At 40.6% G+C, this 71,661-nt stretch overlaps 4 protein-coding genes and 1 pseudogene across 4 annotated transcripts; 4 read left to right on the top strand and 1 right to left on the bottom strand.

Annotated features, from left to right (window-relative positions):
* Window positions 1-16,872: 16,872 nt before the first annotated feature.
* Window positions 16,873-17,945, bottom strand: LOC147180344 (uncharacterized; annotated as a pseudogene).
* A 1,474-nt stretch (window positions 17,946-19,419) lies between these two features.
* Window positions 19,420-20,912, top strand: LOC147180343 (uncharacterized). The gene has a single exon (XM_086071096.1). It carries the CDS (start codon window positions 19,443-19,445, stop codon window positions 20,823-20,825), a length of 1,383 nt encoding a protein of 460 aa, XP_085927222.1. The 5' UTR covers window positions 19,420-19,442; the 3' UTR covers window positions 20,826-20,912.
* Window positions 20,913-32,419: 11,507 nt separating this feature from the next.
* On the top strand, window positions 32,420-37,571 carry LOC147180342 (uncharacterized). Its single transcript, XM_086082889.1, has 3 exons — window positions 32,420-32,537; window positions 32,790-32,909; window positions 35,655-37,571. The coding sequence occupies exons 1-3, from the start codon at window positions 32,420-32,422 to the stop codon at window positions 36,791-36,793; spliced, it is 1,377 nt and encodes a 458-aa protein (XP_085939015.1). The 3' UTR covers window positions 36,794-37,571.
* Window positions 37,572-40,320: 2,749 nt separating this feature from the next.
* On the top strand, window positions 40,321-47,562 carry LOC147180341 (uncharacterized). Its single transcript, XM_086082815.1, has 3 exons — window positions 40,321-40,450; window positions 46,340-47,191; window positions 47,360-47,562. The coding sequence occupies exons 1-3, from the start codon at window positions 40,321-40,323 to the stop codon at window positions 47,560-47,562; spliced, it is 1,185 nt and encodes a 394-aa protein (XP_085938941.1).
* Window positions 47,563-69,206: 21,644 nt separating this feature from the next.
* On the top strand, window positions 69,207-71,401 carry LOC147180340 (uncharacterized). Its single transcript, XM_086082669.1, has one exon. It carries the CDS (start codon window positions 69,207-69,209, stop codon window positions 70,338-70,340), a length of 1,134 nt encoding a protein of 377 aa, XP_085938795.1. The 3' UTR covers window positions 70,341-71,401.
* Window positions 71,402-71,661: the final 260 nt, after the last annotated feature.

The following is a 71,661-nucleotide window of genomic DNA, read 5'->3' as shown; positions in this document are numbered from 1 at the left end:
TGCAGCAACAAAACTTAAAGGGGAAGTCAAGCCAAAATGTTCTTAACAATATGTTGTATGTGCCTCCACTAGTCTAAAGACGGCATTCAGGTTAATATTGCGTTTATCTTGAACATTGCTCCAGTTCCAAGTGTCAGCGGCTACGACAATGACCTCAAATCATGTCGGATATCTTTTGCAGTGAAAAAGTATTTGCCCTCCTCTCAAATTCTCACTTTTATTGCAGTTTTCCCACTTGAATGATTAAAATCATCAAACAAATGTCAATATCAAAGATAATAATAAGTGGAGATTTTATTTTTTAAGGACAAAACACTATTCAAAGCTGCCTGGCCCTGTCAAAAGTATTCACGTTCATTACGTTCATAGATATGAGGGTTTCAGAAGACTTAAGAAGAATCAACTCCAGCTTTACTTAAAAGTGTAAACGTAATGCTTTCAAAGCTACTCAAACTATAAACTATGAATATGAAATGTTTTTAAAGTTTTCTTTTAATGTGTTTAAACGCCAATGTATGCTTTAGTAATATTGTAAGCTACTTTTGTTTTCTCTGCTTTGCTTCCGAATGTCGTTAACGGTTGTGTTTGTTGACGTTTGTAGGTGTTGTGTATTTGCTTATGTGAAGCACATTGAGTTGCCTTGTGTATGAAATAGAAATAAAATATAGAAGAAAAAGCCACCTTGCCATTTTCCCAAATTAGCGTGGAAAATACCTTCAGGGACACACAAAGCCAGATGTGCAGTATGGCCACGTTCGGAGTGTTTTAAGTCTCGGCTTAAGACCCACTTTTATTCCTTGGCTTTTAGTTCAGCATGAATTGTGTGGTCCGCGTGGTATTTTATTTAATTTGATTATTATTTCATTTTTATTATTATTTTTGGGGGGGTTTAAATATATTTTTATTGTATTTATTCCTTTATTTTACTTATTGTATTTTAGTAACTTATTGACTTTTTTAAAATTATTGTTGGTTTTTACTAGATTTTATGTGTATTTGGATCTCAATGTGCAGCACTTTGGAAACACTTGTTTATAAAATGTGCTGTAGACATAAAGTGGATTGGATTAGTTTAAAAATGACCACATTAAGTAAACAAACAGTACAATGCAAATGCAATACATTTGTACTTCTGAGCATTAGGGGAGCGTAAGATATGATAAGTGTGCTCGACTCGAAGTGCAATGGCGTGTCATCACTAACCTTTATTAGAAGGTAAGTGTTGCATTCAAACCTTGCAGCAGGAATTTGTGAACGCCACAGATGACAAAACTGGCCAAAAGTACAAATATTGCATATATCAGTAATATATCAGATACTGCATCAAATGTTTGCTACTAGCTAATGCCAGTACTAGAGCAATAAATTAAACTCATAACATGTGATGGTTAAATCGCATCCCTGATAATAAACGTTCAGTTTACGGTACCTCAAAATGCTTGTTCATCTTGATGGCAAATTTTTAATCTGCACATTCACCACAATAAATCCAATTTAAACTTTACATATCGGGAACAACAGACTGAAAAAGGGAGAAATGAGACCTCGCAGTTTTATGTCTTTCTAACTGCAGCAAAAATGGCGACATCTGTCGATGACTTGATGACAGTGCTTGCTCCCAAGCCGACAATCTCCAGCAGCCAATCATATCGCAGCGGGGGCGTGTCCTGCCTGACTTCCGACGCAGATCTACTTTCGTTTCTTCACGTAACCAGACGCCCTCCGCTAAATCATTCTTTTCGATTCCGTGCTGAACCGACTGCAACCTCCACACAGGACGCACATCACTATAATGGACTGCAACATAATTTATTAAATCTCAGCGTGTGAATAAACTCGTTTCGGTGCGCGTTGATGCTTCTCGCCCTACTTAGCTTAGCTTAGCTTAGCTCGCTAGCCGCTAGCAAAGAGAAGCACATAACACGTCGTCTAGAAGAGATCAAGTGTGAAAAAAAATAGATTATTGTTAACATTGTTAACATTTTTACTGTTTTACTTTATATTTTAACTGTTTTGAATTTAGTTATAACTGTGTAGATGTAGGTATAATTATGTTAACTCAGTATTGCTCAATGAATAGTACTGTCTATTGTATTCTTATCTGTCTCTTGCCTGGGAAAAAGGAAGGTAACAGGTTTCTTTTCTATATTATCTAAAGGGAGTATAGTTGGTACGAGTCTCCGTTCGGTCGAAGAGAGTCCAAGGACAGGCTGATATACTGCTCTTCAAGTCTAATCTGATTTGTACCTATGGGAACTTACTGAAGGGAGGGAAGAGGGATTTTCTTGTATTCACTGATTTTCAATAAATGTGCTGTGTGCTGGAGGAGGAGACACACTTTTGAACAGATCACTGCTTGGGTGCCTTCATTTGTGTGATCAGAAGCTTCTGACTAATTACCTTTGCAAAGGGACTTCTTCACAGAGACTCAACTTCAATTTATTGGAACACGCAAAGAGTACAATAATATTGAATACTCTATCATTATCCAGAATATTTTATAAATGATAAAAATATTGTTTGAAAAAATTTCAGACATAGCTAATAATTTAAATGAGAATTTTGTTCAAAAATATATAAGTTACTTTCATATACTGATAAAACGTCTTTACACATCTCGAAATGGGAAACAGACTTGTCTATAGCTCTGGAATCTGACTTTTGGATTCAAGTTTGTGAAAACGATTTTAAAATGACAAAACACACAAATTTACAACTTATCCAATATAAAATTATTCATAGAACAAAACACTACAGACACTTATTTTCATGCTTTATGGTTATGTACTCCGGTTATGTATTTGTGGACTAAAGTCTTAGAAAAACTTTCCGCTGTCTTGGACTATAGGATACCGTTCTCTCCAAACTTGTGTTTGCTCGGTGACTTAACAACAACTGACTTACCACATAAACAATTTCAATCTTCACTTGTAGCCCTTACTTTCGCAAAAAAAAACAATTCTTGTTAACTGGAAAAATAAACAAACTCTGAATATCGACCAATGGTCTAACCTCCTCATAAATCACATTTTAATGGAAAAAATATCTGCCTCAAATAAAAACCAAATATCAAAATTTATAGAAACATGGTCTACGTATATAGAATATTTTAACCTAAACCTGGTTACTTAATTCTGCCTGTTAGCGAGAGCCACCGCATCGCGATAACTTACATTGATGTTTCTGTATTTGGCAATTTGTAATTAATGGTTGTGTTTTTATAGCCAGGAACCCAGTTGCTGCCAACAGGATCGAGCAGATTCACCTCCAATGGGCACTAAGGGTTAATATTCGGATTCACTGCATGCCAGTGGGTTAATTCTGTGGGTGCTGTCCCCCCCTGGCTGGGCGTGGGCGGGTCTGCCCCTCTGTTGGCTGCTGGGTGGCGGCTGCGTCTTGGCCGTTCCCTGGGTGTCTTGGGGGGTGCTGCGTTGCGGGGCTCTCCCTGGTGTCCGGGGCGGCGCCGCTCCGGCGCGGTCCGTCGCTCTGGGCCCGGCGACGCGGTTCGGGAACTGTGGGCCGCCAGGGTGCCCCGTGGTTCCCTCTCCCCTCCCCCTTGCTGCCTCTCCCTCCTCGCCTCTCCCCGCCCGTCTTCCGCCTCCCTGTCCCTTATCCTTCGTCACCCTTCCTCCTCCTCTCCCCCTCTGTCTGCGGCCCTGCCGCTGCCCCTTGCCCTTCTTGTCGTCTCCTTCCCCCCTCCCTTCCCCCTCCCCTATACGCCTTCCTTCCTCTCCCCTGGGCCAGGGGTTCCATCCGTGGCCCGGGTCTCGGCGCTCCGGGGGCCGGGGGGGTGGGTGGGTTTGGTATTGTGCCCGCCCCGCTCCGGTGGACCTCCTGGCACCTCATGCGGGCCCCAGTATCCGGGGAGCGAGCCCTATCGCCCCGCCGGGCTGGTCCCATATGCCCGCCAGGGTCCCGGTGGGGTGGGTGGGGGTTTGGTGGGCGGGTGCGCCTCCTGCCCCCGTCCGGTTGGGGGGGCCCCGCTTGTCGCTCCTCTTAACTCACTGCACAATACACTTTTATAGACATATAAGGCAAATAACACACTTTGGGAGGGGTGGGGTAGGGTGGAATCACCGTCTTCGCCCTACAACTTCCCTCCAATTTTAATGCACCACACAACTGTGTGTGTGTGTGTGGGGGGGGGGGTGCTATCGGTTGGGGCAGACCGCAGTATAGAGCAGTGCTGCGGTCCCCTGTCCGTGTCCCCGCCGCGCCGCCCCCCCCCTCATTAATTTTTTTTATGCACCACACACACACACACACTTGTATATACACTGGGTGGGGTTCACATTCAAGGTTTAGGGGTTGAGTTCGCCAGTCGGCGAGCTGGAGGACCCAGTAAAAGGGGTTAGCTTTCACTAAGAACGCTGGAGTGACGACCGGGGCCTTTCCCCGCTGGGCCTGGGGTTCGGGGGTGCCCCCATCTCCCCTTCTGCCCTCGGTGTTCCGTCCCTCCACGTGGCGGGGGGTGGGGTGGGGTGGGCGCAGGTGCCCTCTCCGCTCCGCTGTCCGGCCCCTCTTCGGCGCCGATGCCTGTGTGCGGGGGGTCCCCGGGGACTGGGGGTCGGGGGCTGGGGGGCTGCCGGTTGGTCGGGGTGGAGTCGGGGGGTGCTGGGGGTGGGTGGGTGTCTGGGGGCCTGGGGGCGGCTGGGGCTGGGTTGGGGTGGATGGCGGGGGTGGATGGGGGTCGTGGGGGGAGCGTGGGCTGTGTATCGGTGGGGTGCCTGGCGGGGCTGCAGTGCCCCGTCCTGCTGCGTTGGGTTGGGGGCGCGGGCCGTGTTGGGGTGGGGGGCGCTCCTGCTCCTGGATTTGCTCTCCGGCCGGTGGCCCTGGCGGGGCCCGGGAGTCGTCCTTTGGCGCTGCCGTGGCCTGTGGGGCCCTGAGGTGTTGCGCTTGCTCTGTCCTGGCGGGGGTCGACGGCTCCCCTCTTTGGTGGAGATTTTCATCCATGCCAGATCCACCACACCAGCATCTATCGAAACTCAGACACAATCGGCTTCTTCCTCTGGTCGTTGAATTGGTGGAGGCTGGTGTCTGATCGCACTCTGCTTTGTCTGTCCTTCCTTCCTTTCCTCAGTCTCTCCTTTGGTCTCTTGAGGTCTCCCTGATTTGTTGGAATTTAGATGTTTCTGGGTTTGGTGAAGAACTCTGGTTGACGGCCCGGTGGGTGGTGTCTGGTCGGTGCTGGATTTCACTTTCCTTTCTTTTCTTTGGTCCTTCCTCGGGTCTCCTGACGCCGGTGTTCGGTTTAGGTGAACGGTATGGGATTTTTTTAATAGGTTTTTGGTGAACTAACGAATACACACACACTCACACATACACATACACATACTGACCCACATACAAAATAATAAAACAAAAAATAAAAAGAGCAATGATGATGACATTACCGAATGAACAATACTGAGCTCTTTAAAAAAAAATAAAAAAACTGTTAATGTTGGCAGTAATTTGGCAGAAGAAATCCCTGAGCCACAAAACAAATGTCAAATAGATAAGCACATTAAAAATAATTCATCCACTATGTGGCTTAATGCTGTTAATGATACAGAAGTATTAAATTAGTAAAAAGTATTATAAAATATGTTGTGCAACCTTTTTCATATATATGTAATTTGTCGTTTAAAGCGGTATATTTCAATCAAAAATGAAAATAGCAAAAGTTATTCCTATTCATAAAAATAGAGAAAGACACATATTCACTAATTGTAGAGCAATATCACTGCTGCCACAGTTCTCAAAAATTCTCGAAAAATTATTTTCATATCGACTGGGCCATTTTATTGAGAAACATAAGCTTTTAAGTGAAAATCAAAATGGGTTTAGAGAAAAACGGACCACCTCAATGGCAGTCATGGAACTCGTAGAAGCAATATCTAGTAACATACATAATAAAACATTTACTGTTGGAATTTTTATAGATTAAAAAAAAAGCATTTGATACAATTGATCATTCTATACTAATGAATGAATTAGAAAGATATGGCATAAGAGGTTTGGCATATAAATGGATGAAAAGTTATTTGGATAATAGATATCAGTACTTACAGTTTAACAACATACAATCAAAACACTTGCAGATTACTCATGGAGTCCCCCAAGGGTCTGTGCTAGGCCCCAAATTATTTATATTGTATATAAATGATATCTGTTGTGTCTCAAAAATATTCAAAAGTGTCTTATTCGCCGATGACATAACTCTCTACTGTTCAGGAGAAAACCTGAAGCAGCTTCTGACTGCCGTGGAGAATAAATTGAACACATTAAAAAACTGGGTTGACTTAAATAAATTATTAAACTTAAACAAAACCAAGTTTATAGCTTTTGTTACTAGACAAACCACACAACAGGTCAAAATTATGGTAAATTCAATTGAAATCGAAAGAGTGTATGAAAATAAATTTTTGGGAGTAGTTATTGATGAAAAATGATGTTGGAAGTCACACATAGAAAATGTCAAAAGGAAAATGTCCAAAATGATAGGGATACTCTCTAAAACTAATCAGAAATCATTCTACACATGATATTGTTCATTATTATTACCATATCTGACCTATTGTGCGGAAATCTGGGGAAACGCATATAAAACAAATACCCATCCTGTTTTCAAATTGCAAAAAAGAGCCATAAGAATTATAAATCGATCAAAATATACAGAACCAACTCTCTTTTCTCTCAGTTCTCTATTTATTAAATCAAATACAATGAAATTTTACGACTTAGTTGAATTTAAAATAGTACAAATAATGTATAAAGTACACAACCATCTACTCTGCCACAGTACTCAGAAGCTGTTTGAAATGAGAGAGAGTCCTTAAAACATAAGTGTCTACAAAAAAAATCAAAACAAGAACAAATATTAAGCAAAGGTGTTCATTTGTGGAATGATTTTGGAACTGACCTGAAAAGATGTCTGTCCCTTGCTGAATTAAAAAAAAAAAGAGTTTAAAAGCAAAGTTCCAAAAAATTACTTACATCAGTCGTGAGCTGTTAAAAATGTATATATGCTGTAATTTTATATGAGTTTATAGAGTTTATATAAGGTGTCATTAGGCGTTGTGGAGGGTGAGTAATTCATTGAGGTTGGCCACCATGTACAAAGTGCAATATTGGCTAGGCATTCATTATCCTTTTGGTAGCTTGGAGCATGCTGATCTTTTTTATTTTATTTATTTATTTATTTTTGCCTATATTTGGTCCACAACAGCTGTCAAACATTGTTCAAGTTTGCCGTTTATTCAAAGTGGCAGATACGTTTTCTATCATGCCAAAATGGCTGCACTCAGACCATTTTGGGACGCGTGACGTCAACGTCAGGATCTCCATGTGCAGTGCTGCAATACTCCTGGTTGGGAAACACTGCATTAGACAACCTAATCCAAAATAGTGTTGAAGGCCAGATTTTACTGACGCGAGACAGACTAAGAGTTGGCCCCTCTGCATTGAGCAAACTAATATTCACAAAAGCAAATACTTTTTTCAATATCTTTTAAAGTAATATAATTTTATGTGCATGGCTGTACAGAGTACCGTAAAATCGTGTTTCTAAATAAAAATGCGCGGTTCAATTTGCAGATGGCGACATCTGTCGGTGACTTGATGACAGCGCTCCATACACGATCGAACCTTCCAGCAGCCAATCATATCGCAGTGTGGGCGTGTCCTCGACTTCTCGCACGTCTCCTTTCGCTTCTTCACCACACCAGACGCCCTCCGCTAAATTATTCTTTCCGATTTGGTGCTGAAGTGACTGCAGCCTCCACACAGGACGCCCATCGCTACTTTGAAGGACTACAACATCATTTATTAAGTCTTTGTGGCCGGATCAACTCGTCTCGGTGCACGTTGAAGATTCGCGGCTTAGTTAGCTTAGCTTATTTTAGCTTGCTAGCCGCTAACAAGGAGACGCGTTTGGTAATCGCGACACATCGACAACGAGACATCAAGTGTGACTTTTTGGGCGTTATTGTGCCAACATGTGTGCAAGAACGACACCGAAGTACGAGGAGGAACTTTTTGGAGTAAAAGAAGAGAAGGAGCAACATCTTCGACTTCAACTGCTGGGCAATGTTTGCACGCAGCCTCGTGTTGTGCTACGCAGAGCAGGTTTGTACACTTCTTAGCTCGCCTACTTCGTGAAGAACTTGTTTCTATCGTTAAAATAATATCCATGTGTTTGTAGTTCAATAGAATCCTACAGAGCCCCAAAGGCTAGTGATGAATACATGGGTATGAACTGAACTACGTAAACAGGCAGAACAAAAAAGGAGGAGTGGCTCTGTATGTTGATGAAGGATTAGAATACAAAAAAAGTGGAGAAGATGAATGCCATTATTCTGGAAATTTGTATGGAAAAAGGGGAAGAATATATTGGTTGGTTGTGTATACAGAGCTCCGGGGTCTGATATTGAATTATTTAATAATTGTAGGGAAAGAATGTTTTCCAGCGATTAAAAAAACAAGGACGTGTTAGTTTGCAGGGATTTCAATTTTGATCTTTTAAATCCTAATAAGCATGAACTAACTGATGAATTTATCGATGTAATGTTTAGTAAGAGTTTATTTCCTTTAATCACAAAACCAAGCAGGGTAACATCTTATTCCGCCACACTAATTGATAATATATTTACTCACTGTATGGATAATACCTCGATTTGTGGATTACTTCTGAATGACATCAGTGATCATCTGCGACTGTTTGTGAGGTATGATTGGAATTTTGTTATTGTCTGTGAATCTTAATGTGTTTAACTATAAAATAATAAGAACAGAAGAATCTATTGACAGCTTAAGAAATGAATTACTGATAACAGAGAGAATAGTATACGAGGAGACTGACATTAACAAATCATATGAAACATTCCTGCGAATATTTAAAGCATTATTTGATAAGCATTGTCCAAGAAAATGTTACGACCAGAAGAAAAGATACACAGAAAAAACATGGATCACGAAAGGGCTACAAAATACATGCAAAAAAAAGAACATATTATACAGGAAATTCTTAAAATTAAGAACTGTAGAAGCAGAAAAGAAATATAAGATAAGTTCATTAATATTATGAGAAAATCTAAGAAAGATTACTATAATTGGACAAGAATAAAACCAACAAAAGGGATATGGAACGTGTTATTATCTGGAATGGTTCAACAAAAAGTTATCCTGAATATTTTATTGAGGATAGCAAAACATAAATAATATGAATGATGTGGGTTTAATCGATTTTTTTGTAAGTGTGGGGCCCAAACTGGCAGAACAAATTGCAAACCTACAGCCGGAAGACGGGTTGGGGAGGGTCGGGAGCTTTATTGATAGCAACCACAGCTCAATGTTTTTAAATCCTGCAACTGAAAAAGAGATTCTTGATATTGTTGGCAAATGCAAGGGCAACATTTCCACAGACTGGAACGACATTGATATGTTTTTGATTAAGAAAGTAATTGATGTAATTGTAAAGCCATTAACCTATATGTGTAATTTGTCCTTGTCATCGGGTGTATTCCCAGATCAAATGAAAACTCTCTACTTTCTCAATTCTCGAACATTTTAGACATTTTTTTTGCAAATAGCCTAGATAATTTCATTGAAGAGTATGAATTGATAAATTACAGGTCAATATGGATTGAGACCAAAGAGGTCCACGTGGAAGAAATAACCAGTTCTCTGGACCCCCAAAAAATGTAGCAGGAGTATTTGTAGATTTAAAAAAGGCATTTGACACAATAGATCATCATGTACTAGTTAGGAAACTTGAAAAATATGGAATTAAAGGAGTTACACTCAACTGGCTGACAAATTAGCTATCTAATACATAATATTCACATGACGTCACCGACCCCCACCTTTCGACCCAGCGGGCCTTTCGTGGGGCAAACGACTAGCAAGACAACGCAACCAAATGCTGAGCGCTCGCAAGTTACTTGCTACAAGTTACTTTGATTCATTCATTTGTTCATTCGTTCCGGATTTTCACGCACCGCTTCATAATGGTGCATAATTGGGCGAACAAAGATGTGAAATGAAACTTTTAAATAGTATTCACATGCCGTCATTTGCCCAACATTGTGTGCCGGTCCATGGAATGTCGAATGGGAACCGACAAAGTCTACCAAAGTGTGTTCTAACCATTTTGATTAAGGTAAGTGTCATTGTAAGATGGTAAAAATGCTTTTACCATAATGCGATTGTGATCTATGTGAGCCGCTAGCCGTGGCTAGCTCTGGCTAAAAATAGATTTGTGGTCAAGACGTTCGATTTTGAGATCTCTCCAAATACCCTCCTTAACTCTTTGACTGACAGACGTTTTCAGAAAAGGGATGCCGTCAGTGCCAGCCGATTTAAGCATTTTGACTGATCTTTTAAGGTCCACAGAAAATGTTCTGTTTGGACTATGGAAACACACATACTACCAAATGAAAGATTGAACTTTCGTCTTTTATCAGAAAAAAAAGTTTGTTTCTACCTTATTCCGTTCTTTAGTAATCAACAATAGAAAATGGTTAGTTTCACCCAAATGCGCTTGTTTTGGACCAAAATACGGAGAAATCAAGTTTTTAGTGAAACGATATTATTTCATGCACGCTAGTGAATTTTACACTTCTTTTTGTCCATGAATGATGCCACAAACACCTAAATAGTGCTTTACTTCTATAAAACACTACCACCAAGAATGAAAAAGTGTTTTTTGATAGCAAAATACGTTTATTTACATTCAACAGTGTAACAATTTGACAACAATTTGGCAAACTATTTACAAATGTGTGCAACTGTGGTGCTATTTACAAATATGTGGATGTTTCAACGACAGTTTTTCTTTTTGTAACACTCTCCTGCGTGCAAAGAGACGCAACAGCATTTGCACAACAGATTGCCTCTTCGCGTGCAAAAGCTCCACTTTCTTGCAGGCCGTTTTTTCCGGGGAATAGCAAGTATATACTGCAGTGTGTGTTGCCATAAAGTCTAATATCAGGATCATGCTACGGTTACGTTACGGTGATGTTACGTTGTGGCTTCCTCATGTCCTTCGGTTGCTATACCGAGTGGTAGATGTTCTGATCCATTTTATCCACTCCATTCATGGTGGCATCGTAGTCCAGAAACAGTGTCTTCTCCGTGATCAGACTGTACCCGCTCCTCCGATGAATATGCATTGGACTCGGGGTACTCTTCATTGTCCGATCGAATGTCCGCTTGTGCAGCTCCGGCGTTAGCAGCGGTAGCCGCGCTTAGCCGGTGAGGCTTACTACGTAATCATAGCAGTTGCGTTAAAGCTTCCAACTTTGGCGTCAAGCTCGGAGTCATCATCATCATCATCATCAATCTGCATTGGTCGATGCCAACTCTCCATCGCCCGATCGAATGTCCGATTGTGTAGAAGTACCCGGCCGGCTATTGTGCGCGTTTTCCGGCCTTAGCAGCGCTAGCCGCGCTTAGCCGGTGAGGCTTACTACGTGTTCATAAACACGTCAAGGCTTCCAACTTTGGCGTCAAGCTCGGAGTCATCATCATCGTCGACATCAATGCGCTTTTTAGTATTGATTGATGCTTTCCGTCTTTGAAAAAAATGCTCAAGCGTGAGTTGCTTGCAACCGGTTGCTTGGTCAAGCCACAATGGCTTGAACCAGCCATTGTCTCCTCAACACTCTAGCTCCGCCTCACGTCTTCTACTGACGCCCACGGTGGGCGGCCCATCCAACCTTGTGCAAAGAGAGTCATCGCTGCCATCTAGAGGCCAAAACGAGTCATTAAACTTACCTGATCTGCCTGATATTTTCAGCACAGCTGCCCAAGGCTTTCCTGCACCCGTTTTCATAATTAAAAAAAAAAAACATAGGGGACGTCTTTTAACGTCCTCGGCGCCCTTCCCTAGGTTTATGCTAAACGTTTTATAACGTTTATGGCAGTCAAAGAGTTAAGGTCTCTTATTATTCTTTACCAGCAGCCCAAAAGTTGAAATTGTTGCTAAAGTGTACAAAAATAAGTGATGAATCAACAATAATGTTGTTGTTGTTTTCGTTGTAACATGCTAGCTAGCGCTAGTAGTTAGCGCGTTCAGGGAAACTAGCCACTTGTTTAAAAAAAATAACCTGAGATTTTTCATCTCGAATTCACAATTGATAAATGCGACCAAAATGTTTTCCTATGTACATAAACTACATTTGTATGGTTTCGAAAATCTTAAAGTTTGTGCTATTTGCAGATGACAAACATTTTCTGTTCTGGAGACAACCTGCAGCAGATAGGTAGCTACTGTTAACATTTTTACTGTTTTTAATTTAGTTATAACTGTGTAGATGTGTGTGTAATTATGTTAACTTAATATAGCTCGATGAATAATGTTTTTGATTGTTTTCTTATCTTTCTCTCTTGCCTGGGAAAGAGAAAAATAATAAGTTTCTTTTCTATTATCTAAGGGAGTAGAGTTTGTAGGACTTTCTGTTCGGTCAAAGAAAGTCCAAGGACAAGCTGGTATACTGCTGTCGAAGTCTAATCTGATTTTGCACCTACGGGAACTTGATGAGGGGGGGGGAGAGGCGATTTCCTGTGAACACTGTTTTTCAATAAATGTGCCGTGTGCTCGAGTTTGGGATGGATCACTGCTTGGGTGACTTCAATTGTGTTATCAGAAATTTCTGAATGAACCTCTTCACCAGAATCTCAACTTGGATTTATTGGAACACGTAAAAGAGTACAAAAATATAGTGTGCTCTAACACTAACAAAGAATTAAATCAACTTAAACATGGTTTGACCTAAACAAACTTTCATTAAATTTGAGTAAAAGCAAACTGATGTTGTTCAACCGTAAAATAAATACACAAATAATACTGAGGATTAATAACGTTCAAATTGAATGGGTTTATGAAAATACATTTCTGGGTGTGATTCTTGATGACAAAATCTGCTGGAAATCCCATATAAAACATGTTAGGGCAAAGGTAGCACGCACTGTTGGAATTTTGGGAAAGACCAGACCACATTAAATGAGAAAACAATGTATATTTTGTATTGTTCATTAATATTACCATATTTGAATTACTGTGTAGAAGTTTGGGGTAATTTCTACAAAACTACAATACAATCATTATGCACACTGCAAAAAAGCCATGAGAATAATAAATCATGTAGGGTACCTTGAATACACCAATAAACGTTTTTTTTTATTGTGCACACTAGTTAAGGGATCTGTTACATTATTTGTCCAGTTTTAAAATCTATGGGGCAAATAATAATATGCTGCCCGGCAACATACAAAAATGATGTACTGGCACAAAACTCAAAAGTATGTGCATTTCGATCTGTGGTGTGGTTTTGTGGAATGGTCTTGAGGAAAACATTGAAAGAAGTACAAGCATTTGTCAATTTAAGAAATTGTATAACAAAATCATTTTTGCTAAATATACTAGGGAGGAATAATAAAAACAGTGGTTGAGTACAATTTTTGTGAAGGCATTTAAGAATAATGAGTTAAAGTAATAAGTGAGGTATAATTGGGATAGGACGAGATGAGCAGTTGCTTCATCCTATTCCATTTCGAACAGAAAGTATTTTCCTTTGTTAAATGAGTTTCTTTGGAAGTCATTACTATTATTTATGGGGAGCGAAAACAGTTATATTTCATCCTTGTTTTGTGGAATAACTTAAATGTTTGTTTTTGACACAATTGTGACATTATGCTTTTTTGTTTTATTGTCATTTTTAAATGTTCAAAATAAAGTTGAGTGAAAATGGAGAAACCCAAAGCGTTCTGAACCACTGAATCAATCTGAAGTCATTTTGTTGAAATGGTTCAGTGGCTCGAAGCATCACAAACTTACATCAACTTGGCGGTGAGTTAGCGGTCACGGGAAAATAACCACCGCAGATTGTTTATCTTGGCCAAACAATACGCGGCCACTTCAGTATGATCTAACCACCGTCTGCTCTTTTTCCCTTTCTATAAGGAGTGCATCTAATCAAGAGTGCGAAAAAATACGGACAACCCGTAACAGTTGGCAGCTCTGCAACAACAGTTATTAGAACAATCAATAAAATCTTAAACTATTTCTTGTGCTACTCAGCCAGCTTCTGGAATGGAATTGACTACATGTTGTTTTATGTCAGCGGCACATCAGTTTAGTAGGTATAGCATTAGCGTTTTAATTAGCGATGTTGAGAGGAATTTGTCCTAAAACCCTTAGTCAGGATTGATTGTTTTGTTTTCGTGCTACTACTAGCATTCTCTGCTAGCGACATGTCATGATTACGTGAAGAAGTGCAGACTTATAACCAGGGTTGGAAGGGTTGCTTTTAAGGGTCTCATATTATTCTTTCAACATTCTAAAATACTTCTCAAATGTGTAAAAGACATGTCTGTGACATGCATTCATCAAAATTGACTTTGGATCTAATATTTTTGCTGTCCCTCAATCAGCCAAGAAAAACGCTCTGTTCAAAACAGCCTGTTTTAGGGTTGTGTCACTTTTATGTAAATAGCTGCACCAGGCCATGTCTAAGCCACACCCTTCTCTCTCGAAGGGGCAGTGTTTTCTGTCATGGTAGTGATAGAAAATGTTCTTTGTTTTCTTGCGTGTTAAAATAAAACTCAAAGTTGAGATCGGTGAAGAGGTTTTCTTGCAAGAGATTTTTATTCAGAAATTTCTGATGCCATGAAGGATCCTTACTGAATCAGCATCGGTTCCTAAATGTGCCCCCCTTCTGGGCTCATCCCAACTTATACAAAAATTAGTGTTTACAGAAAATAGTCTCCCCCTCCTGTCTCCTGTCCTTGTGGGAAGAGTGAAATACAAAAACAGATAATAAATCTTCAGCTCGTATCTTAGTCCACTCCAGATGTAGGAAAATAATTGGTCCCGGCACTTCTTGGACCGGATAATTTATGGACAGAAACTCTGCTTGCACTTTCAAACATATACTCCTTTAGATAAGAACAGAAACCTTATTAGACATTCCTTTCCCAGGGAATGGAACAAAGACACTATACATCGAATAACATTTGAATTAACTGTTTTCTTATTACTACACAGCTATAACTAAATTCAAAACGGTTAAAATATCAATTGAAACAGTAAAAAATGTTAACAATGTTAACAGTAGCCATGTGCTAATGTTGTGAATGGAAGCGACTGGCCATGGCAGCAGAAGAAAAGAAAAATACAGACATGTCTCTTACACTATTTCAATATGTGGAAAAGTGGCATAACGTTTTACCATAAGGAAAAGTCGCATAACGTTACTACAGAGACTATGTTGTAGCGTTAGTTTGTGATTGTTTAGGCAACGGTTATTTTTGCCGTAACCGGCAAATCTCCCACAAACGTTATTTTGGCGTGCAATGTCTCAGATTTGCCGTGAATGCTTCTAGACATTTACAAGCGGTTATGAATAAAACAAATGTGCACATTTAGGCCGTTTCGTCGAGACCACTTAGCGCTCCCTTGAGTGAATCACAATCAATCTGGCTTGTGAGGTTAAGGTTAGAGGGCTCGAAGACTAAAAAAAACAAAACCCAGTGAAAATATAAAATAGATCAATAATATATATATATATATATATATATATATATATATATATATATATAGTTAGATAAGATCAAAGCAAAAGTAACTACATTAAAATATAAAGACAGGTACATTAATATTAACTAAAATCTACATTTAAAAAACTTGTCTTGAGCCTGCTCTTAAAATCTTGAACGTTCTTTGGGGCCCTGAGTTCCTCCGGCAGACTGTTCCAAAGGCGAGCGAAGGCTGTAGCACTGAAAGGACGCCGTGAGTGTACTCGTTTTTCAACATTTTTCCACGTTACGACCACAAAAACAAATGTATTTATTGAAATTTTATCTGAACGATGAACACAAAGTAGCACACAATCATGAAGTGGAACAAAATGTAGATTTTATTAACAAACTTGTTGTACAATCCCCCCCTGAAAATTAGGGCAATTACAGCTTCAAGTCTTTTGGGGTTTGTCCCGTCGGGAGGCTGAAATGTTTGCCCATTCCTCCTTGCAAAACAGCTCCAGCTCAGCTAGGTTAGATGGAGAGCGTTTGTGAAACACAATCTTAAGAATAATTGTTGATTTTTTTGGTTGCTCAATGAATATTTGCTGATTTTTTTTTTTCTATCTCCTCTCGGCTGCCCTGCAACTACGTTTAAGGTTCTTTACTTCCTCATTTCTCCTTGGATCCATGGACCTTGGGTCTATGTTTTTTGTTGTCATTGGGGCAACTGTATCAAGTGCCAGTTGTAGTTTTTTAAATGGTCAAGAATAAAATCACAGAGGGGGCAGGTAAGACAAGTGGAGGATATTTGTTTAAAACCTCGATTTATTTGGAGATATATTATATTATATTATATTATATTATATTATATTATATTATATTATATTATATTATATTATATTATATTATATTATATTGACTCTCTGGGCAAATTGACTCTCTGGGCTTTGAGAGATGAGATTGGCACGCCTTAAAAGTCAATTCAGCACTGACGGTGCCCCCCCCCAATGGTCCGGTTCGATTTGGGTTTGTGATGCATCGTACCGTGTGCGATAGGCCCAAGTCAAGGTGCTGCTGTCGAAACAATAATACACATCAACTCACGCTTGTCTTCTTGTGTCTTGCAGACGTCGGTGAGGAATATCTTCGTCCTGACGAACAGGAAGTGAAGTCTCCTCATGTTAAAAAGGAGGAGGAGCATCCTTACATCAAAGAGGAAGAAAAGCCCCTTTTTGTCAAAGAGGAGGAGGTTGAGGATGATGTAACCAAGTCACCACTGGTCTTCGCCCCTTTAAAGAGTGAAGATGAAGACAAGGGTGAGTGTGAGGAGGACAGAGAGGCGGAGCTTCCAAGCAGCAACTCAACTCCTCAACACATGACGACAGGTATATCATCAGGACCGAGTGCCTTTCCACTCTTCATCCTCTTCAATGCCCTTCTCACTTCGTCCTTACTAATCTTTGCTACTTCCTGGTCCACAACAGTCACCTCTTGTACTCTTCGTTGTCTCTCATTTTCCTCATTCATCAACTCTTCAAAGTACTTTTCCCATCTTCCCATCACACTACTGGCATCTGTCACACTTCCATGCCTATCCTTTATTACCCTAACCTGCAGCACGTCCTTCCCATCTCTGCCTCTTTGCCTTGCCAACCAGTATAGGTCAGTCTCTCCCTCCTTACTGTCCAACCTAGCATACAAGTCATCGTAAACCCCTTGTTCGGCCTTTGCCACTTCTACTTTCACCTTACGCTGCAATTCCCTGTACTCCTTTTTACTTTCTTCAATCCTCTGTGTCCCACTTCTTAGCTAAACTCTTACTCTGGATCCACTTCTGCACCTCCTCATTCCACCACCAAGTCTCCTTATCCCCTTTCCTTCCAGATGACATACCAAGGACTGTCCTACCTGTCTCCCTGAACACTTTTGCTGTCGTTGTACAGTCATCTGGAAACACCTCCTGACCATCCAGAGCCCGTCTCAACTCCTTCCTGAAAGTCATACAACACTCTTCCTTTTTCAGCTTCCACCATTTGGTCCTCTGCTCTGCCTTTGCCGTCTTTGTCTTCCTCACCACCAGAGTCATCCTACCTACACACTACCGTCCTCTGCTGTCTGGCTACACTCAAACCTACCACTACTCTGCAGTCGCTGATCTCCTTCAGATGACACCGTCTACACAAGATGTAGTCTACCTGTGTACTCCTACCTCCACTCTTGTAGGTCACTCTATGTTCCTGCCTCTTCTGGAAGAAAGTATTCACAACTGCCATTTCCATTCTTTTTGCCAAGTCAACCACCATCTGTCCTTCTGCGTTCCTCTTCTGGTTCCCAAACTTGCCCATCACCTCCTCATCACCTTTGTTTTCTGCACCAAAGTGTCCATTGAAGTCTGCACCAATGACACCTCTCTCACTTCTAGGGATGCTCTGCATCGTTTCATCAAGGTCCAACCAAAAGTTCTCCTTCTCCTCCAACTCACATCCTACCTGTGACGCATACCCACTAACAGCATTGATCACCACACCTTTGATTCCTAGCTTCAAGCTCATCACTTTATCTGAGACTCTTTTTTTTTACCTCCAGGACGTTCCTAACAAACTCCTCCTACTCCATTGCTCTTCCTATCATGATACCATGATAGAATAACTTCAACCCTGCTCCTAAACTTCTAGCTTTGCTCCCTTTCCACCTGGTCTCCTGAACACATAATATGTCCACCTTCCTCCTCCGCATCATGTCAACCAGCTCTCTACATTTTCCTGTCATGGTTCCAACATTCAAAGTCCCTACTCTCGGTACCAGACTCTTGGTGTTCCTCTTCTCTTCCTTCCTACAAACACACATTCCTCCTCTCCTGCTTTGACCAACAGTAGTCCAGTTTCCACCGGCACCCTGTAGGTCAACAGCACCCATGGCGGTCGTTGTTAACCCGGGCCTCGACCTATCTGGTATAGAAGTCATATATTTGATTCACATGTATGTTTGATTTGGCCAACGTTTTTACGTCGGATGCCCTTCCTGACACAACCCTCTGTATTTATCCGGGCTTGGGACCGGCACAAGAAGACATTGGCTTGTGCCCCCTTGCAGGTACATTAATACACTTAAATGCAACATTTAAATGAATCTGATTAGTTGATTAATTGATTGGATAATCGATAAATTAATCGATTTAAAAAAATATTCAATAGATACAGCACTAAGCACGTACTAAGTGTGAATGGGTGGCCTTTCTTTTGCTGTTTTCACAGATGGACGTAGCTAGAAAGGGGCATTAGTGCCATTGTGCGCCGTTAGGAGATGCGATGTAGCCGACTGTCAGCCAATCGCCGTGGCATCCTCATTTGCATGAAAATCAAGACGGCCCGGAGCGCAGGCTTGACATTGTGGAATCAAATCGACTCACTGGGCTCGGAGAGATGAGATTGGTGCATCTTAAAAGCCAGGCTTGTGCGGTTCCCGTCGGAGGGTGTCCATTTTAGATCTGATCATGTGCGGGATTGTGTCGCCAACCGTCTTAAAAAAAAAATCACCGATGGTTCGGTTCAAGTCGGGTTCTGACGCATCGCACCCTGTGCGGTGGGCCCAAGTCAAGGTGCCACTGTAGAAACAATACACAACATCAAGTCGTGCTTGAGATTTGACTTAACTAAACCAAATGTATGTTTGTCTTCTTGTGTCCCGCAGACGTTGGTGAGAAATGTCTTCGTCCTGAGGAACAGGTGGTGAAGTCTCCTCATGTGAAACAGGAGGAAGAAGAGCATCCTTACATCAAAGAGGAAGAAAAGCCCCTTTTCGTCAAAGAGGAGCAGTTTGAGGATGATGTCACCAAGACACCACTGACCTTTGCCCCTTTTAAGAGTAAAGATGAAGTCATGGGTGAGAGTGAGGAGGAAAGAGGGGCGGAGCCTCCAAGCAGCTCAACTCCTCAACACATGGAGACAGAAGGTGATGCAGACCAATGGGGATCATCACTAGCACAAAGTGATGACATAAGGTCACAGTCTACTGACACTGACGATGATGAATACGCTAAAGGTGATCATGCTGACAACTGCTGTTCTCAGTGTGCGAAAACATTCAGTTCAAAAGGGAGTTTGAAAGTTCACCTGAGAAAACACACAGGAGAAAAACCTTTTTCTTGCTCAGTCTGTGGAAAAAGCTTCAATCAAAAGATAACTTTAGCAGTCCATAAAAGAAAACACACTGGAGAGAAACCTTTTTCCTGCTCAGACTGTGGCAAAAGCTTCTCTCATAAGTTATCTTTAACAAACCACACAAGAAAACACACTGGAGAAAAACCATTTACCTGCTCAGACTGTGGCAAAATCTTCTCTCATAAGTCAGCTTTAACAAACCACACAATAAAACACACTGGAGAAAAAACATTTACCTGCTCAGACTGCGGCAAAAGCTACTCTCATAAGTCAGCTTTAACAAACCACACAAGAAAACACACTGGAGAAAAAACATTTACCTGCTCAGACTGTGGCAAAAGCTTCTATGACAAGAGAAATTTAACAATACACAAAAGAACACACACTGGAGAGAAACCTTTTTCCTGCTCAGACTGTGGCAAAAGCTTCTATGACAAGAGAACTTTAACAATACACAAAAGAACACACACTGGAGAGAAACCTTTTTCCTGCTCAGACTGTGGCAAAAGCTTCAATAACAAGTTCTCTTTAACAATACACACAAGAAAACACACTGGAGAAAACCCATTTACCTGCTCAGACTGTGGCAAAAGCTTCTCTCGTAAGTCAGCTTTAACAAGACACACAAAAAAGCACACTGGAGAAAAACCTTTTTCCTGCCCAGACTGTGGCAAAAGGTTCTCTGACAAGGGAACTTTAACAATACACAAAATAACACACACTGGAGAGAAACCTTTTTCCTGCTCAAACTGTAGCAAAAGCTTCTATAACAAGGGAACTTTAACAATACACAAAAGAACACACACTGGAGAGAAACCTTTTTCCTGCTCAGACTGTGGCAAAAGCTTCAATGACAAGACAGCTTTAACAATACACAAAAGAACACACACTGGAGAGAAACCTTTTTCCTGCTCAGACTGCAGCAAAAGCTTCTCTCGGAAGTCACATTTAACAATACACACAAGAACCCATACTGGAGAAAAACCTTTTTCTTGCTCAGACTGTGGCAAAAGCTTCTCTGACAAAGGAAATTTAAAAAGCCACTCAAGAACACATGCTGGGAAGAAACCATTTAGTTGCAGTGTTTGTGCTAAAAGATTCGCTAGTAAAAAGCTTGTTGAGACACACAAGTGTGCTGGTGAGAAAAGCAGCGATCTTTAAAGCTTAAAAAAAATGAAGGGAGTGAGTTTGAATAAAATAGAGAGGGAGGAAATAAGTGATCCCGTTTATTTAAAAAATGTTCAGACTTAGAAATTAATAAGTCTTTGATTTTTATGGCAACTTTATTTTAACAGTGATAGACAGAATATCAGAAAAAAATTGAAAGCATGACATGGGGGGGGTGAGCATTTTGTTGAGGGAGATCATTAACTAGCTCCTCTCGTGTCGTCCTTCGCTGATCTCGACCTTTTTCATATTGATTGAAAATAATAATAACAATATGTTGTATGTGCCTCCACTAGTCTAAAGACGGCATTCAGGTTAATATTGCGTTTATCTTGAACATTGCTCCAGTTCCAAGTGTCAGCGGCTACGACAATGACCTCAAATCATGTCGGATATCTTTTGCAGTGAAAAAGTATTTGCCCTCCTCTCAAATTCTCACTTTTATTGCACAGTTTGCCCACTTGAATGATTAAAATCATCAAACAAATGTCAATATCAAAGATAACCCAAATAAACATACAATGCAGGTTTTTTAAATAAAGATTTGGACAAAACACTATTCAAAGCTGCCTGGCCCTGTCAAAAGTATTCACGTTCATTACGTTCATAGATATGAGGGTTTCAGAAGACTTAAGAAGAATCAACTCCAGCTTTACTTAAAAGTGTAAACGTAATGCTTTCAAAGCTACTCAAACTATAAACTATGAATATGAAATGTTTTTAAAGTTTTCTTTTAATGTGTTTAAACGCCAATGTATGCTTTAGTAATATTGTAAGCTACTTTTGTTTTCTCTGCTTTGCTTCCGAATGTCGTTAACGGTTGTGTTTGTTGACGTTTGTAGGTGTTGTGTATTTGCTTATGTGAAGCACACTGAGTTGCCTTGTGTATGAAATAGAAATAAAATATAGAAGAAAAAGCCACCTTGCCATTTTCCCAAATTAGCGTGGAAAATACCTTCAGGGACACACAAAGCCAGATGTGCAGTATGGCCACGTTCGGAGTGTTTTAAGTCTCGGCTTAAGACCCACTTTTATTCCTTGGCTTTTAGTTCAGCATGAATTGTGTGGTCCGCGTGGTTTTTTATTTAATTTTATTATTATTTCATTTTTATTATTATTTTTGGGGGGGTTTAAATATATTTTTATTGTATTTATTCCTTTATTTTACTTATTGTATTTTAGTAACTTATTGACTTTTTTAAAATTATTGTTGGTTTTTACTAGATTTCATGTGTATTTGGATCTCAATGTGCAGCACTTTGGAAACACTTGTTTATAAAATGTGCTTTTGGCATAAAGTGGGTTGGATTTGTTTAAAAATGACCACATTAAGTAAACAAACAGTACAATGCAAATGCAATACATTTGTACTTCTGAGCATTAGGGGAGCGTAAGATATGATAAGTGTGCTCGACTCGAAGTGCAATGGCGTGTCATCACTAACCTTTATTAGAAGGTAAGTGTTGCATTCAAACCTTGCAGCAGGAATTTGTGAAAGCCACAGATGACGAAACTGGCCAAAAGTACAAATATTGCATATATCAGTAATATATCAGATACTGCATCAAATGTTTGATACTAGCTAATGCCAGTACTAGAGCAATAAATTAAACTCATAACATTTGATGGTTAAATCGCATCCCTGATAATAAACGTTCAGTTTATGGTACCTCAAAATGCTTGTTCATCTTGATGGCAAATTTTTAATCTGCACATTCACCACAATAAATCCAATTTAAACTTTACATATCGGGAACAACACACTGAAAAAGGGAGAAATGAGACCTCGCAGTTTTATGTCTTTGTAACTGCAGCAAAAATGGCGACATCTGTCGCTGACTTGATGACAGTGCTTGCTCCCAAGCCGACAATCTCCAGCAGCCAATCATATCGCAGCGGGGGCGTGGCCTGCCTGACTTCCGACGCACATCTACTTTCGTTTCTTCACGTAACCAGACGCCCTCCGCTAAATCATTATTTTCGATTCCGTGCTGAACCGACTGCAACCTCCACACAGGACGTTAATCCCTACTTTGATGGACTACGACACCATTGATCAAATCTCAGCGTGTGAATGAACTCGTTTCGGTGCGCGTTGATGCTTCTCGCCCTACTTAGCTTAGCTTAGCTCATCTTAGCTCGCTAGCTGCTAGCAAAGAGAAGCACATAACACGTCGTCTAGAAGAGATCAAGTGTGACTTTGTTGGCATTATTGTGCTAAAATGTTTGCAAAAACGGCACCAAAGTACGAGGAGGAATTCTTTGGAGGAGAAGAAGAGAACGAGCAACATCTTCAACAGCTGGACGATGTTTACGAGGAGCCTCGACTTGTGCTACACACAGCAGGTTTGTACACTTCTTACTCTCCCTTGCTTAGCACTAGGACTACTATATAGCGTTAAAAATATCAAAATGCAGTCCTCATTACTGTACACAGTAAAATAATTCCAGCCATTATGTTATTGTAACTTAAGTGCATACTACGTTTTCACACATCAATACGTTTTCAATTGATAACATATGATCAAATGTGAATAACTCTTTGAAGTGAGTTTTACAACAACAACAAAATACAATTTGAATACGTTAACTTGACTCTATGTGCTAAGCTTAAAAGTAGAAGCCGAATCTTGTAGCCACAAAGCCATGTTAATGCACCACACATATCGTGCCTGAAAGTTACATTTGTTATATATAGAATATGATATATCCTTCAAGCAATCAATCAATCAAAACTTTATTCATAACACACACACACACAATAGAATATATGAATGCATAAATGGCTGGCTTCAGATCAGGAGAGGAGACATCACAATATGCTTTGCTAGAATAACTGTGCCTTTTATTACCCGCAAACAGCAATAAACACTTTTATACTGTGCTAGAATAATTGTAAGTTTTATTCCCCGCAGACAGTCATCAATGCCTGTGCTTTGCTCGAATGATTGTACCTTTTATTCCCCGCAAACAGCAATCAATACACTAGAACGTTAAGCAGCATAATATGATCATCATCAGCGCTTAACTTGACACTAGACCGGGGAGCCTACGGTCCGGGTGAAGCGAGCTGCAACAACGGCTGGGCAATCGTACGTGTTCCACAGCGGACTCCGTCCGGACCGTGTGCCGCTCCGTCATTTATTCGTTAGCAAAAAGTTGTGAGCGTGAGAAACCGGGCTGTCCAAGCCCTCTCCCAGACACTCTCGAAAACATGTTTGCGAAGCAGGGAAGGCTGTAGGTATTCACTCCCAGGCTGATTCCGCCCTTTATTTACAAATTGTTGGGCACCTGGATTCGTACAACAGTTCAGGACAACAACATATCCTTACATAAGAGATTGCACGAGGACATATCAAACCATTGTTATTTTCCCTTCATTCCACCCACCCCCTGGACTCATGAAACCTCAAAATATTTTCAGATAACGCATTAGTCCTGGCACATTTGTCCAAATCAAAAATGGGTTCATTATAGACCCATACCCCTGTTATAGTTTTGTCGTTTGATGACCCTCCCATAATTGACCAGTATGGAAAGTGTTTGTTTCCCATAGATATTATCCATCCATGTTATTACAAAATATCGTCCCCTTATTCCAAAAGTGTTCTAGTTAATTTGTCATCCATGGCGCGTTTGACCTGTTTTACATAGAAGCAAGTACATACATTGAGTAAAGATATCGCACATAATACCACAATAAATACAATCAATGGAGGAGTCGTTACCTTTCGTACAAAGGGTGATAATCCTGTGAATATATCATACCTGTGCGACGCCGATGATTGTTCCACCGTCTTTGCCACTGCAAGTACCTGTTCCCTGGCTACCACTGTCATTAATTTAGTAATGTTATGACGGTGGTCTTTCACCATCTGTTTTAGCACCTTAGTCGCTCAGTGCGCAACTGTACTTCTCCAAGGAGATACTGTTAAGTTATTAACATTGTTTTTCAGTTTCAATTTATATTTTAGCCTTTTTGGATTTAGTTAACTCAGTATGGCTCAATGAATAGCATTCTTATGTGTCTCACACTCCTGAGAAAATAAGGGAGTGTGTGTCTGGTGCCTGTCTCTTCCGAAAGAGACAGGCTGATGTATGATTGTTTTTCTCTAATCTGATTTATAGCTATGGGAACTTGCTGAACTTGCTGATGGAAGGAGAAGGGGGATTCTCTTGTTTATACTGAGTTGTGGCCGGGTGTGTTGTGGGCTGATGGGAGGAGACTTCTAGTCTCCCACTTTTCTGAATAAGTATTGATGCCCCACGGGGGACGAGACAGACAACCTGATAGAACACGGCTTCAGTGTCATCAGCTTTTTGTCCTCAGAAGCTTCTGATAATTATTTACCTTTGCAAAGGGACTTCTTCACCAGAATCTCACCATTCAGTTAATTGAACACGCAAAGAGTACAATACTTAATATTGTCTACTCTAACAATACCCAAACGGTTGTCATTCAACACCTCCAACTGGATCAAGGTGAGAGCTGTGGCATCAGGGAAATTGGTTAACCGATAAGTTTGATTGTTCCATGTCCACAGGTAGACATCCTAGAGGCAGCCAGAGAATGATACTTTCGGAATTATTTAAATCGATTTTTTTGTACTTTGGCATGTATGTATTGCAATGAACACGCAGTCCAATTCATCCAATCAGTCATATTTTGCAATACCTCATCAGTGGAGTTGTTTACACTTTCTCGAAACTGCACTTGTTTTTCCCAAATTAATACATTCTGTGCTTGACCTTGCACCGTAGTTGGCATCCACCGTGCCACTTTTACTAATGCATCATGTGTGTATTGTCCAGTGTTGCTTGCTTGTAGTAATATGGTTGTCAATCAGGTTGGCGAATCCCAGCAACGTTCCCGTCCCCCCCAGAAGAGTGTGTTAGTAAACGCTCCTTAAGTTTTCCGCGTGTTCGTCCTATTATGTTGAATTTCTGAATACAGACTGGAGATCGGTGCACAGGTCCTTCGAAGGATTTATTTTACAGAAATTTCTGGACACAGACAAGTTACAGACAAAACGCTGCAGTTCCCCTTGCCAGTGTGCTCGATCCCTCCCACTTGCAGTCGTCTTATACTTTCAGCATAGCGGTCCCCCCAAACCCCTCCCCTCTGCCCTTTCTCCTTTCTCACCAGTGCTGCCCTTAAGCCCCACCCCTAGACCCTCTCCCAAGATAGACAGCACTCAATACACATTGACAGATGGCCGATTGATGTGGAAATATAGTAGGTCTCAGACAAACTGGCACCTTGGAGCAAATAAAACTTTACAAAGGAATCCTTTTTAACACATTTTGTTCCCCCAAACAGATGGCTAATTGCGTGTGAAAAGGAAGGAAGAATCTTCAAACATTCCATCACATTATTACACTCATCAAGCTTTGCTGAGGAAATTAAAGCAGTTATAACTAAAAATCAAACAGTTATAACTAAAATCAAACAGTTATAATTAAATCTGGGCAGAAGACTGTCGACATTCCCTCATTCGGACTCAAAAGAGTCCGACACAAGCAGATAAACATTTCAGAGAAAAAGGTATTAGCGGCGTCATGGTCGCAGACGGCTGGCGCAACATTAAGCAAGGGTTGTGGGGCAAGATTGGACATTATCATTAGCATAAGAAGCAAAAGCACGCAACAATGAAACATCCCTTTATCGGTGAGAGAAAGTTGTTTAGCAGTTATGTAGCATTAAAGAACAATGTGATTCATTTAAATATTTTTCAGTGGAATAAGCATATGTGTATCACATGTTGATAGTTAACTCTTTGACTGCCAGACATTTTCAGAAAAGGGATGCTGTCAGTGCCAGCCGATTTAAGCATTTTGACTGATGTTTCAAGGTCCACAGAAAATGTTCTGTTTGGACTATGGAAACACACATACTACCAAATGAAAGATTGAACTTTCGTCTTTTATCAGAAAAAAAAGTTTGTTTCTACCTTATTCCGTTCTTTAGTAATCAACAATAGAAAATGGTTAGTTTCATCCAAATGCGCTTGTTTTGGACCAAAATACGGAGAAATCAAGTTTTTAGTGAAACGATATTATTTCATGCACGCTAGTGAATTTTACACTTCTTTTTGTCCATGAATGATGCCACAAACACCTAAATAGTGCTTTACTTCTATAAAACACTACCACCAAGAATGAAAAAGTGTTTTTTGATAGCAAAATATGTTTATTTACATTCAACAGTGTAACAATTTGACTAAACTATTTACAAATGTGTGCAACTGTGGTACTATTTACAATTATGTTGGATGTTTCAACGACAGTTTTTCGATTGCCTCTTCGCGTGCAGAAGCTACACTTTCTTGCAGGCCGTTTTTTCCGGGGAATAGCAAGTATATACTGCAGTGTGTGTTGCCATAAAGTCTAATATCAGGATCATGCTATGGTTACGTTACGGTGGTGTTACGTCTGGCTTCCTCGTGTCCTTCAGTTGCTATACTGGGTGGTAAGAGATGTTCTGATCCATCTTATCCACTCCATTCATGGTGGCATCGTAGTCCAGAACCAGTGTCTTCTCCGTGATCAGACTGTACCCGCTCCTCCGATGAATATGCATTGGACTCGGAGTACTCTTCATTGTCCGATCGAATGTCCGCTTGTGCAGCTCCGGCGTTAGCAGCGCTAGCCGGTGAGGCTTTATGACGTGAGAATAAAGGCCGCGTCCAACTGTGGCGTCAACCTCGGGATTCACCATCATCATCATCATCAATGTGCATTGGTCGATGCTTTTCGACTACTCTCCATCGCCCGATCGAATGTCCGCTTGTGCAGAAGTACCCGGTCGGTTGTGCTGCGCGTTTTCCGGCGTTAGCAGCGCTAGCCGGTGAGGCTTACTACGTGATCATAACGGTCGCGTCAAGGCTTCCAACTTTGAGTCATCATCATCGTCGACATCAATGCGCTTTTTAGTATTGATCGATGCTTTCCGTCTTTGAAAAAAATGCTCAAGCGTGAGCTGCTTGCAACCGGTCGCCATTGTTGCTTCATCAGCCATTGTCCCCTCAACACTCTAGCTCCGCCTCACGTCTTATACTGACGCCCACGGTGAGCGGCCCACCCAACCTTGTGCAAAGAAAGTCATCGCTGCCATCTAGGGGCCAAAACGAGTCATTAAACTAACTAGATCTGCTTGATACTTGATACACAGCTGCCCAAGGCTTTCCTCCACCCGTTTCCAAAAAAAACCAAAAAAACATAGTGAACGTCTTTTAACATCCTCGGCGCCCCTCCGTAGGTTTTTACTAAACGTTTTATAACGTTTATGGCGGTCAAAGAGTTAAGAGATGTCCCCCTTTCGAATGAGGTGCCAGGGAGTTTGTGGAGAATCAATACTTTGCTTAATATGATGTGTTGTGGTTATGTTCAAAGTTGTACTGAAGGGCTTCCAGAGATACCAGATTGGCATAAAAGTTAATATGAGAAAGAGTGTCGCGATGCAGCAGCAGATGGAGATTCGTTCCCACTTTGAAGCCATCTCGAGATGATGTTCTTTATTGAATGATATCCGCAATAGGGGCAGCTGGACACTGGATCAGTAGACGTGGTTTTCCGGTCGGGTGGTGGGATCGCTGAGCCTGGGTTTTCCGGTCGTCATCGGGTGGTGGGATCGCTGAGCCTGGGGCGGATCTGGCGGGTTGTGTAGATGAGATGTGGAACCACGTGTCCCCTTTTCCGTGCAGGCGAACTGAAGGAGATGTCCTCTCCATTACCTTGTGGGGTCCAGTCCACCTGGGCTCAGATCATTTTCGTTAAATCACTTTTAACCATACATATTCACAATCAATTATTATTATTATTATTATTTATTTATTTATTTATTTATTTATTTATTTTCTATAAAGAGCTCAGTATTGTTCATTCGGAAATGTCATCATCATTGCTCTTTATTTTTTATTTTATTTTTATTATTATTATTTTTTTTTTGTGTGTGTGGGCCAGGCACCCCACCGGCCCCCAACCCCCGCACCCCCACGACCCCCCACCCACCCACCCACCATAACCCAGCCCCAGCCGCCCACAGGTCCCCAATCCCCCAGACACCCCCACCCCCAGCACCCCCCACCCCGCAACCCCCACCACCACCCCCTCCAACAAAGCCGCCCCCCCCGACCCCACCCCGACCAACCGGCAGCCCCCCAACCCCCGACCCCCAGCCCCCGGGGACCACCCGCACCCAGGCACCGGCGCCGAAGAGGGGCCGGACAGCGGAGCGGAGAGGGCAGCCGCGCCCACCCCACCCCCCGCCATGTGGAGGGACGGGACACCGGGGGCAGAAGGGGGAGATGGGGGCACCGGAGGGCGGCCGACACCCCCGAACCCCAGGCCCAGCGGGGGAAGGCCCCGGTCGTCACCCCAGCGTTCTTTGTGAAAGTTAACCCCTGTTACTGAGTCCGCCAGCTCGCCGACTGGCGAACTCTACCCCTAAACCGTGAATGTGACCCCACCCAGTGTATATACAAGTGTGTGTGTGTGTGTGGTGCATTAAATCACAATCAATTATTTTTGAAGGAGCATCTGATTGTTTTTTTGTTAGCTTGGAGTTAGTAAATATTAGTTGTTTGAGTTCTGGAGGTTCCGGAACGTGCGTCCCTTCCAATGTAGCTGTTGGAGCCAGAAAAGGTCTGTTGGTGTGACATTCAAACAGAGTCCAGCCTTTGGCTGAGTTAAGTGACATTCGCATATTCATTAATGCAACAGGAAGAGCTTGTAGCCAATTAAAATTTGATGAGGCCAATGCTTTAGCCAATTTTCTTTAATATTTATATTTTTCTTTAATATTTCTATTAATTCGCTCAATCTGTCCTTGGGATTGGGGATAATACACTGAACCAAATGTGTTTTAATCCCAATGCCTTTTCTACCGCTTGTAGATGTTTGTTTTTGAAATGGGTTCCATTGTCTGATCAAATTTTTCTAGGAAACCCCATGTGATGGTATGTGATTAATCAAATGTTTTACCATGATATTTACTGTTTTAGATTTGCATGAATATGCCTCTGGCCATCCTGAAAAGGAATCCACTATTAACAGCAAATATCTGTATCCTGACACTGGTTTTATCACGTCAGTGAAATCCATCAAAAAACATCTGACCCCAGAGCTGTCACGTCTGGCCGGACCGTGAGTGCCCTGGGGAGGTTCAGATGTATGCATACCATTATACCCTTTGCAAACACAACAATTTAACAATTTGTCTCATGAAAGGACCAAGTGTGTAATTGTCTCAATGTTTCTTCCACACCTAAATGGCATATTCCATGGGCTCCAGAAATTAGATTTTTCAATTGTTTCTGAGATGGAATATATTTACCTTCTGTCCGCCATATGCTTCATATTTTTGTCCCCCTCTGGACTTACTTTTTTCTGTCACAGCTTGATCACCTCCTGTGGATTATCACATTCAGACTCACTTACAGTTAGTTGGAGTGTAGGTTGGTACCCCGCAACCTTTTTTTGCTGTTCGATTGCTAATTTGTTTCCATTCTTTTAATTCAACATGAACTGTCATGTGTGCATATTTTTCCAGTGGAGTTGATGCATACAGACAAACTTGTCGACTTCCCCCTTCCCTCTTCTGATAAAGAGCAGCAGAATCACTGCTGACCTTTTCAGACACGTCAAGATAGAACATTTGACTGTAATCAGGAATCACAAAAGCTGTAGCAGTGGAAAGATGCTGTTTCAAGGAGATGAAGAGCAGAGACATCGTGGCTCCAAGATAAGAAGTGTCAGATGCAGCTGTCAGTAAGCACCAGGAACAACAGGGGGTAGTTCAAATGAAGACAGCAACTGTCGAAGACAGTCGTTAAAGAGACAAAGCCTTTGAGGCAGGCGATTGTAATGAAAAAGAGAGCCTTAGCCATGTCAATGCAAGTGAAATGAGTGTGGGCTGATGCAATTTGAGACAATGCAGAGTGAGGACTTCGGGTCAGAAAAAGTAGGAGTTAAGACGGCCGCATTAATCTCTTGCAGGTCATAAATCACAAGAAACTTTCCAATATCTTTCTTCTCAACGGGTGAAATAGGCGTGTTATAATCAGAGCCGAAATTTTCACACAACACTCCTGCTTTGAGCAAACCGTCAATTGTTTCCGAAATGCTAATCATCCCAGCCTCTTTTACAGAGTATTGGGGAAACACAATAGGTGAGACGTTACCGAGATCAACATCAGTGGGATCCATGGACCACAGCGATGTTAATTTTTTTTATATATATATATATATATATATATAACCAGCAAAATTGCTGTTGGTTGTTTTACTTCCATGGTGCCAATCCAGAAGCTGGTGCTCCAAAACGAAAGTGGGTAAAAATGTATTAGACTAAATCCAATAAACATCAAGTGACGGCAAATAGAGCAATTGGGATTTAAATACATTTTGCCATTCATCATATTTTAAATTCCCATATGTTGTTTTCAATTTTCTGAAATGCCTCGCTATAGATCTCATCCCCTGATCTGTCATAGTACAGAGTGCAATGCATACAATCAGTTACCATATCATAAGATCTGAGGTTACGAACCCAAGGTGACCAGAGAACTCAGAAGTGCTTAGATTCGAGCCAATCACTGGAGTCAATATCCACTCTTTCTCAGTAGATGTTGGCAGTGGCGCATGCCACAGGGCATTGTTCAACAAGCGGGCACTGTGAGGTGACACTGGAGACAGATCAGCAGTAGGTGTTATCATCCGGAAATTCCAGGATAAGTCCATCAGGGCTGCATTTGATGAGAGGAGATCTCTGCCCAAAAGATTGACTGGACAGTTAGGTGCAAACGCAAAAGAATGCAAAACACAAAAGGATGCAAAATAATCTGTGAACAGTCACTGAGCATGTGGATTCAGGGAATATCCTTGTAGCTCTCTTTCCTCGAATGTAGCCACGTGCAGTTTGTTGGCCTCTGCCTCTCCACCCAAACGCTTGAAGTCGCTGTCTGCAATCGTGGGTCCAATGACCAGGCCGTTCACAATAGAAGCACATGTTGGGCCACCCAGGGGGCGCACCTTGACTAATGAATACACCTGCTTGATACATCATGCACTCGGAATCAACAGAGGGAGATGAGATCACAGCAAAAGTATTTTCTTCCTGCTTTTTCAAAAATTTCAATTGCACCATAGCAAATTGTGTGTCTGTACTTTTGTGTTTGTCTACCTTAGCACCGGGAAGATGCCTCCATGGCCTTTGCCACAGACTTGGGAATGCCCTTCAAAATGGCTGCTCGGAACACTTGCGAATGCAAAGTGGAAGCCGTAGGGGGCGTATCCCGTTTTCAGAGTGTAATCAGTGAGGGCCAGATCAACAAAAAGCCGCGACCTCCTCATCTGCTTTGGGAGTGTGCATCAGATCTGGAATGACACAATCAGGGAGGAAAAACAAAGGTTTAATAATTTTCTCGCCTAAGAGCCTAATTATCAGGGAGGAAAAATATATAATTGTGTAAAAAGAACACGGATATCACCTGCTATTAACATTTGTCCCGTAACAGCTCTCTGCACTGCCTGCAGCAAATTATCAACCCTACACACTCACATCAGTGGGAGAAAAATGTCCATAAAGCATGTGCCTGCAAGATTTGGGCTTCGAGCCACAGGCCGATGAGAGGGCAAAAGCTGGACCTTTAGAAGATTCTTCGGGGTCTTTCAGAACCTCTGGTTCGGTCCATAACGGGAGTCAGGGTGGGCACCTGAAAGACTCCGGACATGACACTTTAATTCTGCCACTTGATTCTGAGATGCGTTCCCACTTTGAAGCCATCTCGAGATGATGTTCTTTATTGAATGATGTCCTCAATCGGGGCAGCTGATTCAACCTTTATTGAATGATGTCCTCAATAGGGGCAGCTGATTCAACCTTTTATTGAATGATGTCCTCAATAGGGGCAGCTGGACACTGGATCAGTAGACGGGGTTTTCCGGTCGGGTCGTCAGGTGGTGGGATCGCTGAGCCTGGGGCAGATCTGGAGGGTCGTGTAGATGAGATGTGGAACCACGTGTCCCCTTTTCCGTGCAGGCGAACTGAAGGAGATGTCCTCTCCATCACCTTGTGGGGTCCAGTCCACCTGGGCTCAGATCATTTTTGTTAAATCACTTTTAACCATACATAATCACAATAATTTATTTTTGAAGGAGCATCTGGTTGTTGTTTTTTGTTAGCTGGGAGTTAGTAAATATTAATTGTTTGAGTTCTGGAGGTTCCGGAACGTGCGTCCCTTCCAATGTAGCTGTTGGAGCCGGAAAAGGTCTGTTGGTGTGACATTCAAACAGAGTCCAGCCTTTGGCTGAGTTAAGTGACATTCGCATATTCATTAAGGTTCTTTACTTCCTCATTTCTCCTTAGATCCATGGACCTTGGGTCTGTTTTTTGTTGTCACTGGGGCAACTGTATCAAGTGCTAGTTGTAGTTTTTAAAATGGTCAAGAATAAAATCACGGGGGCAGGTAAGACAAGTGGAGGATATTTGTTTAAAACTTCGATTTATTTGTGTATATATATATATATTATATTATATTATATTATATTATATTATATTACATATACAAAAAACATAGACCCAAGGGCTTGACATAGCAGAAGCAAATTGACTCTCTGGGCTTTGAGAGATGAGATTGGCACGCCTTAAAAGTCAATTCAGCTCGGACGGTGTCCATAGATCTAATCACTCTGTGTGCGGGGTTGATATGCCAGCCGCCGCCGCCCCCCATGGTCCGGTTCGATTTGGTTTTCTGATGCATCGTACTGTGTGCGATAGGCCCCAAGTCAAGGTGCTGCGGTCGAAACAATTATACACATCAACTCACGCTTGTCTTCTTGTGTCTTGCAGACGTCAGTGAGGAATATCTTCGTCCCGACGAACAGGAAGTGAAGTCTCCTCATGTTAAAAAGGAGGAGGAGCATCTTTACATCAAAGAGGAGGAGGTTGAGTATGATGTCACCAAGTCACCACTGATCTTCGCCCCTTTAAAGAGTGAAGATGAAGTCAAGGGTGAGTGTGAGGAGGACAGAGAGGCGGAGCTTCCAAGCAGCAACTCAACTCCTCAACACATGATGACAGAAGGTGATGCAAACCACTGGCGACCACCGCAAGCACAAAGTAATGACATAAGGTCTAAAGATAGGCCGATATGTTTTTTTCAGGTTCGATACCGATTTTTAGTTGGGTGATAACCGATATTTGAAGCTGATATTCATTTTCATGGCGCATATTGGCGTCAACATTTTCTAAAATACATTGTATCGTCTTAAAAAGTTAAATGGAAACTTAAGCAAGTTATTTCCACAGCTCTCTAGTTCTCTACAGTAAATATTTTCACGCCAAAATTTAAAAATACCTGAAATCTTAAACTTTCACATTTCAATGTCGAACAAAAACAAATGGTTCAAAGGATTCCTAGGGTCAGTAGCATCTCTTATAAAGTTAACTGAAAATGTAAATATATAGCTCCCTGAGATTAAAATGGTTTTACATTTACCTTATTTCGGCCGTCAGATAAAAAAAAAAAAGAGCTCATACCGATATTGACCAAAATGCCCAATATCGGCCTGTATCGGTCTATCTCTTATAAGGTCCCACTCTCCTCAAGATGATGATGATGATAATGAATATGCTATCGGTGATAGGGCATGAGCTCAAAATGGAGTTTGAAAGCGCACACAACACACACTGGGGCAAAACCTTTTTCCTGCTCAGATTGGGGCAAAAGTTTCTCTCAAAAGTCAACTTTAGCAATGAACAAAAGAACACACACTGGTGCAAAACCTTTCCATAGATCAAAGTGATCCATGTGTGGGGTTGAGTCGCCCAAATATATATATATTTTTTGATGGGCCAGTCCGAGTGTGCGGTGGGCCCAAATCAAGGTGCCGCTTCAGAAACAATAATACACAACATCAAGTCATGCTAGGCCATTTGGGGGCCCTAAGCAAAATAATGTCATGTGGCCCATATGTGCGCCATTTATTCACCGTATACTGTGTAACCCATACAGCCACATTTCATATATATTAGTCAGATGTTGTAGCACTGCAGAAAGTAATTTAAACTTCTCATCCCAACTGTTTGTTAGTACTTGTAGTATATGCTGCCAAACCTCATTTGAAAAAATGAAAAGATAGAATGTGTTCTGTATTTGTTTTAAGCTTGTAATTGTGTTGAAACTCACAAAATAAGTTGTTTTAAAGTCAAGCAAACTATAATAAACAATTAGGGTTCTAAATGAACTTTTTTTTTTAATCATCAACCAATGTATGTTTTTTCAATGAGAAGATATGATACGATATGCGATACAAGGCTCACGATAAAGATGATCTCACGATATGACGATACTGCGATTATCGGTATCTTGGTCAGGTAATAAATCTGCGATAATCTACGTTAAAAATCCTCAAGACATAAATTGATGTTTTTTCAATGAGAAAATAGTTTCTTTTTTTATCATCACTGAAACAAAATATTAAAACTGGTGTTTTCTTCACAGTGAGTACTTTAGTGTATTTTGTTTTTAAACAAATACAAATGCCTCCTTAACAGAGACCACTTTCTGCGAACAAATTTGTGTCTTTCTTAAACACTATCCAACATGTCAGTCAGTTACATAGTGAATTGTTTCATTTTATAAACTGACGATTTTTTGTGTAACATTGCAAAAGTAAATAAATAAAATTACTTAAATATTAAATCCAATTATATCGATATTAATAAATTGTGTGCTTCAAAAAGTCGAACACAACATCAAGTCGTGCTTGAGATTTGACTTAACTAAACCAAATGTATGTTTGTCTTCTTGTGTCCCGCAGACGTTGGTGAGAAATGTCTTCGTCCTGAGGAACAGGTGGTGAAGTCTCCTCATGTGAAACAGGAGGAAGAAGAGCATCCTTACATCAAAGAGGAAGAAAAGCCCCTTTTCGTCAAAGAGGAGGAGTTTGAGGATGATGTCACCAACTCACCACTGACCTTTGCCCCTTTTAAGAGTAAAGATGAAGTCGTGGGTGAGGGTGAGGAGGGCAGAGGGGCGGAGCCTCCAAGCAGCAGCTCAACTCCTCAACACATGGAGACAGAAGGTGATGCAGACCAATGGGGATCATCACTAGCACAAAGTGATGACATAAGGTCACAGTCTACTGACACTGACGATGATGAATTCGCTAAAGGTGATCATGCTGACAAAAACCGCTGCAAATGTTCTCAGTGTGCGAAAACATTCAGTTCAAAGGGGAGTTTGAAAGTTCACCTGAGAAAACACACTGGAGAAAAACCTTTTTCTTGCTCAGACTGCGGCAAAAGCTTCTCTCAGAAGGGAATTTTAACAAAACACACAAGAACCCACACTGGAGAAAAACCTTTTTCTTGCCCAGACTGTGGCAAAAGCTTCTCTTTCAAGGGACATTTAAAAATACACAAAATAACACACACTGGAGAAAAACCTTTTTCTTGCCCAGACTGTGGCAAAAGCTTCTATGAAAAGGGAACTTTAAAAATACACAAAATAACACACACTGGAGAAAAACCTTTTTCTTGCCCAGACTGTGGCAAAAGCTTCTCTCACAAGGGAAATTTAACAAGACATACAAGTACACACACTGGAGAGAAACCTTTTTCCTGCTCAGATTGTTGCAAAAGCTTCTCTGACAAGGGAAATTTAACAATACACAAAAGAACACACACCGGAGAGAAACCTTTTTCCTGCTCAGACTGTGGAAAAAGCTTCACCACCAAGTCATATTTAACAATACACAAAAGGACACACACTGGAGAAAAGCCGTTTTCCTGCTCAGACTGTGGCAAAAGCTTCTCGTATAAGTCAGATTTAACAAAACACACAAAATCACACGCTGGGAAGCAACCATTCAGTTGCAGTGTTTGTGCTAAAAGATTCTCCTGTAAAAAGCTTATTGAGAGACACGAGTGTGCTGATGAGAATAGCAGCGATCTTTGAAGCTTAAAAAAGAAGGGAGTGAGTCTGGTATGCTGTAAAAGTGTAAATGATTTTGCTTAAAATACAGTGCGGAAAATGTATATTATATAAGTGAATATATATGTATATCTATTTTTTGATATATGGATAATGATAGTGAATATTCACTAAAACCGCTAAGCCATTTTGTAGATGGGTAGAATCTGTGAATGATTTTAAAAGATACTTCTTTGGTCCCACTGCTCACCTTTTTTACCCCTGACCCGTTTCCAATGCCTGATATGTCATTTCAAAACTTAGTATTTATTCAACCACTAAAGCTCAACTACTCAAAAGTGTCGTCACCGCGTCATGCTCATTCATCCCTGCACTTTATAAATAAAATTAACCATAAAATAGAAAGTGGATTTCTTATCAATGATATAAGTGATCATCTTCCGGTCTTTGCAATTTTTCAAGAATATTTTGATTTAAAAAATAAGATCAACAATAATTTACACATCAGAAACAAGACTAAGAACACAACGGCTGCCTTTAAGCTGGATTTAGAAAAACATAATTGGTCTGACGTCTATTCAAATGATGATCCCAATATCGCATACAATGCATTTCAGTCTACCATTATCTCTTTATACAATAAACATTGTCCATTGATAAAAGTCACAAGAAAATATAAAGGTCTAAATAAGCCATGGATGACGAAGGGGATCGAGAATGCATGTAAAAAGAAAAACATTTTATACAAAAGATTTATTACATTGAAAACTATGGAAGCTGAAATAAAGTACGAGACCTACAAAAAATTACCTATTGAATATTATACGAACAAGTAAGAAAGATCATTACCATGCATTAGAGCAGAATAAAAGCAACACACAAGAAATATGGAAAATACTAAATCATGTAAATAAAAAAAGCTTAAAAAAAATAGATTATCCAGAATATTTCATAAAAGATAAAAATATTGTGTTTGAAAAAATTTCAGACATAGCTAATAATTTAAATGAGAATTTTGTTAATGTTGGCAGTAATTTGGCAGAAGAAATCCCTGAGCCACAAAACAAATGTCAAATAGATAAGCACATTAAAAATAATTCATCCACTATGTGGCTTAATGCTGTTAATGATACAGAAGTATTAAATTAGTAGAAAGTATTATAAAATATGTTGTGCAACCTTTCACATATATATGTAATTTGTCGTTTAAAGCCGGTATATTTCAATCAAAAATGAAAATTGCAAAAGTTATTCCTATTCATAAAAATAGAGAAAGACACATATTCACTAATTGTAGAGCAATATCACTGCTGCCACAGTTCTCAAAAATTCTCGAAAAATTATTTTCATATCGACTGGGCGATTTTATTGAGAAACATAAGCTTTTAAGTGAAAATCAAAATGGGTTTAGAGAAAAACGGACCACCTCAATGGCAGTCATGGAACTCGTAGAAACAATATCTAGTAACATACATAATAAAACATTTACTGTTGGAATTTTTATAGATTAAAAAAAAAGCATTTGATACTATAGATCATTCTATACTAATGAATGAATTAGAAAGATATGGCATAAGAGGTTTGGCATATAAATGGATGAAAAGTTATTTGGATAAGAGATGTCAGTACTTACAGTTTAACAACATACAATCAAAACACTTGCAGATTACCCATGGAGTCCCCCAAGGGTCTGTGCTAGGCCCCAAATTATTTATATTGTATATAAATGATATCTGTTGTGTCTCAAAAATATTCAAAAGTGTCTTATTCGCCGATGACATAACTCTCTACTGTTCAGGAGAAAACCTGAAGCAGCTTCTGACTGCCGTGGAGAATAAATTGAACACATTAAAAAACTGGGTTGACTTAAATAAATTATTAAACTTAAACAAAACCAAGTTTATAGCTTTTGTTACTAGACAAACCACACAACAGGTCAAAATTATGGTAAATTCAATTGAAATCGAAAGAGTGTATGAAAATAAATTTTTGGGAGTAGTTATTGATGAAAAATGATGTTGGAAGTCACACATAGAAAATGTCAAAAGGAAAATGTCCAAAATGATAGGGATACTCTCTAAAACTAATCAGAAATCATTCTACACATGATATTGTTCATTATTATTACCATATCTGACCTATTGTGCGGAAATCTGGGGAAACGCATATAAAACAAATACCCATCCTGTTTTCAAATTGCAAAAAAGAGCCATAAGAATTATAAATCGATCAAAATATACAGAACCAACTCTCTTTTCTCTCAGTTCTCTATTTATTAAATCAAATACAATGAAATTTAAAATTTAAAATAGTACAAATAATGTATAAAGTACACAACCATCTACTCTGCCACAGTACTCAGAAGCTGTTTGAAATGAGAGAGAGTCCTTAAAACATAAGTGTCTACAAAAAAAATCAAAACAAGAACAAATATTAAGCAAAGGTGTTCATTTGTGGAATGATTTTGGAACTGACCGGAAAAATGTCAGTCACTTGCTGAATTAAAAAAAAAAAGTTTAAAAGCAAAGTTCCAAAAAATTACTTACATCAGTCGTGAGCTGTTAAAAATGTATATATGCTGTAATTTTATATGAGTTTATAGAGTTTATATAAGGTGTCGTTAGGCGTTGTGGAGGGTGAGTAATTCATTGAGGTTGGCCACCATGTACAAAGTGCAATATTGGCTAGCCATTCATTATCCTTTTGGTAGCTTGGAGCATGCTGATCTTTTTTATTTTATTTATTTATTTATTTATTTTTGCCTATATTTGGTCCACAACAGCTGTCAATCATTGTTCAAGTTTGCCGTTTACTCAAAGTGGCAGATACGTTTTCTATCATGCCAAAATGGCTGCACTCAGACCATTTTGGGACGCGTGACGTCAACGTCAGGATCTCCATGTGCAGTGCTGCAATACTCCTGGTTGGGAAACACTGCATTAGACAACCTAATCCAAAATAGTGTTGAAGGCCAGATGTGACTGATGCGAGACAGACTAAGAGTTGGCCCCTCTGCATTGAGCAAACTAATGTTCACAAAAGCAAATACTTTTTTCAATGTATTTTAAAGTAATATAATTTTATGTGCATGGCTGTACAGAGTACCGTAAAATCGTGTTTCTCAATAAAAATGCGCGGTTCAATTTGCAGATGGCGACATCTGTCGGTGACTTGATGACAGCGCTCCATACACGATCGAAGCTTCCAGCAGCCAATCATATCGCAGCGTGGGCGTGTCCTCGACTTCTCGCACGTCTGCTTTCGCTTCTTCACGTAACCAGACGCCCTCCGCTAAATTAATCTTTCCGATTTGGTGCTGAACTGACTGCAGCCTCCACACAGGACGCCCATCGCTACTTTGAAGGACTACAACATCATTTATTAAGTCTTTGTGGCCGGATCAACTCGTCTCGGTGCACGTTGAAGATTCGCGGCTTAGTTAGCTTAGCTTATTTTAGCTTGCTAGCCGCTAACAAGGAGACGCGTTTGGTAATCGCGACACATCGACAACTAAACATCAAGTGTGACTTTTTGGGCGTTATTGTGCCAACATGTGTGCAAGAACGACACCGAAGTACGAGGAGGAACTTTTTGGAGTAAAAGAAGAGAAGGAGCAACATCTTCGACTTCAACTGCTGGGCAATGTTTGCACGCAGCCTCGTGTTGTGCTACGCAGAGCAGGTTTGTACACTTCTTAGCTCGCCTACTTCGTGAAGAACTTGTTTCTATCGTTAAAATAATATCCATGTGTTTGTAGTTCAATAGAATCCTACAGAGCCCCAAAGGCTAGTGATGAATACATGGGTATGAACTGAACTACGTAAACAGGCAGAACAAAAAAGGAGGAGTGGCTCTGTATGTTGATGAAGGATTAGAATACAAAAAAAGTGGAGAAGATGAATGCCATTATTCTGGAAATTTGTATGGAAAAAAGGGAAGAATATATTGGTTGGTTGTGTATACAGAGCTCCGGGGTCTGATATTGAATTATTTAATAATTGTAGGGAAATAATGTTTTCCAGCGATGAAAAAAAAACAAGGACGTGTTAGTTTGCAGGGATTTCAATTTGGATCTTTTAAATCCTAATAAGCATGAACTAACTGATGAATTTATCGATGTAATGTTTAGTATGAGTTTATTTCCTTTAATCACAAAACCAAGCAGGGTAACATCTTATTCCGCCACACTAATTGATAATATATTTACTCACTATATGGATAATACCTCGATTTGTGGATTACTTCTGAATGACATCAGTGATCATCGGCCACTGTTTGTGAGGTATGATTGGAATTTTGTTATTGTCTGTGAATCTTAATGTGTTTAACTATAAAAGAATAAGAACAGAAGAATCTATTGACAGCTTAAGAAATGAATTACTGATAACAGAGAGAATAGTATACGAGGAGACTGACATTAACAAATCATATGAAACATTCCTGCGAATATTTAAAGCATTATTTGATAAGCATTGTCCAATAAAATGTTACGACCAGAAGAAAAGGTCCACAGAAAAAACATGGATCACGAAAGGGCTACAAAATGCATGCAAAAAAAAGAACACATTATACAGGAAATTCTTAAAATTAAGAACTGTAGAAGCAGAAAAGAAATATAAGATATACAAAAATAAGTTAATTAATATTATGAGAAAATCTAAGAAAGATTACTATAAATGGACAAGAATAAAACCAACAAAAGGGATATGGAACGTGTTATTATCTGGAATGGTTCAACAAAAAGTTTTCCTGAATATTTTATTGAGGATAGCAAAACATAAATAATATGAATGATGTGGGTTTAATCGATTTTTTTGTAAGTGTGGGGCCCAAACTGGCAGAACAAATTGCAAACCTACAGCCGGAAGAAGGGTTGGGGAGGGTCGGGAGCTTTATTGATAGCAACCACAGCTCAATGTTTTTAAATCCTGCAACTGAAAAAGAGATTCTTGATATTGTTGGCAAATGCAAGGGCAACATTTCCACAGACTGGAACGACATTGATATGTTTTTGATTAAGAAAGTAATTGATGTAATTGTAAAGCCATTAACCTATATGTGTAATTTGTCCTTGTCATCGGGTGTATTCCCAGATCAAATGAAAACTGCCAAGATCGTCCCGATTTACAAAGCGGGAGACAGAAGTCAATTCACTAATTAAAGGCCGGTCTCTCTACTTTCTCAATTCTCAAACATTTTAGACATTTTTTTTGCAAATAGCCTAGATAATTTCATTGAAGAGTATGAATTGATAAATTACAGGTCAATATGGATTGAGACCAAAGAGGTCCACGTGGAAGAAATAACCAGTTCTCTGGACCCCCAAAAAATGTAGCAGGAGTATTTGTAGATTTAAAAAAGGCATTTGACACAATAGATCATCATGTACTAGTTAGGAAACTTGAAAAATATGGAATTAAAGGAGTTACACTCAACTGGCTGACAAATTAGCTATCTAATACATAATATTCACATGACGTCACCGACCCCCACCTTTCGACCCAGCGGGCCTTTCGTGGGGCAAACGACTAGCAAGACAACGCAACCAAATGCTGAGCGCTCGCAAGTTACTTACTACAAGTTACTTTGATTTATTCATTTGTTCATTCGTTCCGGATTTTCACGCACCGCTTCATAATGGTGCATAATTGGGCGAACAAAGATGTGAAATGAAACTTCTAAATAGTATTCACATGCCGTCATTTGCCCAACATTGTGTGCCGGTCCATGGAATGTCGAATGGGAACGGCAAAGAAGTGTCCGGAATTACAAAGATACTTCGGAAGGATTTCCAACCGACAAAGTCTACCAAAGTGTGTTCTAACCATTTTGATTAAGGTAAGTGTCATTGTAAGATGGTAAAAATGCTTTTACCATAATGCGATTGTGATCTATGTGAGCCGCTAGCTCTGGCTAAAGATAGATTTGTGGTCAAGACGTTCGATTTTGAGATCTCTCCAAATACCCTCCTTAAGGTCTCTTATTATTCTTTACCAGCTGCCCAAAAGTTGAAATTGTTGCTAAAGTGTACAAAAATAAGTGATGAATCAACAATAATGTTGTTGTTGTTTTCGTTGTAACATGCTAGCTAGCGCTAGTAGTTAGCGCATTCAGGGAAACTAGACACTTGTTTTAAAAAAATAACCTGAGATTCTTCATCTCGAATTCACAATTGATAAATGCGACCAAAATGTTTTCCTATGTACATAAACTACATTTGTATGGTTTCGAAAATCTTAAAGTTTGTGCTATTTGCAGATGACAAACATTTTCTGTTCTGGAGACAACCTGCAGCAGATAGGTAGCTACTGTTAACATTTTTACTGTTTTGAATTTAGTTATAACTGTGTAGATGTAGGTGTAATTATGTTAACTTAATATAGCTCGATGAATAATGTTTTTGATTGTTTTCTTATCTTTCTCTCTTGCCTGGGAAAGAGAAAAATAATAAGTTTCTTTTCTATTATCTAAGGGAGTAGAGTTTGTAGGACTTTCTGTTCGGTCAAAGAAAGTCCAAGGACAAGCTGGTATACTGCTGTCGAAGTCTAATCTGATTTTGCACCTACGGGAACTTGATAGGGGGGGGGGGCGATTTCCTGTGAACACTGTTTTTCAATAAATGTGCCGTGTGCTCGAGTTTGGGACGGATCACTGCTTGGGTGACTTCAATTGTGTTATCAGAAATTTCTGAATGAACCTCTTCACCAGAATCTCAACTTGGATTTATTGGAACACGTAAAAGAGTACAAAAATATAGTGTGCTCTAACACTAACAAAGAATTAAATCAACTTAAACATGGTTTGACCTACACAAACTTTCATTAAATTTGAGTAAAAGCAAACTGATGTTGTTCAACCGTAAAATAAATACACAAATAATACTGAGGATTAATAACGTTCAAATTGAATGGGTTTATGAAAATACATTTCTGGGTGTGATTCTTGATGACAAAATCTGCTGGAAATCCCATATAAAACATGTTAGGGCAAAGGTAGCACGCACTGTTGGAGTTTTGGGAAAGACCAGACACATTAAATGAGAAAACAATGTATATTTTCTATTGTTCATTTATATTACTGTGTAGAAGTTTGGGGTAATTTCTACAAAACTACAATACAATCATTATGCACACTGCAAAAAAGCCATGAGAATAATAAATCATGCAGGGTAGGTACCTTGAATACACCAATAAGCTTTTTTTTTTTTATTGCGCACACTAGTTTAGGGATCTGTTAGATTTTAAAACTGGACAAATAATGTATGGGGCAAATAATAATATGCTGCCCGGCAACATACAAAAATGATGTACTTTATTTGAGAGGGGAATTGAAATTTAAACAAAATTATGCTGGCACAAAACTCAAAAGTATGTGCATTTCGATCTGTGGTGTGGTTTTGTGGAATGGTCTTGAGGAAAACATTGAAAGAAGTACAAGCATTTGTCAATTTAAGAAATTGTATAACGAAATAATTTTTGCTAAATATACTAGGGAGGAATAATAAAAACAGTGGTTGAGTACAATTTTTGTGAAGGCATTTAAGAATAATGAGTTAAAGTAATAAGTGAGGTATAATTGGGATAGGACGAGATGAGCAGTTGCTTCATCCTATTCCATTTCGAACAGAAAGTATTTTCCTTTGTTAAATGAGTTTCTTTGGAAGTCATTACTATTATTTATGGGGAGCGAAAACAGTTATATTTCATCCTTGTTTTGTGGAATAACTTTTGTTTTATTGTCATTTTTAAATGTTCAAAATAAAGTTGAGTGAAAATGGAGAAACCCAAAGCGTTCTGAACCACTGAATCAATCTGAAGTCATTTTGTTGAAATGGTTCAGCGGCTCGAAGCATCACAAACTTACATCAACTAGGCGGTGAGTTACCGGTCACGGGAAAATAACCACCGCAGATTGTTTATCTTGGCCAAACAATACGCGGCCGCTTCAGTATGATCTAACCACCGTCTGCTCTTTTTCTCTTTCTATAAGGAGTGCATCTAATCAAGAGTGCGAAAAAATACGGACAACCCGTAACAGTTGGCAGCTCTGCAAAAACAGTTATTAGAACAATCAATAAAATCTTAAACTATTTCTTGTGCTACTCAGCCAGCTTCTGGAATGGAATTGACTACATGTTGTTTTATGTCAGCGGCACATCAGTTTAGTAGGTATAGCATTAGCGTTTTAATTAGCGATGTTGAGAGGAATTTGTCCTAAAACCCTTAGTCAGGATTGATTGTTTTGTTTTCGTGCTACTACTAGCATTCTCTGCTAGCGACATGTCATGATTACGTGAAGAAGTGCAGACTTATAACCAGGGTTGCTTTTAAAGGTCTCATATTATTCTTTCAACATTCTAAAATACTTCCCAAATGTGTAAAAGACATGTCTGTGACATGCATTCATCAAAATTGACTTTGGATCTAATATTTTTGCTGTCCCTCAATCAGCCAAGAAAAACGCTCTGTTCAAAACAGCCTGTTTTAGGGTTGTGTCACTTTTATGTAAATAGCTGCACCAGGCCATGTCTAAGCCACACCCTTCTCTCTCGAAGAGGTAGTGGTTTCTGTCATGGTAGTGATAGAAAATGTTCGTTGTTTTCTTGCGTGTTAAAATAAAACTCAAAGTTGAGATCGGTGAAGAGGTTTTCTTGCAAGAGATTTTTATTCAGAAATTTCTGATGCCATGAAGGATCCTTACTGAATCAGCATCGGTTCCTAAATGTGCCCCCCTTCTGGGCTCATCCCAACTTATACAAAAACAGTGTTTACAGAAAATAGTCTCCCCCTCCTGTCTCCTGTCCTTGTGGGAAGAGTGAAATACAAAAACAGATAATAAATCTTCAGCTCGTATCTTAGTCCACTCCAGATGTAGGAAAATAATTGGTCCCGGCACTTCTTGGACCGGATAATTTATGGACAGAAACTCTGCTTGCACTTTCAAACATATACTCCTTTAGATAAGAACAGAAACCTTATTAGACATTCCTTTCCCAGGGAATGGAACAAAGACACTATACATCGAATAACATTTGAATTAACTGTTTTCTTATTACTACACAGCTATAACTAAATTCAAAACGGTTAAAATATCAATTGAAACAGTAAAAAATGTTAACAATGTTAACAGTAGCCATGTGCTAATGTTGTGAATGGAAGCGACTGGCCATGGCAGCAGAAGAAAAGAAAAATACAGACATGTCTCTTACACATTTGAGAACTATTTCAATATGTGGAAAAGTGGCATAACGTTTTTCCATAAGGAAAAGTCGCATAACGTTACTACAGAGACTATGTTGTAGCGTTAGTTTGTGATTGTTTAGGCAACGGTTATTTTTGCCGTAACCGGCAAATCTCCCACAAACGTTATTTTGGCGTGCAATGTCTCAGATTTGCCGTGAATGCTTGTAGACATTTACAAGCGGTTATGAATAAAACAAATGTGCACATTTAGGCCGTTTCGTCGAGACCACTTAGCGGCCGGTTAGAAACAATAATACACAACATCAAGGCGCGCTAGAGATTTGACTTAACTCGACCAAATGTATGTTTGCCTTCTTGTGTCCCGCAGACGTTGGTGAGAAATATCTTCGTCCTGAGGAACAGGTGGTGAAGTCTCCTCATGTGAAACAGGAGGAAGAAGAGCATCCTTACATCAAAGAGGAAGAAAAGCCCCTTTTTGTCAAAGAGGAGCAGTTTGAGGATGATGTCACCAAGACACCACTGACCTTTGCCCCTTTTAAGAGTAAAGATGAAGTCATGGGTGAGAGTGAGGAGGACAGAGGGGCGGAGCCTCCAAGCAGCAGCTCAACTCCTCAACACATGGAGACAGAAGGTGATGCAGACCAATGGGGATCATCACTAGCACAAAGTGATGACATAAGGTCACAGTCTGCTGACACTGACGATGATGAATACGCTAAAGGTGATCATGCTGACAACAACCGCTGCAAATGTTCTCAGTGTGCGAAAACATTCAGTTCAAAAGGGAGTTTGAAAGTTCACCTGAGAAAACACACAGGAGAAAAACCTTTTTCCTGCTCAGACTGTGGCAAAAGCTTCTATGACAAGAGAACTTTAACAATACACAAAATAACACACACTGGAGAGAAACCTTTTTCCTGCTCAGACTGTGGAAAAAGCTTCTCTGACAAGGGACATTTAACAAGACATACAAGTACACACACTGGAGAGAAACCTTTTTCCTGCCCAGACTGTGGCAAAAGCTTCTCTCACAAGGGAAATTTAAAAATACACAAAAGAACACACACTAGAGAAAAACCTTTTTCCTGCCCAGACTGCAGCAAAAGCTTCTCTCAGAAGGGACATTTAAAAATACACAAAAGAACACACACTGGAGAAAAACCTTTTTCCTGCCCAGACTGTGGCAAACGCTTCTCTGACAAGGGACATTTAACAAGACATACAAGTACACACACTGGAGAGAAACCTTTTTCCTGCCCAGACTGTGACAAAAGCTTCTCTCACAAGGGAAATTTAAAAATACACAAAATAACCCACACTGGAGAAAAACCTTTTTCCTGCCCAGACTGCGGCAAACACTTCTCACGAAAGTCAGTTTTAAAAATACACACAAGAACCCACACTGGAGAAAAACCTTTTTCTTGCTCAGACTGTGGCAAAAGCTTCTGTGACAAGGGAAAATTAAAAAGCCACTCAAGAACACATGCTGGGAAGAAACCATTTAGTTGCAGTGTTTGTGCTAAAAGATTCTCTAGTAAAAAGCTTGTTGAGACACACAAGTGTGCTGGTGAGAAAAGCAGCGATCTTTAAATCTTAAAAAAATGAAGGGAGTTAGTTTGGTGTGCTGTAAAAGTGTAAATGATTTTGAATAAAATAGAGAGGGAGGAAATAAGTGATCCCGCTTATTTAAAAAATGTTCAGACTTAGAAATTAATAAGTCTTTGATTTTTATGGCAACTTTATTTTAACAGTGATAGACAGAATATCAGGAAAAAATTGAAAGAATGACATGGGGGGGGGGTTGCATTTTGTTGAGGGAGATCATTAACCAGCTCCTCTCGTGTCGTCCTTCACTGATCTCGACCTTTTTCATATTGATTGAAAATAATAATAACAATATGTTGTATGTGCCTCCACTCGTCTAGAGACGGCATTCAGGTTAATATTGCGTTTATCTTGAACATTGCTCCAGTTCCAAGTGTCAGCGGCTACGACAATGACCTCAAATCATGTCGGATATCTTTTGCAGTGAAAAAGTATTTGCCCTCCTCTCAAATTCTCACTTTTATTGCACAGTTTGCCCACTTGAATGATTAAAATCATCAAACAAATGTCAATATCAAAGATAACCCAAATAAACATACAATGCAGGTTTTTTAAATAAAGATTTGGACAAAACACTATTCAAAGCTGCCTGGCCCTGTCAAAAGTATTCACGTTCATTACGTTCATAGATATGAGGGTTTCAGAAGACTTAAGAAGAATTAACTCCAGCTTTACTTAAAAGTGTAAACGTAATGCTTTCAAAGCTACTCAAACTATGAATATGAAATGTTTTTAAAGTTTTCTTTTAATGTGTTTAAACGCCAATGTATGCTTTAGTAATATTGTAAGCTACTTTTGTTTTTTCTGCTTTGCTTCCGAATGTCGTTAACGGTTGTGTTTGTTGACGTTTGTAGATGTTGTGTATTTGCTTATGTGAAGCACATTGAGTTGCCTTGCGTATGAAATAGAAATAAAATATAGAAGAAAAAGCCACCTTGCCATTTTCCCAAATTAGCGTGGAAAATACCTTCAGGGACACACAAAGCCAGATGTACAGTATGGCCACGTTCGGAGTGTTTTAAGTCTCGGCTTAAGACCCACTTTTATTCCTTGGCTTTTAGTTCAGCATGAATTGTGTGGTCCGCGTGTTTTTTTTATTTAATTTGATTATTTCATTTTTATTATTATTTTTGGGGGGGTTTAAATATATTTTTTATTGTATTTATTCCTTTATTTTACTTATTGTATTTTAGTAATTTATTGGCTGTTTAAAAAAAATAATAATAAAAATTTGGTTGGTTTTTACTAGATTTCATGTGTATGTATGATAGTATGTGGATCTCAATGTGCAGCACTTTGGAAACACTTGTTTATAAAATGTGCTTTTGACATAAAGTGGATTGGATTAGTTTAAAAATGATCACATTAAGTAAACAAACTGTACAATGCAAATGCAATACATTTGTACTTCTGAGCATTAGGGGAGCGTAAGATATGATAAGTGTGCTCGACTCGAAGTGCAATGGCGTGTCATCACTAACCTTTATTAGAAGGTAAGTGTTGCATTCAAACCTTGCAGCAGGAATTTGTGAAAGCCACAGATGACAAAACTGGCCAAAAGTACAAATATTGCATATATCAGTAATATATCAGATAGTGCATCAAATGTTTGCTACGAGCTAATGCCAGTACTAGAGCAATAAATTAAACTCATAACATGTGATGGTTAAATCGCATCCCTGATAATAAACGTTCAGTTTGCGGTTCCTCAAAATGCTTGTTCATCTTGATGGCAAATTTTTAATCTGCACATTCACCACAATAAATCCAATTTAAACTTTACATATCGGGAACAACACACTGAAAATGGGAATAATGAGACCTCGCAGTTTTATGTCTTTCTAACTGCAGCAAAAATGGCGACATCTGTCGATGACTTGATGACAGTGCTTGCTCCCAAGCCGACAATCTCCAGCAGCCAATCATATCGCAGCGGGGGCGTGTCCTGCCTGACTTCCGACGCACATCTACTTTTGTTTCTTCACGTAACCAGATGCCCTCCGCTAAATCATTATTTTTTATTCCGTGCTGAACCGACTGCAACCTCCACACAGGACGTTAATCCTTACTTTGATGGACTACGACACCATTGATCAAATCTCAGCGTGTGAATGAACTTGTTTCGGTGCGCGTTGATGCTTCTCGCCCTACTTAGCTTAGCTTAGCTCATCTTAGCTCGCTAGCTGCTCGCAAAGAGAAGCACATAACACGTCGTCAAGAAGAGATCAAGTGTGACTTTGTTGGCATTATTGTGCTAAAATGTTTGCAAAAACGGCACCAAAGTACGAGGAGGAATTCTTTGGAGTAGAAGAAGAGAACGAGCAACATCTTCAACAGCTGGACGATGTTTGCGAGGAGCCTCGACTTGTGCTACACACAGCAGGTTTGTACACTTCTTACTCTCCCTTGCTTAGCACTGGGACTACTATATAGCGTTAAAAATATCAAAATGCAGTCCTCATTACTGTACACAGTAAAATAATTCCAGCCATTATGTTATTGTAACTTAAGTGCATACTACGTTTTCACACATCAATACGTTTTCAATTGATAACATATGATCAAATGTGAATAACTCTTTGAAGTGAGTTTTACAACAAAATACAATTTGAATACGTTAACTTGACTCTATGTGCTAAGCTTAAAAGTAGAAGCCGCATCTTGTAGCCACAAAGCCATGTTAATGCACCACACATATCGTGCCTGAAAGTTACATTTGTTATATATAGAATATGATATATCCTTCAAGCAATCAATCAATCAAAACTTTATTCATAACACACACACACACAATAGAATATATGAATGCATAAATGGCTGGCTTCAGATCAGGAGAGGCGACATCACAATATGCTTTGCTAGAATAACTGTGCCTTTTATTACCCGCAAACAGCAATAAACACTTTTATACTGTGCTAGAATAATTGTAAGTTTTATTCCCCGCAGACAGTCATCAATGCCTGTGCTTTGCTCGTATGATTGTACCTTTTATTCCCCGCAAACAGCAATCAATACACTAGAACGTTAAGCAGCATAATATGATCATCATCAGCGCTTACCTTGACACTAGACCGGGGAGCCTACGGTCCGGGTGAAGCGAGCTGCAACAACGGCTGGGCAATCGTACGTGTTCCACAGCGGACTCCGTCCGGACCGTGTGCCGCTCCGTCTTTTATTCGTTAGCAAAAAGTTGTGAGCGTGAGAAACCGGGCTGTCCAAGCCCTCTCCCAGACACTCTCGAAAACATGTTTGCGAAGCAGGGAAGGCTGTAGTATAAACAAGGTATTCACTCCCAGACTGATTCCGCCCTTTATTTACAAATTGTTGGGCACCTGGATTCGTACAACAGTTCAGGACAACAACATATCCTTATATAAGAGGTTACATGAGGACATATCAAACCATGGTTATTTTCCCTTCAAACTCCCTTGAGTGAATCACAATCAATCTAGCTTGTGAGGTTAAGGTAAGAGGGCTCAAAGACAAAAAAAAAAAAACAGTGAAAATATCAAATAGATCAATAATATATATATATATAGTTAGATAAGATCGACGCAAAAGTAACTTCATTTAAATATAAAGAAAGGTACATTAACTCTTTGACTGACAGACGTTTTCAGAAAAGGGATGCTGTGAGTGCCAGCCGATTTAAGCATTTTGACTGATCTTTCAAGGTCCATAGAATATTTTCTGTTTGGACTATGGAAACACACATACTACCAAATGAAAGATTGAACTCTCATCTTTCATCAGAAAAATTTTTTTGTTTCTACCTTATTCCGTTCTTCAGTAATCAACAATAGAAAATGGTTAGTTTCACCCAAATGCTCTTGTTTTGGACCAAAATACGGAGAAATCAAGCTTTTAGTGAAACTATATTATTTCATGCACTCTAGTGAAATTTACACTTCTTTTTGTCCATGAATGATGCCACAAACACCTAAACAGTGCTTTACTTCTATAACACACTACCAACAAGAATTAAAAAGTGTTTTTTGATAGCAAAATACGTTTATTTACATTCAACAGTGTAACAATTTGACTAAACTATTTACAAATGTGTGCAACTGTGGTACTATTTACAATTATGTTGGATGTTTCAACGACAGTTTTTCTTTGTGTGTAACACTCCCCTGCGTGCAAGGAGACGCAACAGGATTTGCACAACACATTAGTTTCACTGCGATTGCCTCTTCGCGTGCAGAAGCTACACTTTCTTGCCGGCCGTTTTTTCCGGGGAATAGCAAGTATTTACTGCAGTGTGTGTTGCCATCAAGTCTAATATCAGGATCATGCTACGGTTACGTTACGGTGGTGTTACGTCTGGCTTCCTCATGTCCTTCAGTTGCTATACCGGGTGGTAAGAGATGTTCTGATCCATCTTATCCACTCCATTCATGGTGGCATCGTAGTCCAGAACCAGTGTCTTCTCCGTGATCAGACTGTACCCGCTCCTCCGATGAATATGCATTGGACTCGGGGTACTCTCCATCGTCCGGTTGTGCTCCGCGTTTTCCAGCGTTAGCATCGCTAGCCGGTGAGGCTTTATGACGTGACCATCGTCGCGCGTCAACGCTTCCAACTTCGGTGTCAAGCTCGGAGTCACCATCATCATCATCATCAATGTGCATTGGTCGATGCTTTTCGACTACTCTCCATCGTCCGATCGAATGTCTGCTTGTGCAGTGCCCCTCCGTAGGTTTTTTCTAAACGTTATATAACGTTTTTGGCAGTAAAAGAGTTAATATGAACTAAAATCTACATTTAAAAAAACTTGTCTTGAGCCTGCTCTTAAAATCTTGAACGTTCTTTGGGGCCCTGAGTTCCTCCGGCAGACTGTTCCAAAGGCGAGCGAAGGCTGTAGCACTGAAAGGATGCTGTGAGTGTACTCGTTTTTCAACATTTTGCCACGTTACGACCACAAAAACAAATGTATTTATTGAAATTTTATCTGAACGATGAACACAAAGTAGCACACAATCATGAAGTGGAACAAAATGTAGATTTTATTAACAAACTTGTTGTACAATCCCCCCCTGAAAATTAGGGCAATTACAGCTTCAAGTCTTTTGGGGTTTGTCCCGTCGGGAGGCTGAAATGTTTGCCCATTCCTCCTTGCAAAACAGCTCCAGCTCAGCTAGGTTAGATGGAGAGCATTTGTGAAACACAATCTTAAGAATCTCCTCCGTGAGTCATCACCTTATCGTGGTGGAGGGGTTTGCGTGTCCCAATGAACCTGGGAGCTATGTTGTCCGGGGCTTCATGCCCCTGGTAGGGCCACCCATGGCAAACAGGTCCTAGGTGAGGGACCAGACAAAGCATGGCTCGAAGGACCCCAATGATGCATACAAACTTTGGATTTTCGTTTCCCTTGCCCGGACGCGGGTCTCCGGGGCCCCCCTCTGGAGCTAGGCCTGGAGGTGGGGCTCGAAGGCGAGCGTCTGGTGGCCGGGCCTACACCCATGGGGCCCGGCCGGGCACAGCCCGAAAAGGCAACGTGGGTCCCCCCTCCCATGGGCTCACCACCGGTGGAAGGGGCCAAAGGGGTCGGATGCGCAGTGAGCTGGGTGGCAGCCAAAGGCGGGGGCCTTGGCGGTCCGACCCTCGGCTACTGAAGCTAGTTCTGGGGACATGGAATGTCACCTCTCTGACAGGGAAGGAGCCCGAGCTGATGTGCGAGGCTGAGAAGTTCCGACTAGATATAGTCGGACTCACCTCCACACACGGCTTGGGTTCTGGTACCAATCCTCTCGAGAGGGGCTGGACCCTCTTCCACTCTGGAGTTGCCCACGGTGAGAGGCGCAGAGCAGGTGTGGGCATACTCATTGCCCCCCGGCTGGGCGCCTGTGCGTTGGGGTTTACCCCGGTGAACGAGAGGGTAGCCTCCCTCCGCCTACGGGTGGGGGGACGGGTCCTGACTGTTGTTTGTGCTTATGCACCGAACAACAGCTCAGAGTACCCACCCTTTCTGGAGTCCTTGGAGGGTGTGCTGGAGAGCACTCCCCCCGGGGACTCCCTCGTTCTGCTGGGGGACTTCAACGCTCACGTGGGTAATGACAGTGAGACCTGGAGGGGCGTGATTGGGAGGAACGGCCCCCCCGATCGAAACCCGAGCGGTGTTTTGTTGTTGGACTTCTGTGCTCGTCACGGACTGACCATAACGAACACCATGTTCAAGCACAAGGGTGTCCACATGTGCACTTGGCACCAGGACACCCTAGGCCGCAGTTCGATGATCGACTTTGTAGTCGTGTCATCGGATTTGCGGCCGTATGTGTTGGACACTCGGGTTAAGAGAGGGGCGGAGCTATCAACTGATCACCACCTGGTGGTGTGTTGGCTCCGATGGCGGGGTAAGATGCTGGTCCGACCAGGCAGGCCCAAACGTATTGTGAGGGTCTGCTGGGAACGTCTGGCAGAATCCCCTGTCAGAAAGAGTTTCAACGCCCACCTCCGGCAGAGCTTCTCCGTTGTCCCGGGGGAGGCGGGGGACGTTGAGTCCGAATGGACCATGTTCCGTGCTTCCATTGTTGAAGCGGCCGATCGGAGCTGTGGCCGTAAGGTGGTTGGTGCCTGTCGGGGCGGCAATCCTCGAACCCGCTGGTGGACACCAGCGGTAAGGGATGCCGTCAAGCTGAAGAAGGAGTCCTATTGGGCCTTTTTGGCCTGTGGGACTCCGGAGGCTGCTGACAGGTACCGGCTGGCCAAGCGGAATGCGGCTTCGGTGGTCGCTGAGGCAAAAACTCGGACATGGGAGGAGTTCGGTGAGGCCATGGAGAACGACTTCCGGACGGCTTCGAGGAAATTCTGGTCCACCATCCGGCGTCTCAGGAGGGGAAAGCAGTGCGCCATTAACACTGTGTATAGTGGAGATGGGGTGCTGTTGACCTCGACTTGGGACATCGTGAATCGGTGGGGAGAATACTTCGAAGACCTCCTCAATTCCACCAACACGCCTTCCTTTGAGGAAGCAGGGTCTGGGGACTCTGAGGTGGGCCCCCCCTATCTCTGGGGTCGAAGTCACTGAAGTGGTTGGAAAGCTTCTCGGTGGCAGGGCCTCGGGGGTGGATGAGGTTCGCCCGGAGTTCCTAAAGGCTCTGGATGTAGTGGGGCTGTCGTGGTTGACACGTCTCTACAACATCGCGTGGACATCAGGGACAGTGCCTCTGGATTGGCAGACCGGGGTGGTGGTTCCTCTTTTTAAGAAGGGGGACCGGAGGGTGTGTTCCAACTTTAGAGGGATCACACTCCTCAGCCTCCCAGGTAAGGTCTATTCGGGGGTGCTGCAGAGGAGGATCCGTCGGGAAGTTGAATCTCGGATTCAGGAGGAGCAGTGTGGTTTTCGTCCCGGCCGTGGAACAGTGGACCAGCTCTACACCCTCGGCAGGATCCTTGAGGGTGCGTGGGAGTTCGCCCAACCAGTCCACATGTGTTTTGTGGACTTGGAGAAGGCGTTTGACCGTGTCCCTCGAGGAGTCCTGTGGGGGGTGCTTCGGGAGTATGGGGTACCGGGCCCCCTGATACGGGCTATTCGGTCCCTGTACGACCGATGTCAGAGTTTGGTCCGCATTGCCGGCAGTAAGTCGAATTCGTTTCCTGTGAGGGTCGGACTCCGTCAAGGTTGCCCTTTGTCACCGATTCTGTTCGTAATTTTTATGGACAGAATTTCTAGGCGCAGCCGGAGTGTCGAGGGGGTCCGGTTTGGTGGCCTCAACATTGCATCTCTGCTTTTTCAGATGATGTGGTGCTGCTGGCTTCTTCAAGCCGTGATCTCCAGCTCTCACTGGAGCGGTTTGCAGCCGAGTGTGAAGCGGTTGGGATGAGGATCAGCACCTCCAAATCCGAGACCATGGTCCTCAGTCGGAAAAGGGTGGAGTGCTCTCTGCGGGTCGGGATGAGGTCCTGCCCCAAGTGGAGGAGTTCAAGTATCTTGGGGTCTTGTTCACGAGTGAGGGTAGGTGAGAGCGGGAGATCGACAGACGGATTGGAAAGGCAAAGCTCTCGATTTACCGGTCGATCTACGTTCCTGTCCTCACCTATGGTCACGAGCTGTGGGTCATGACCGAAAGAACGAGATCCCGGATACAAGCGGCCGAAATGAGTTTCCTCCGCAGGGTAGCCGGGCTCTCCCTTAGAGATAGGGTGAGAAGCTCGGTCATTCGGGAGGGACTCAGCGTCGAGCCGCTACTCCTCCACGTTGAGAGGAACCAGTTGAGGTGGCTGGGGCATCTGGTTCGGATGCCTCCTGGGCGCCCCCCTGGGGAGGTGTTCCGGACATGTCCTACCGGCAGGAGGCCCCAGGGACGACCCAGGACACGCTGGAGAGACTACGTCTCACGGCTGGCTTGGGAACGCCTTGGGATCCCATCGGAGGAGCTGGCTGAAGTGGCTGGGGAGAGGGAAGTCTGGGCTTCCCTGCTAAAGCTGCTGCCCCCGCGACCCGACCCCGGATAAGCGGAATTGAAGACGGAACGGAACGGAATCTTAAGAATAATTGTTGATTTTTTTGGTTGCTCAATGAATATTTGCTGATTTCTTTTTTCTATCTTCTCTCCGCCGCCCTGCAACTACGTTTAAGGTTCTTTACTTCCTCATTTCTCCTTGGATCCATGGACCTTGGGTCTATGTTTTTTGTTGTCACTGGGGCAACTGTATCAAGTGCCAGTTGTAGTTTTTTAAATGGTCAAAAATAAAATCACAGAGGGGGCAGGTAAGACAAGTGGAGGATATTTGTTTAAAACCTCGATTTATTTGGAGATATATTATATTATATTATATTATATTATATTATATTATATTATATTATATTATATTATATTATATTATATTATATTATATTATATTATATTATATTGACTCTCTGGGCAAATTGACTCTCTGGGCTTTGAGAGATGAGATTGGCACGCCTTAAAAGTAAATTCAGCTCTGACGGTGCCCCCCCCAATGGTCCGGTTCGATTTGGGTTTCTGATGCGTACCGTGTGCGATAGGCCCAAGTCAAGGGGCTACTGTCGAAACAATAATACACATCAACTCACGCTTGTCTTCTTGTGTCTTGCAGACGTCGGTGAGGAATATCTTCGTCCTGACGAACAGGAAGTGAAGTCTCCTCATGTTAAAAAGGAGGAGGAGCATCCTTACATCAAAGAGGAAGAAAAGCCCCTTTTTGTCAAAGAGGAGGAGGTTGAGGATGATGTAACCAAGTCACCACTGGTCTTCGCCCCTTTAAAGAGTGAAGATGAAGACAAGGGTGAGTGTGAGGAGGACAGAGAGGCGGAGCTTCCAAGCAGCAACTCAACTCCTCAACACATGACGACAGAAGGTGATGCAAACCACTGGCGACCACCGCAAGCACAAAGTAATGACATAAGGTGTTAAGATAGGCCGATATGTTTTTTTCAGGGTCGATACCGATTATTAGTTGGGTGATAACCGATATTTGAAGCTGATATTCATTTTCAGAAAAAAAAAGGGGGGGGGGGGGGGGTATTGGCGCATATTGGCGTCAAAATTTTCTAAAATACAAATGCCAATCTTGTTGTATCGTCTTAAAAAGTTAAATGGAAACTTAAGCAAGTTATTTCCACAGCTCTCTAGTTCTCTACAGTAAATATTTTCACGCCAAAATTTAAAAATACCTGAAATCTTAAACTTTCACATTTCAATGTCGAACAAAAACAAATGGTTCAAAAGATTCCTAGGGTCAGTAGCATCTCTTATAAAGTTAACTGAAAATGTAAATATATAGCTCCCTGAGATTAAAATGGTTTTACATTTACCTTATTTCGGCCGTCAGATTAAAAAAAAAAAAAAAAGAGCTCATACCGATATTGACCAAAATGCCCAATATCGGCCTGTATCGGTCTATCTCTTATAAGGTCCCACTCTCCTCAAGATGATGATGATGATAATGAATATGCTATCGGTGATAGGGCATGAGCTCAAAATGGAGTTTGAAAGCGCACACAACACACACTGGGGCAAAACCTTTTTCCTGCTCAGATTGGGGCAAAAGTTTCTCTCAAAAGTCAACTTTAGCAATGAACAAAAGAACACACACTGGTGCAAAACCTTTCCATAGATCAAAGTGATCCATGTGTGGGGTTGAGTCGCCCAAATATATATATATTTTTTGATGGGCCAGTCCGAGTGTGCGGTGGGCCCAAATCAAGGTGCCGCTTCAGAAACAATAATACACAACATCAAGTCATGCTAGGCCATTTGGGGGCCCTAAGCAAAATAATGTCATGTGGCCCATATGTGCGCCATTTATTCACCGTATACTGTGTAACCCATACAGCCACATTTCATATATATTAGTCAGATGTTGTAGCACTGCAGAAAGTAATTTAAACTTCTCATCCCAACTGTTTGTTAGTACTTGTAGTATATGCTGCCAAACCTCATTTGAAAAAATGAAAAGATAGAATGTGTACTGTATTTGTTTTAAGCTTGTAATTGTGTTGAAACTCACAAAATAAGTTGTTTTAAAGTCAAGCAAACTATAATAAACAATTAGGGTTCTAAATGAACTTTTTTTTTTAATCATCAACCAATGTATGTTTTTTCAATGAGAAGATAGTTTCTTTTTTTATCATCACTGAAACAAAATATTAAAACTGGTGTTTTCTTCACAGTGAGTACTTTAGTGTATTTTGTTTTTAAACAAATACAAATGCCTCCTTAACAGAGACCACTTTCTGCGAACAAATTTGTGTCTTTCTTAAACACTATCCAACATGTCAGTCAGTTACATAGTGAATTGTTTCATTTTATAAACTGACGATTTTTTGTGTAACATTGCAAAAGTAAATAAATAAAATTACTTAAATATTAAATCCAATTATATCGATATTAATAAATTGTGTGCTTCAAAAAGTCGAACCATAAAATATGTTTCAAAATGTTGCGTATGCAAAACAGAGTCAGTTGCTGGACACTTTTTTTTTTTTTTTTTTACCTCCAGGACGTTCCTAACAAACTCCTCCTATTCCATTGCTCTTCCTATCTACACCATGATAGAATAACTTTAACCCTGCTCCTAAACTTCTAGCTTTGCTCCCTTTCCACCTGGTCTCCTGAACACATAATATGTCCACCTTCCTCCTCCGCATCATGTCAACCAGCTCTCTACATTTTCCTGTCATGTTCCAACATTCAAAGTGCCTACTCTCGGTCCCAGACTCTTGGTGTTCCTCTTCTCTTTCTTCCTACAAACACACATTCCTCCTCTCCTGCTTTGACCAACAGTAGTCCATTTTCCACCGGCACCCTGTAGGTCAACAGCACCCATGGCGGTCGTTGTTAACCCGGGCCTCGACCGATCTGGTATAGAAGTCATATATTTGATTCACATGTATGTTTGATTTGGCCAACGTTTTTACGTCGGATGCCCTTCCTGACACAACCCTCTGTATTTATCCGGGCTTGGGACCGGCACAAGAAGACATTGGCTTGTGGCCCCTTGCAGGTACATTAATACACTTAAATGCAACATTTAAATGAATCTGATTAGTTGATTAATTGATTGGATAATCGATAAATTAATCGATTTTAAAAATATTCAATAGATACAGCACTAAGCACGTACTAAGTGTGAATGGGTGGCCTTTCTTTTGGTGTTTTCACAGATGGACGTAGCTAGAAAGGGGCATTAGTGCCATTGTGCGCCGTTAGGAGATGCGATGTAGCCGACTGTCAGCCAATCGCCGTGGCATCCTCATTTGCATGAAAATCAAGACGGCCCGGAGCGCAGGCTTGACATTGTGGAATCAAATCGACTCACTGGGCTCGGAGAGATGAGATTGGTGCATCTTAAAAGCCAGGCTTGTGCGGTTCCCGTCGGAGGGTGTCCATTTTAGATCTGATCATGTGCGGGATTGTGTCGCCAACCGTCTTAAAAAAAAAAAAATCACAGATGGTTCGGTTCAAGTCGGGTTCTGACGCATCGCACCCTGTGTGGTGAGCCCAAGTCAAGGTGCCACTGTAGAAACAATAATACACAACATCAAGTCACGCTTGAGATTTGACTTAACTAAACCAAATGTATGTTTGTCTTCTTGTGTCCCGCAGACGTTGGTGAGAAATATCTTCGTCCTGAGGAACAGGTGGTGAAGTCTCCTCATGTGAAACAGGAGGAAGAAGAGCATCCTTACATCAAAGAGGAAGAAAAGCCCCTTTTCGTCAAAGAGGAGGAGTTTGAGGATGATGTCACCAAGACACCACTGACCTTTGCCCCTTTTGAGAGTAAAGATGAAGTCATGGGTGAGAGTGAGGAGGACAGAGGGGCGGAGCCTCCAAGCAGCAGCTCAACTCCTCAACACATGGAGACAGAAGGTGATGCAAACCAATGGGGATCATCACTAGCACAAAGTGATGACATAAGGTCACAGTCTGCTGACACTGACGATGATGAATACGCTAAAGGTGATCATGCTGACAACAACCGCTGCAAATGTTCTCAGTGTGCGAAAACATTCAGTTCAAAAGGGAGTTTGAAAGTTCACCTGAGAAAACACACTGGAGAAAAACTTTTTTCTTGCTCAGACTGCGGCAAAAGCTTCTCTCAGAAGGGAACTTTAACAATACACAAAAGAACACACACTGGAGAAAAAACTTTTTCCTGCCCAGACTGTGGCAAAAGCTTCTCTCAGAAGGGACATTTAAAAATACACAAAATAACACACACTGGAGAGAAACCTTTTTCCTGCCCAGACTGCAGCAAAAGCTTCTCTGACAAGGGATATTTAAAAATACACAAAAGAACACACACTGGAGAAAAACCTTTTTCTTGCCCAGACTGTAGCAAAATCTTCTCTCACAAGGGAAATTTAACAAGACATACAAGTACACACACTGGAGAGAAATCTTTTTCCTGCTCAGATTGTTGCAAAAGCTTCTATGACAAGATAACTTTAACAATACACAAAAGAACACACACTGGAGAGAAACCTTTTTCCTGCTCAGACTGTGGAAAAAGCTTCACCACCAAGTCATATTTAACAATACACAAAAGGATACACACTGGAGAAAAGCCGTTTTCCTGCTCAGACTGTGGCAAAAGCTTCAATGACAATAGTACTTTAACAAAACACAAAAGAACACACACTGGAGAGAAACCTTTTTCCTGTTCAGACTGCGGCAAAAGCTTCAATGACAAGAGTACTTTAACAAAACACAAAAGAACACACACTGGAGAGAAACCTTTTTCCTGCCCAGACTGTGGCAAAAGCTTCAATGACAATAGTGCTTTAACAAAACACAAAAGAACACACACTGGAGAGAAACCTTTTTCCTGCCCAGACTGTGGCAAAAGCTTCTCTCAGAAGTCACATTTAACAGTACACACAAGAACCCACACTGGAGAAAAACCTTTTTCCTGCCCAGACTGTGGCCAAAGCTTCTCTGACAAGGGAACTTTAAAAAGCCACTCAAGAACACATGCTGGGAAGAAACCATTTAGTTGCAGTGTTTGTGCTAGAAGATTCTCTAGTAAAAAGCTTGTTGAGACACACAAGTGTGCTGGTGAGAAAAGCAGCGATCTTTAAAGCTTAAAAAGATGAAGGGAGTGAGTCTGGTGTGCTGTAAAAGTGTAAATGATTTTGAATAAAATAGAGAAGGAGGAAATAAGTGATCCTGCTTATTTAAAAAATGTTCAGACTTAGAAATTAATAAGTCTTTGATTTTTATGGCAACTTTATTTTAACAGTGATAGACAGAATATCAGAAAAAATTTGAAAGCATGACATGGGGGGGGGTGAGCATTTTGTTGAGGGAGAGCATTAACCAGCTCCTCTTGTGTCGTCCTTCGCTGATCTCGACCTTTTTCATATTGATTGAAAATAATAATAACAATATGTTGTATGTGCCTCCACTCGTCTAAAGACGGCATTCAGGTTAATATTGCGTTTATCTTGAACATTGCTCCAGTTCCAAGTGTCAGCGGCTACGACAATGACCTCAAATCATGTCGGATATCTTTTGCAGTGAAAAAGTATTTGCCCTCCTCTCAAATTCTCACTTTTAATGCACAGTTTGCCCACTTGAATGATTAAAATCATCAAACAAATGTCAATATCAAAGATAATCCAAATAAACATACAATGCAGTTTTTTTAAAGTGGAGATTTTATTTTTTAAGGACAAAACACTATTCAAAGCTGCCTGGCCCTGTCAAAAGTATTCACGTTCATTACGTTCATAGATATGAGGGTTTCAGAAGACTTAAGAAGAATCAACTCCAGCTTTACTTAAAAGTGTAAACGTAATGCTTTCAAAGCTACTCAAACTATAAACTATGAATATGAAATGTTTTTAAAGTTTTCTTTTAATGTGTTTAAACGCCAATGTATGCTTTAGTAATATTGTAAGCTACTTTTGTTTTCTCTGCTTTGCTTCCGAATGTCGTTAACGGTTGTGTTTGTTGACGTTTGTAGGTGTTGTGTATTTGCTTATGTGAAGCACATTGAGTTGCCTTGTGTATGAAATAGAAATAAAATATAGAAGAAAAAGCCACCTTGCCATTTTCCCAAATTAGCGTGGAAAATACCTTCAGGGACACACAAAGCCAGATGTGCAGTATGGCCACGTTCGGAGTGTTTTAAGTCTCGGCTTAAGACCCACTTTTATTCCTTGGCTTTTAGTTCAGCATGAATTGTGTGGTCCGCGTGGTATTTTATTTAATTTGATTATTATTTCATTTTTATTATTATTTTTGGGGGGGTTTAAATATATTTTTATTGTATTTATTCCTTTATTTTACTTATTGTATTTTAGTAACTTATTGACTTTTTTAAAATTATTGTTGGTTTTTACTAGATTTCATGTGTATGTGGATCTCAATGTGCAGCACTTTGGAAACACTTGTTTATAAAAAGTGCGATAGACAAAGCGGATTGGATTAGATTAAAAGTGATCACGTTACGTAAACAAACTGTACAATGCAAATGCAATACATTTGTACTTCTGAGCATTAGGGGAGCGTAAGATATGATAAGTGTGCTCGACTCGAAGTGCAATGGCGTGTCATCACTAACCTTTATTAGAAGGTAAGTGTTGCATTCAAACCTTGCAGCAGGAATTTGTGAAAGCCACAGATGACAAAACTGGCCAAAAGTACAAATATTGCATATATCAGTAATATATCAGATAGTGCATCAAATGTTTGCTACGAGCTAATGCCAGTACTAGAGCAATAAATTAAACTCATAACATGTGATGGTTAAATCGCATCCCTGATAATAAACGTTCAGTTTACGGTACCTCAAAATGCTTGTTCATCTTGATGGCAAATTTTTAATCTGCACATTCACCACAATAAATCCAATTTAAACTTTACATATCGGGAACAACAGACTGAAAAAGGGAGAAATGAGACCTCGCAGTTTTATGTCTTTCTAACTGCAGCAAAAATGGCGACATCTGTCGATGACTTGATGACAGTGCTTGCTTTGAAGCCGACAATCTCCAGCAGCCAATCATATCGCAGCGGGGGCGTGCCCTGCCTGACTTCCGACGCACATCTACTTTCGTTTCTTCACGGAACCAGACGCCCTCCGCTAAATCATTATTTTCGATTCCGTGCTGAACCGACTACAACCTCCAAACAGGACGTTAATCCCTACTTTGATGGACTACGACACCATTGATCAAATCTCATCGTGTGAATGAACTCGTTTCGGTGCGCGTTGATGCTTCTCGCCCTACTTAGCTTAGCTTAGCTCATTTTAGCTCGCTAGCTGCTAGCAAAGAGAAGCACATAACACGTCGTCTAGAAGAGATCAAGTGTGACTTTGTTGGCATTATTGTGCTAAAATGTTTGCAATAACGACACCAAAGTACGAGGAGGAATTCTTTGGAGGAGAAGAAGAGAACGAGCAACATCTTCAACAGCTGGACGATGTTTACGAGGAGCCTCGACTTGTGCTACACACAGCAGGTTTGTACACTTCTTACTCTCCCTTGCTTAGCACTGGGACTACTATATAGCGTTAAAAATATCAAAATGCAGTCCTCATTACTGTACACAGTAAAATAATTCCAGCCATTATGTTATTGTAACTTAAGTGCATACTACGTTTTCACACATCAATACGTTTTCAATTGATAACATATGATCAAATGTGAATAACTCTTTGAAGTGAGTTTTACAACAATAACAAAATACAATTTGAATACGTTAACTTGACTCTATGTGCTAAGCTTAAAAGCAGAAGCCGCATCTTGTAGCCACAAAGCCATGTTAATGCACCACACATATCGTGCCTGAAAGTTACATTTGTTATATATAGAATATGATATATCCTTCAAGCAATCAATCAATCAAAACTTTATTCATAACACACACACACACAATAGAATATATGAATGCATAAATGGCTGGCTTCAGATCAGGAGAGGAGACATCACAATATGCTTTGCTAGAATAACTGTGCCTTTTATTACCCGCAAACAGCAATAAACACTTTTATACTGTGCTAGAATAATTGTAAGTTTTATTCCCCGCAGACAGTCATCAATGCCTGTGCTTTGCTCGAATGATTGTACCTTTTATTCCCCGCAAACAGCAATCAATACACTAGAACGTTTAGCATTATAATATGATCATCATCAGCGCTTACCTTGACACTAGACCGGGGAGCCTACGGTCCGGGTGAAGCGAGCTGCAACAACGGCTGGGCAATCGTACGTGTTCCACAGCGGACTCCGTCCGGACCGTGTGCCGCTCCGTCTTTTATTCGTTAGCAAAAAGTTGTGAGCGTGAGAAACCGGGCTGTCCAAGCCCTCTCCCAGACACTCTCGAAAACATGTTTGCGAAGCAGGGAAGGCTGTAGTATAAACAAGGTATTCACTCCCAGGCTGATTCCGCCCTTTATTTACAAATTGTTGGGCACCTGGATTCGTACAACAGTTCAGGACAACAACATATCCTTATATAAGAGGTTACATGAGGACATATCAAACCATGGTTATTTTCCCTTCAAACTCCCTTGAGTGAATCACAATCAATCTAGCTTGTGAGGTTAAGGTAAGAGGGCTCAAAGACAAAAAAAAAATAAAACTGTGAAAATATCAAATAGATCAATAATATATATATATATATATATATAGTTAGATAAGATCGAAGCAAAAGTAACTTTATTTAAATATAAAGAAAGGTACATTAACTCTTTGACTGACAGACGTTTTCAGAAAAGGGATGCTTTGAGTGCCAGCCGATTTAAGCATTTTGACTGATCTTTCATGGTCCATAGAATATTTTCTGTTTGGACTATGGAAACACACATACTACCAAATGAAAGATTGAACTCTCATCTTTCATCAGAAAAAAAAGTTTATTTCTACCTTATTCCGTTCTTCAGTAATCAACAATAGAAAATGGTTAGTTTCCACCAAATGCTCTTGTTTTGGACCAAAATACGGAGAAATCAAGCTTTTAGTGAAACTATATTATTTCATGCACACTAGTGAAATTTACACTTCTTTTTGTCCATGAATGATGCCACAAACACCTAAACAGTGCTTTACTTCTATAACACACTACCAACAAGAATGAAAAAGTGTTTTTTGATAGCAAAATACGTTTATTTACATTCAACAGTGTAACAATTTGACTAAACTATTTACAAATGTGTGCAACTGTGGTACTATTTACAATTATGTTGGATGTTTCAACGACAGTTTTTCTTTTTGTGTAACACTCCCCTGCGTGCAAGGAGACGCAACAGGATTTGCACAACACATTAGTTTCACTGCGATTGCCTCTTCGCGTGCAGAAGCTACACTTTCTTGCCGGCCGTTTTTTCCGGGGAATAGCAAGTATATACTGCAGTGTGTGTTGCCATCAAGTCTACTATCAGGATCATGCTACGGTTACGTTACGGTGGTGTTACGTCTGGCTTCGTCATGTCCTTCAGTTGCTATACCGGGTGGTAAGAGATGTTCTGATCCATCTTATCCACTCCATTCATGGTGGCATCGTAGTCCAGAACCAGTGTCTTCTCCGTGATCAGACTGTACCCGCTCCTCCGATGAATATGCATTGGACTCGGGGTACTCTCCATCGTCCGGTTGTGCTCCGCGTTTTCCAGCGTTAGCATCGCTAGCCGGTGAGGCTTTATGACGTGACCATCGTCGCGCGTCAACGCTTCCAACTTCGGTGTCAAGCTCGGAGTCACCATCATCATCATCATCAATGTGCATTGGTCGATGCTTTTCGACTACTCTCCATCGTCCGATCGAATGTCTGCTTGTGCAGAAGTGCTCGGTCGGTTGTGCTCCGCGTTTTCCGGCGTTAGCATCGCTAGCCGGTGAGGCTTTACTACGTGATCATAATGGCCGCGTCAACGCTTCCAACTTCGGCGTCAAGCTCGGAGTCACCATCATCATCATCGTCGACATCAATGCACTTTTTAGTATTGATTTCCGTCTTTGAAAAAAATGCTCAAGCGTGAGCTGCTTGCAACCGGTCGCCATTGTTGCTTCATCAGCCATTGTCCCCTCAACACTCTAGCTCCGCCTCACGTCTTCTACTGACGCCCACCCAATCTTGTCCAAAGAGAGTCATCGCTGCCATCTAGGGGCCAAAACGAGTCATTATACTAACTAGATCTGCTTGATACTTCAGCACAGCTGCCCAAGGCTTTCCTACACCCATTTAAAAAACAAAACAAAAACAAAAAACATAGTGAACGTTTTTTAACGTCTTCGCCCCTCCGTAGGTTTTTTCTAAACGTTATATAACGTTTTTGGCAGTAAAAGAGTTAATATGAACTAAAATCTACATTTAAAAAAACTTGTCTTGAGCCTGCTCTTAAAATCTTGAACGTTCTTTGGGGCCCTGAGTTCCTCCGGCAGACTGTTCCAAAGGCGAGCGAAGGCTGTAGCACTGAAAGGACGCCGTGAGTGTACTCGTTTTTCAACATTTTGCCACGTTACGACCACAAAAACAAATGTATTTATTGAAATTTTATCTGAACGATGAACACAAGCTAGGTTAGATGGAGAGCGTTTGTGAAACACAATCTTAAGAATAATTGTTGATTTTTTTGGTTGCTCAATGAATATTTGCTGATTTTTTTTTTCTATCTCCTCTCCGCCGCCCTGCAACTACGTTTAAGGTTCTTTACTTCCTCATTTCTCCTTGGATCCATGGACCTTGGGTCTATGTTTTTTGTTGTCACTGGGGCAAGTGACAAGTGCCAGTTGTAGTTTTTTAAATGGTCAAGAATAAAATCACAGGGGGGCAGGTAAGACAAGTGGAGGATATTTGTTTAAAACCTCGATTCATTTGGAGATATATTATATTATATTATATTATATTATATTATATTATATTATATTATATTATATTATATTATATTATATTATATTATATTATATTATATTATATTGACTCTCTGGGCAAATTGACTCTCTGGGCTTTGAGAGATGAGATTGGCACGCCTTAAAATTCAATTCAGCTCTGACGGTGCCCCCCCCAATGGTCCGGTTTGATTTGGGTTTCTGATGCGTACCGTGTGCGATAGGCCCAAGTCAAGGTGCTGCTGTCGTAACAATAATACACATCAACTCACGCTTGTCTTCTTGTGTCTTGCAGACGTCGGTGAGGAATATCTTCGTCCTGACGAACAGGAAGTGAAGTCTCCTCATGTTAAAAAGGAGGAGGAGCATCTTTACATCAAAGAGGAGGAGGTTGAGGATGATGTCACCAAGTCACCACTGATCTTCGCCCCTTTAAAGAGTGAAGATGAAGACAAGGGTGAGTGTGAGGAGGACAGAGGGGCGGAGCTTCCAAGCAGCAACTCAACTCCTCAACACATGACGACAGAAGGTGATGCAAACCACTGGCGACCACCGCAAGCACAAAGTAATGACATAAGGTCTAAAGATAGGTCGATATGTTTTTTTCACCCGCTCCTCCGATGAATATGCATTGGACTCGGGGTACTCTCTATCGTCCGGTTGTGCTCCGCGTTTTCCAGCGTTAGCATCGCTAGCCGGTGAGGCTTTATGACGTGACCATCGTCGCGCGTCAACGCTTCCAACTTCGGCGTTTGGTTTTCGTGCTACTACTAGCATTCTCTGCTAGCGACATGTCATGATTACGTGAAGAAGTGCAGACTTATAACCAGGGTTGGAAGGGTTGCTTTTAAGGGTCTCATATTATTCTTTCAACATTCTAAAATACTTCTCAAATGTGTAAAAGACATGTCTGTGACATGCATTCATCAAAATTGACTTTGGATCTAATATTTTTGCTGTCCCTCAATCAGCCAAAAAAACACTCTGTTCAAAACAGCCTGTTTTAGGGGTGTGTCACTTTTATGTAAATAACTGCACCAGGCCATGTCTAAGCCACACCCTTCTCTCTCGAAGGGGCAGTGGTTTCTGTCATGGTAGTGATAGAAAATGTTCTTTGTTTTCTTGCGTGTTAAAATAAAACTCAAAGTTGAGATTGGTGAAGAGGTTTTCTTGCAAGAGATTTTTATTCAGAAATTTCTGATGCCATGAAGGATCCTTACTGAATCAGCATCGGTTCCTAAATGGGCTCATCCCAACTTATACAAAAATTAGTGTTTACAGAAAATAGTCTCCCCTTCCTGTCTTCTGTCCTTGTGGGAAGAGTGAAATACAAAAACAGATAATAAATCTTCAGCTCGTATCTTGGTCCACTCCAGATGTAGGAAAATAATTGGTCCCGGCACTTCTTGGACCGGATAATTTATGGACAGAAACTCTGCTTGCACTTTCAAACATATACTCCTTTAGATAAGAACAGAAACCTTATTAGACATTCCTTTCCCAGGGAATGGAACAAAGACACTATACATCGAATAACATTTGAATTAACTGTTTTCTTATTACTACACAGCTATAACTAAATTCAAAACGGTTAAAATATCAATTGAAACAGTAAAAAATGTTAACAATGTTAACAGTAGCCATGTGCTAATGTTGTGAATGGAAGCGACTGGCCATGGCAGCAGAAGAAAAGAAAAATACAGACATGTCTCTTACACATTTGAGAACTATTTAAATATGTGGAAAAGTGGCATAACGTTTTACCATAAGGAAAAGTCGCATAACGTTACTACAGAGACTATGTTGTAGCGTTAGTTTGTGATTGTTTAGGCAACGGTTATTTTTGCCGTAACCGGCAAATCTCCCACAAACGTTATTTTGGCGTGCAATGTCTCACATTTGCCGTGAATGCTTGTAGACATTTACAAGCGGTTATGAATAAAACAAATGTGTACATTTAGGCCGTTTCGTCGAGACCACTTAGCGGCCGGTTAGAAACAATAATACACAACATCAAGTCGCGCTTGAGATTTGACTTTACTAGACCAAATGTATGTTTGCCTTCTTGTGTCCCGCAGACGTTGGTGAGAAATGTCTTCGTCCTGAGGAACAGGTGGTGAAGTCTCCTCATGTGAAACAGGAGGAAGAAGAGCATCCTTACATCAAAGAGGAAGAAAAGCCCCTTTTCGTCAAAGAGGAGGAGTTTGAGGATGATGTCACCAAGACACCACTGACCTTTGCCCCTTTTAAGAGTAAAGATGAAGTCATGGGTGAGTGTGAGGAGGACAGAGGGGCGGAGCCTCCAAGCAGCAGCTCAACTCCTCAACACATGGAGACAGAAGGTGATGCAGACCAATGGGGATCATCACTAGCACAAAGTGATGACATAAGGTCACAGTCTACTGACACTGACGATGATGAATACGCTAAAGGTGATCATGCTGACAACAACCGCTGTTCTCAGTGTGCGAAAACATTCAGTTCAAAAGGGAGTTTGAAAGTTCACCTGAGAAAACACACAGGAGAAAAACCTTTTTCCTGCTCAGACTGTGGCAAAAGCTTCTATGACAAGAGAAATTTAACAAAACACAAAAGAACACACACTGGAGAGAAACCTTTTTCCTGCTCAGACTGTGGCAAAAGCTTCTATGACAAGAGAAATTTAACAAAACACAAAAGAACACACACTGGAGAGAAACCTTTTTCCTGCACAGACTGTGGCAAAAGCTTCTCTGACAAGGGAAATTTAACAAAACACAAAAGAACACACACTGGAGAGAAACCTTTTTCCTGCTCAAACTGTGGCAAAAGCTTCTATAACAAGGGAACTTTAACAATACACAAAAGAACACACACTGGAGAGAAACCTTTTTCCTGCTCAGACTGTGGCAAAAGCTTCTTTGACAAGGGAACTTTAACAAAACACAAAAGAACACACACTGGAGAGAAACCTTTTTCCTGCCCAGACTGTGGCAAAAGTTTCTTTGACAAGGGAACTTTAACAATACACAAAAGAACACACACTGGAGAGAAACCTTTTTCCTGCCCAGACTGTGGCAAAAGCTTCTTTGACAAGGGAACTTTAACAAAACACAAAAGAACACACACTGGAGAGAAACCTTTTTCTTGCTCAGACTGCGGCACAAGCTTCTCTCAGAAGGGAAATTTAAAAATACACAAAAGAACACACACTGGAGAGAAACCTTTTTCCTGCTCAGACTGTGGAAAAAGCTTCAACACCAAGTCATATTTAACAATACACAAAAGAACACACACTGGAGAAAAGCCGTTTTCCTGCTCAGACTGTGGCAAAAACGTCTCGAATAAGTCAGATTTAACAAAACACACAAAATCACACGCTGTGAAGCAACCATTCAGTTGCAGTGTTTGTGCTAAAAGATTCTCCTGTAAAAAGCTTATTGAGAGACACGAGTGTGCTGATGAGAATAGCAGCGATCTTTGAAGCTTAAAAATGAAGGGAGTGAGTCTGGTATGCTGTAAAAGTGTAAATGATTTTGCTTAAAATACAGTGGGGAAAATGTATATTATATAAGTGAATATATATGTATATCTATTTTTTGATATATGGATAATGATAGTGAATATTCACTAAAACCGCTAAGCCATTTTGTAGATGGGTAGAATCTGTGAATGATTTTAAAAGATACTTCTTTGGTCCCACTGCTCACCTTTTTTACCCCTGACCCGTTTCCAATGCCTGATATGTCATTTCAAAACTTAGTATTTATTCAACCACTAAAGCTCAACTACTCAAAAGTGTCGTCACCGCGTCATGCTCATTCATCCCTGCACTTTATAAATAAAATTAACCATAAAATAGAAAGTGGATTTCTTATCAATGATATAAGTGATCATCTTCCGGTCTTTGCAATTTTTCAAGAATATTTTGATTTAAAAAATAAGATCAACAATAATTTACACATCAGAAACGACTAAGAACACAACGGCTGCCTTTAAGCTGGATTTAGAAAAACATAATTGGTCTGACGTCTATTCAAACGATGATCCCAATATCGCATACAATGCATTTCAGTCTACCATTATCTCTTTATACAATAAACATTGTCCATTAATAAAAGTCACAAGAAAATATAAAGGTCTAAATAAGCCATGGATGACGAAGGGGATCGAGAATGCATGTAAAAAGAAAAACATTTTATACAAAAGATTTATTACATTGAAAACTATGGAAGCTGAAATAAAGTACGAGACCTACAAAAAATTACCTATTGAATATTATACGAACAAGTAAGAAAGATCATTACCATGCATTAGAGCAGAATAAAAGCAACACACAAGAAATATGGAAAATACTAAATCATGTAAATAAAAAAAGCTAAAAAAAAATAGATTATCCAGAATATTTCATAAAAGATAAAAATATTGTGTTTGAAAAAATTTCAGACATAGCTAATAATTTAAATGAGAATTTTGTTAATGTTGGCAGTAATTTGGCAGAAGAAATCCCTGAGCCACAAAACAAATGTCAAATAGATAAGCACATTAAAAATAATTCATCCACTATGTGGCTTAATGCTGTTAATGATACAGAAGTATTAAATTAGTAGAAAGTATTATAAAATATGTTGTGCAACCTTTTTCATATATATGTAATTTGTCGTTTAAAGCGGTATATTTCAATCATGAAAATAGCAAAAGTTATTCCTATTCATAAAAATAGAGAAAGACACATATTCACTAATTGTAGAGCAATATCACTGCTGCCACAGTTCTCAAAAATTCTCGAAAAATTATTTTCATAT

This window comes from Leptonotus elevatus, chromosome 1, assembly GCF_054856555.1.
Source record: "Leptonotus elevatus isolate MCC_2025b chromosome 1, RoL_Lele_1.0, whole genome shotgun sequence".
NCBI classification, from domain to species: domain Eukaryota; kingdom Metazoa; phylum Chordata; class Actinopteri; order Syngnathiformes; family Syngnathidae; genus Leptonotus; species Leptonotus elevatus.
The sequence above is the reverse complement of the archived record's forward strand: the minus strand, read 5'-3'. Positions and strand labels throughout refer to the sequence as shown.

Excerpts from the sequence above, each read along its gene's own strand:
- LOC147180343 (XM_086071096.1), top strand. The coding sequence starts at position 19,443 with ATGGAGACAGAAGGTGATGCAGACCAATGGGGATCATCACTAGCACAA.
- LOC147180342 (XM_086082889.1), top strand. The coding sequence starts at position 32,420 with ATGTGCCTGCAAGATTTGGGCTTCGAGCCACAGGCCGATGAGAGGGCA. Across the intron at positions 32,538-32,789 it reads GGTCCATAACGGGAGTCAGG|GTGGTGGGATCGCTGAGCCT; the intron begins GTGGGCACCTGA and ends TCGGGTCGTCAG. Across the intron at positions 32,910-35,654 it reads CCTCTCCATCACCTTGTGGG|ACGTTGGTGAGAAATGTCTT; the intron begins GTCCAGTCCACC and ends TGTGTCCCGCAG.
- LOC147180341 (XM_086082815.1), top strand. The coding sequence starts at position 40,321 with ATGTGTGCAAGAACGACACCGAAGTACGAGGAGGAACTTTTTGGAGTA. Across the intron at positions 40,451-46,339 it reads TGTTGTGCTACGCAGAGCAG|ACGTTGGTGAGAAATATCTT; the intron begins GTTTGTACACTT and ends TGTGTCCCGCAG. Across the intron at positions 47,192-47,359 it reads CAAGGGACATTTAACAAGAC|ACACAAGAACCCACACTGGA; the intron begins ATACAAGTACAC and ends TTTTAAAAATAC.
- LOC147180340 (XM_086082669.1), top strand. The coding sequence starts at position 69,207 with ATGGAGACAGAAGGTGATGCAGACCAATGGGGATCATCACTAGCACAA.